General features: G+C 32.3%; 3 protein-coding genes across 3 annotated transcripts; 1 reads left to right on the top strand and 2 right to left on the bottom strand.

Annotated features, from left to right (window-relative positions):
• Positions 1 to 4,544: 4,544 nt before the first annotated feature.
• LOC110650117 (protein IRX15-LIKE-like) lies at positions 4,545 to 5,929 on the bottom strand. Its single transcript, XM_058150192.1, has one exon. The coding sequence runs from the start codon at positions 5,701 to 5,703 to the stop codon at positions 4,765 to 4,767; it is 939 nt and encodes a 312-aa protein (XP_058006175.1). The 5' UTR covers positions 5,704 to 5,929; the 3' UTR covers positions 4,545 to 4,764.
• Positions 5,930 to 12,544: 6,615 nt separating this feature from the next.
• On the top strand, positions 12,545 to 16,667 carry LOC110650119 (probable inactive receptor kinase At5g67200). The gene is made up of 2 exons (XM_021804938.2): positions 12,545 to 14,067; positions 15,845 to 16,667. The coding sequence occupies exons 1-2, from the start codon at positions 12,597 to 12,599 to the stop codon at positions 16,399 to 16,401; spliced, it is 2,028 nt and encodes a 675-aa protein (XP_021660630.2). The 5' UTR covers positions 12,545 to 12,596; the 3' UTR covers positions 16,402 to 16,667.
• Positions 16,668 to 23,134: 6,467 nt separating this feature from the next.
• On the bottom strand, positions 23,135 to 38,679 carry LOC110650118 (kinesin-like protein KIN-4A). The gene is made up of 26 exons (XM_021804936.2): positions 38,183 to 38,679; positions 37,583 to 37,729; positions 37,333 to 37,482; positions 36,378 to 36,628; positions 35,663 to 35,850; positions 35,419 to 35,543; positions 34,690 to 34,726; positions 34,441 to 34,532; positions 34,178 to 34,288; positions 33,945 to 34,058; positions 33,598 to 33,691; positions 33,235 to 33,347; positions 31,997 to 32,095; positions 30,337 to 30,450; positions 30,131 to 30,247; positions 29,950 to 30,030; positions 29,274 to 29,345; positions 28,013 to 28,106; positions 27,900 to 27,931; positions 26,065 to 26,162; positions 25,881 to 25,979; positions 25,469 to 25,690; positions 24,664 to 24,826; positions 24,131 to 24,286; positions 23,747 to 24,055; positions 23,135 to 23,505 (listed from the first exon to the last, which is right to left on the bottom strand). Exons 1-25 carry the CDS (start codon positions 38,297 to 38,299, stop codon positions 23,843 to 23,845), a joined length of 3,099 nt encoding a protein of 1,032 aa, XP_021660628.2. The 5' UTR covers positions 38,300 to 38,679; the 3' UTR covers positions 23,135 to 23,505; positions 23,747 to 23,842.
• Between the last annotated feature and the right edge of the window lie 15,234 nt (positions 38,680 to 53,913).

Raw genomic sequence — 53,913 nt, 5'->3', positions numbered from 1 at the left:
CAATACTAACACCCTTTTTTAACCAAGTGCTTTTAATTGGTTCAAGCAACCTCTCTACATTTGCTTTTTCTTGCTGAAGTAATGTGGTTCTCAATTTGTTATAACCAGGCGGCACATAACCACCCAAAACATGATTAGCAGCAAAAGAATAAGAACTCACATAATAAGGATTTCTAGCAAAATTAAAAGGTAGACCCCCAGTGTAGAACATTCTAGCAATCTCTGCATCTAATTGAGCTCTAGTTTGTAAGTCAAAAGCTCTACCAAGAGGAGAATCATTAACTCTTCTTTTCTTCAAAGCTGCTGAAATACTTGGTTCAGTTATATTCAATGAAGGAACAGAAGTTATACTAATAGGCAAAGAAACTCGCCTAGATTGTGAATTGGTAATTTTGTTTGTTGCCTCATCCTCCTGTTTCCTCATTTCAGAAATTAATATCATTTATCACTTTTTTACACACACCAATCCCTTTTCCAGTGATTTTCAATAAATGAGCCATCACTCTAGTATAAGTCCCTTGCTTTTCTTGTCCACAAAAATTGCATATCCATTTACAATTACCCCCTCCTTCTCCAGTTTTCTCTAGTTTAGTTACATATCTCTACAAAAGGATTAAATTCTTCCTCCCTAGTTTTTGAAGAAGTGGCACTAGTGCTATTTGCTTGGGTAGAATTTGAGTTCAAAGAATCCATTCAAATATTGTCCTATCAAAATGACAAAAAGAAAATATAATTTTATACAATTTACAAATTATTTAAACAAATTATACACTAAGGATTAAAGCACAATGCAAATTATATATTAAAAGATTAAAGAATTAAATAATATGATTGAATAAATTGACTATATTATGAAAAATTTTAATATATAATATAACGATGCATTAAAACAAATTATATTAAACACATTATATATAAATTATTACAAAAATATAAAATATATTAATATAAAATACAAATTTTGAATGTTGTAATTTTTTTTATTTATCATTAATTAGAATTTAAACTTGAAATTTTATAATTTTAAAAATAACTTTAAAAATATATTTACATTTGTCCTTAATTTCCTTCAAAATGTTGATTGTAAAAATATGGCAAATCTTGAAAATTTTTAGTGAATTTAGGAAAAAAAATTTTTATCTTTTTTTAAAAAAAAAATATTTATGATAACTCCTCAAATTTAGTTTGAGAAAAATCTAATTATGGAATATACATTTAAAGAAAAAAATTGATATTAAATATTATAAATTTATGATTAATTAATAGAATAAAATTGTAATTAATTAATAAAAATTGCTTAATAAAATTATTTCACAAAGAAATTAGAAAGGGAAAATAATAAATTAATAATAATAAATTAAATAATAATAAATTAATAAAACCCCAATATAAACCTAATCTAATTATTCTCATTCACAATCGAGAAGAAAAAGAAAATAGGAAAAGCACTTACCTGTCAAGTTCTCCCTTCTTCTTCTTCTTCTTCTTCTTCTTCTTCTTCTTCTTCTGTTGATAAGGATGGAGAGAGCATGTCAAAAAGTGAATATGGCAGATCAGAGAGAAAAGAAGAGAAAGGGCTGCGATTCTTACCTGCGCTGCGACGCTACCGACTGCCTTTGAAGGTACTCCCTTTCTTTTTCTTTTTCTTCTTCTTCCTTTTCTGTTGCTGAACGTTGTGAAGTAATCGATTTTAACCTACCCATTTTTCTTTCTTTTTTTTTTAATTTTCTTTAAAGAAACGCGTTTTCGTTGCATGAAACGCGTTTCCGATTTCCAATATTTTCGGAAACGGCCCGGAAACGTTTCCCAACCGTGTCAGTTCGTTTCCTTGTCGGAAACGTTTCTGACACTGGGAAACGTGACTCAGTGCCGTTTCCGTGCTTCATAGTGCCAAACTGAGAGTCGGCTAGCAGGTTATCATTAATCGATTTTGGTCTCTTAAATATTAGATTGGAACCGTACTGCAATTTGTGGTATTTTTGAGGATGCAGAAAACCTTCCAGCAGTCAAAGGCTGCACTGCACAGAACACCTTATCTTTCCCCACTCCATTGCAGGGCAACTCTGGACATGCATTTTTGTATCAACTTAAGATTATTCAATGAAATGCACAAGAGTGTTACATGATCAAAATTTAAATGAAGTTAGTTTGGACTTTGCTCGCTAAATGCTCTCCATAAATAGCTTCTCCAGGCTTCCTAATACCACCAATGCCTGAAGGCTCTACAGCTGCATCAAAGTCGGGCGGTTCATGACAAAAGCATGTGTGAGGGATCGCTTTTTCATGAAGTGGAGGAGATAAATGGAGCTATTGACTAAGCTCATGGAAATAAGCTACGCATTTGTGATATATTGGAGAGTTGTCGATAACCCGATGCAGAGTTGAGTCGATATAAACCGTATGCAAGCCATTTTTAGTTTGAATGCATGCCCATTGCTTTCTAGAAGAAAACTTCCATAAGGAAGTTGAACTGACAGATAATGTGAAATGAGTTGGTCATAGGTTGCACTGACTTGCATATGCGTACGCGTAAGCAATTTCCTTGGCCCAAAAAGATACAGTAGTAACATGCATTTGGGCAGAGGCTTGCAATTGTATAAGCATTTTTTTTCCTTGGCCAAGAAAAAACAAGAACAGAGCCAAGGTTTCCATGGCTAGAAGGGGTGCTTAGTGCGCTATAATTGGTGTTCAAATTGGGAGTATACTGTTCAGGCAAGGAATTCCTTTCTCTCACTTGAATAGGAATAAATTTTAATAACTTTTTCTAAATTTATATAGTTATAATATTATAATTCTTTAATTTTAAAATATAATATAAAATTTCCTCAATTTTTAAATTTTACATAGTAAAATATCTCTGATTTTCAGTTATTAATTTTTCAGTTAGATAGTGATGAACAGGTTCAGCGTGATGTTTAGTCAGTATTTTTTCTCCTCTCTTATATAAAGTGTAAAATTATTTTATTTACACATGAAAAATTATTTTCTCTACAGAGAGGAGAAATATTTAATTTACATATGACTTAAGAGAGAAAAAAAGAAATGATAACTAAGTGTTAAACTGAAACTATTCAGGTCAACATCTAACTAGAAAATAAGTGATTGGATGTTAGATTTTACTATACAAAATTTAAAAATTGAGGAAGTTTTATATTATATTTTTAAATTGAATAATTATAATATTACAACTATATAAGTTCAAAGAAGATTATTAAAAATTTACCCACTTAATTGTCTCCTTCAAACAATAAATAATTATACTGCAGCATCAAGTACACTTGGGCCTTGGTTAGATATTTAGATTCTAAGCTGAAATAAAAATGCTTTTTAAAAAAATATTACATTAAATGTTATTAAGGAAAATATATTTTAAAATTTCTATGATTAAAACATGTTAAATTTAATTTTAAATCAATTTTTAATATCTAAATAAATAAATAAAATTTATTATCTATAAAATAAGTTATATAATCAATTTTTAGTATAAACTAATATAATAATTTATTAATTTTTAATTCTAAAGTGATAATATTTTAAATATTTACTAATTATATACTATATAATAAAATAAAATTAACTATACCATATGTAAAAATTAAATTTATATATATAAATATTAAATATGTTGGGTTAAATGTACCAGCAAAACTTAATTATATATTAGTCCTAAAAAAAATCTTAATTATTATTAAATTAAACATATCATTAATAAACTAATTGATTAATTTCTGATACGCACAATTATTTTTATGTCATAATTATCAAATCGATATAATAATAAAATACAAAGACGATTAAGCCTAAGTTTTTTACATACTAAGCTTAGCTAGATGGGATAAAAAGGATCCTCGGAAGCAAAAAAATTACCGCAAAGTCATTTAATTTCCAGTTTGAAAAAAGAAAAAAGAAAATCCATACGAGAATTTATTTTATCTCATTTTTCAATAATTATTATTCTATAAATGATCTGAAGGGCACTTCCATAATAGTGAATTAGAGTTTATGGATCAAGTCAATGTTATCAAATAACATTTATTCGAATTCTAAGGGTAGTTCGTTTCTGAATTTTATCTTGTATTTTTATTTTATTCATTAACTTTAATTTATTATTAAAAAATTTCTTAAACTTTAATTTTATTTTACATAAAAATTTTTCTAATTTGTAATAATAGATTTTCAAATTAAAAAATCTCTTTAAATTATAGTGTGATATTTACAAATATAATTTTAATACTTTCCGATGAAAAGTAAATACTCCCCATCTCTAGAAAGTATATCTTTATTGTTGTGATGACCTTGATATTGTGGTAGGTCTAAATGATGGTTGAAATGGTGAATATTTTTGTGTGAAAAAAAATAGGTAAAATGGTAATTTTATTTTTTCTAATATGAAAGCCTGTTATAGAATTTTAGAGGAATTTTTATAAAATAAATTAAAGTTAAAGGAACGAAAGTGAAACATGAAATGAAGTTAAATGACAAACTATAAAAATTATATGAATTCTGAGGTATGTGTAATTTTTTTAATTGAATTCTTGACTATGTCAAATAGATGAGAATTGAAATAACACATAAATGAGGTTACTTGAAGGTTTTTGCATCGCCAAAAAGAATTATTTTTTACAATACTACCCAGTCCCCAATCCAGAAAAGAAAACGAGAAAAGCTCTATAGGCTATAGCTTTTCAAATGATCATAAATAACCAGAATTTTTTTTCTGCATTTCATATCCACTGGGACTATTTCCTTTTCAACAAAAAGCGGTTATTGGGATGATGAAGAAGAAGCTGATTTTGATGTCTGGTTGCTGCAGAATTGGAAGATATTCTCACCCATCTTCTCCACCACAAAATGAGCAAGCATGTCATTAGCTTCCACCAAGTTCTCTCTGCATAAGAATTCATCCCCATATACTTTCTCCACATCTCTGTAATAATCATGCACAAATATATGGGTCTTGCCATTTCCTCCTTTCTTGCTTCTTGCTAGTACTCCAGCTGTGAAGATTGGTGTCATCCTCCCTGGCCCTTCTGGTCCGTCCCCTCGAGGTCCATCGATCAATATCACATCCCAATCCACCTCATAAACGTGATTAGGCAAGTCATTAATCCCAAGCTTACACTCTGAGAAGAGTAGATTCTGAACTGGCCTGCATTCGTTGCGTATTTGATCCCTAGTGGAGGCTATGAGTTCTCTGAATTCTCCCATTTTTGTTGTGTATTGAACATCAAACACATCAACTTCAGGGTGTAACTCTTCGAAATAGGCAGCGTAGTATCGGTTTTCCTCGATGAAAACTGTGCGGCCATTGTGGTTTAGGGCTTTCCAGAGAAGGGTTTCGTGTGTTAGGCCAAAAACGAGAAAGTTACATGGAGATGAACACCTTCTAAGGACATCAGATATAGGTTTGATTTCGGAGTAAGACATGTGGAAACTGTCATTGGATCTTGAGGCATAGTAGAGGAGAGTATTGATGACAGTGGTAGGCAATGGTGTGGTGGGGGATATAGAGGATGTGGAAGCAGAAGCCAAGGCAGTGGTGGATTTGGTAGGCAAAGACTCTCTAGTGTAGATAAGAGTAACAAGAAAGGCAATAGTGAAGAAAGAGACAAAGGCAAGGAGCCATAAGCGATTGGAGCTTCCTTGCTTTTGGATATAGGGGTGAAGAAGAATAAGCCTTGTGTTATTGTTATTGCTCTTCATCTTTTCTTGTGCAAGAGAGGTACTGCAAAACCCTTCTCTTGTTCTTAGAGTTGGTGGCCAAGATTTAGAATCTTGATGGAAATGAGAGCAGAAGGGAATGATTTAAAGATGAGTTAGCTCGAGAGGCATAACTCATAAGGATATGCTTTAAAGTAACAGTACAGGATCAGCAAATACTAATATGACATTAGTCATCATACATTAATCAACCAAATAGCATTCTAGAGACCTAATTACAACAAATTTTGAAGCTAATAATATATAATTTTGTTTTTGACTTAGTTGTGTTGTTAATTTCCATGCAACTGTGATTGGTCATCAAATGGGAAAATATATTTTAAAAGAATTTCCAGGATTGGAGAAGCTGAACTGATCCAAAATTTGATGTGCAATGGGAGCAAAACACAAAGTGGTTGGACTGGAGCTGGTGGAATCAAGTAAGGTAGCTGGTATAACTAATAACTAGCCAGAAGTCGCTTTTCCTTCTTCATTTTTTGTTTTAGTTCACAAGTAACATATTATAATAATAATAGTTTAATTATATTAAATAAATATTATGGCCTTTTCTTGAAAAATTAGTTACCTTTGATGGAGACTAGTTACCTGCAATTGAAAAGCATTCATTATAGATTATGCACTAGCTCTAGTGATTACATCCATTCTACTACTAGTTCTGCTCATGGTAATTTTCAATTTCTACTATACAAATAGTTATAACTAATTCTGTTGATTCAACACAAGTACATGTAGTGTCCATTATATGAGTAAAAGGTGGATGGGGGATGGATTTAGATTTAGATAGTTGAAAGGTTAATTCTTACTCTTAAGGGTTGATTAGAAAAGGTAAATTCTTACTTGTATTGTCCTTAAAAAAAATCCAACCTTTTACATTAGACTTCCTACCAGAGTTAACCCAATTTTCAAACTTTAGAAGCCTCAATCATTACCTAACACATATTCCTTTTCATGGAAATTATTATACATATGCTATTAGTTTAATTTTTAATATTATCATCATCATCATTGAAGGGAAATTATATTTAAGTGCTACAGAAGCATCTCAATAGTTTGAATATAAAAATTTCAATTAAGTTTAGGTGTATTTTTAAATGAATTTAAAAATAAACTATACCCATTTTAGATACATACATTCAAAAATATAATAGTTATAAAAATCAAACTCAAAATAATAAATGGTGAAGAAACTTAATTACCACTCTAATTAGACCCTGTTTGATATTGAGGTTCTGCCTCAAAAAATATTTTTTAAAGAAAATATTATTTTAGGTGTTATAAAAAAATAATTAAAAAAAAAAGTTTTTGTGTTATTTTAGAATTCTTGTTATTAGAATTCTAAATTAATTTTAATATTTTTTAATTAATATTTTAAAAAAGTATATTTTTCTCAAGAATTTCAAACATCAATTACATTCTCATTTGATTTAGAGAGTGGATTTCTTACAATGGGTTTGAAATGACAGAAGGGAGGCATTGAAATCTTGTCCTGTGAGACAATGGTAGTGAGGAAGGAGGGTCCATGAGAGGGCAATGACCCAGTTAATGTATATGACAAGTGAAGCCCAACTCCTTTGGAGATCATAAAACTGCCAAGTTATCCCAAGACTAGAGCAACTTTGGGCTTTGTATCATCATTTCATTTTGCTTGACAAGACAGTGGAGTTGTGATGTTTAAAAGCCCTCTTTATGGTCAAGAAAGCATTGGCTTACAAAGATGGGGCAGCTGAGGTCTGCCTTTCTTAAAAGGTGACTTGATTCTATCTTGAATCAACCTGCACCCAAGAAATTGCCATTGCTACTACTCAGTTCTAAGAACTCACCCACCATATTCCACAGTGGAGACAAACTATGAGGGTCTAATCAACAAAAATAAATTATCTTGCAAAGTTCACCCCGATTCTATTAGAGTTTTACTAAATCATATGTTTAAATAACATTAAATAAAAAATTGATTTCAAAAAATAAATTTTAATAAGCAAGATATTTTATAATTATTTAGCATAATAAAATATTAAAATGATAATCGTAAATTAAGAGTATTTTTCTTCTTAACTATATTGCCTAAAGATAGATTTCAACCTTTTATATATCATTTAAAATATTAAAAACAAAATTTTATAAGTAAATTATATAATTTTTTTTAGAAAAAATAAATTATATAGTATAAAATATAAAACTGACCCTTATAAAATTAATAAAAATATTTTACATATTATTTATATTTAAAAGAAATTATTTTATAAAATTGAGTGAATCAATCAATCACATTTAAGAGAATTGCTTCGTCACCCCATTGACCTTCTCAAGAAATTTTTTTTTTGACATAGTCACTGTTACCAAGCCAAGCTACACAAATAGCAATCAACACTTCAATTGAAAAGAGAAAAGAAAACAGAAGAAAGAGGTAACTTTTTACTCTTGTGGAAATAATTGGTCTCAAATTTCAAATAAAAGGGAAATGATGAGGAAAAAAATGGCAAATGTGAGGACATGATTAGGAAATTAAAAGCAAAGAAAGTGATTGCAGTTTAGCAGTTGAAATCAATTAAATGTAGGCTTCACGTACACTTAAAGATGCCACCCAAAGCTAAATTAATTATTTGTTATGATGCCATAAGCTTTTTTTTTTCTAATTAACTTTTAATATTGTCATTAACTGTATTAACAAATTAACTTGATACAATGGAGCCTTGCCCTGAGTTGGTATTATTTAATTTAATCAAGCCCTGATAAATTGGGGCAGTGAGCAGCAAACACTGTGATTGGTGGCTAGAGCTATCGGCATTTGGAACCATTCGAAAGAAGAATCAAAGAGCCTACATCTCAGCTTATTGGATGTACAAATGCTGTCCCTCTCCAACGATTACATTATTAGATACCCTCGTCGCTCGCCTCCAAAAACCCAATCAAATTGCATCATATAGCGAGGATAAAGGGACTCGGGTCCCAACTACCAAGCTTTGTCATCGCCTATCGAGCATGAATATCGGGAAATTACGGCGGACACTCAAAATAGTCTCGGAAACGATTTTAATATTATTCATTTAAAATTTATTATTGAAAAATTACACTAAAATTAATTAAAAATTAATTTTATTTATACTATTTTATAGAAAAAATATGACTTTGTATTATGAAAAAATAAGTATATTTAATATAAATTTAATTTTATAAAAAATAAATTTAATTACCATTAAATTAAATATTTATATTAAAAAATATATAAAATTAATTAAAAATATATATATAAAGTGTACAAATCTATATATAAAAATTTAATCAAATGATGAATACATTCATTTTTATATAAATTTGAGTTCTTCATAGACACATTATAAAAAAAAATTAAATATTTTATTAAATTAAAATTCATAAATTATCATGTAGTATAGAAATAAATTTTTTTAGGAGAAGGAAGGTTCCCTCTCAACTCTTATTCTCTCTAGTTTTAGAAAGATAGAATTAAGTTATTTTCCTGTAGAGGCTTTAGTCCTTTTGCTCCTGCTGTTTAGTGGTCACTCCTATCATTTTTGGGCATGACCAACATGTGCTTCTCCCGGTAAGCGATGGGCTCTGTATTTGTGGTTTATATCTAGGCTTTCTATTGATCTTCGAGTTGCTTGTGTGGTTAGGTATCTCCTGGATGAGGGTGGAACCACAAAATTTTAATTGGGGTCAATCATAATACATTGGCAAAAATATTTTTACACATATATAAAATATAGTGCATAAAACAGATAGCAAATAAAAATAATATAAAATATTAAATTCTTCTATAACAAATATAACTATCATATAATTGTAATTTTGATTATTATATAATTTAATAATATAAATTCTACTATTTAAAGAAATAAAAATCAGTCTCCATCACAGTATTATACTAAATATTTACATAAAATTCACATACCTAAAAGTCAAAAAATAAATAAAAACCCTTAATAACTAGACTATATAATATAATATTAGATTAAAAATAATATACATTAAAATTAAAAAGATATGAAAAAATAAAAATTAATAAAATAGCAAAATAAAAATATTAGGCAAAAAATATTATAAATATTTTTATTTTATTTATAATTATTTTAAAAATAATATATAAAAAATATATTATTTAAAATTATAATATAATCAATAAATTTATAGTTATTTCTATTTTATTTTTTCAAAAAGTTATTTATATAAAATAAAATTAAAATATTAAATATATACTTTCAATATAATAAAATAATATATTATTAAATATTATACTATTATCTACAATTATAATATAATCAAAATGAGGAGTGCATTTATAAAATATAACTATTTGTAATTTAAATATATTTTTTTATTAAAAATAAAGTTAATTTTTATAGATGAAATAAATTTACTAAAAATACATAAAAATTATATTAAATTATTTTATTTATATTAAAATACTAAAAAAATAAAAACTTAACTATGTAATTTAGGTGAATATAATGAAAATAAAAAGTGCATTTATAAAATATAACTATTTGTAATTTAAATATACTTTTTATTAAAAATAAAGTTAATTTTTATATGTGAAATAAATTTAGAATATTATCTAATAAATGCATAAAAATTATTTTAAATTATTTTATTTATACCAAAGTACTAAAAAAATTAAAACTTAACTATGTAATTTATGTGGTAACCGTACAACTTAAAACATGAATTCATCTCTTTCTCTCTCTCTTTCTCTTTATATTTTAAACTTTTAAAGATTAAATTTAAAATTTAATACTAATTTATCTAATCATTATTATTACTCTCTCTCTTTTTATAGTCTCCCGCCTATTTTTTTTTATTAACACTAATTAATTTATTAATATATTATTATCACTCTCTATACTATCCCTCTCATAGTTTCAAGTTTAACACCAGGCTATCTTATTTTGTATATACTTTTAAACTTAAATATGTACTTCTAGGATTACATTTTTACTTAATATTGCTTATTCTATATAAATTAATTATTTATTTATATCTTAAATAGAGTATTAGTAAAATACATAAAATATCAAATATAATTTGATAAATTAAATAATATAATATATTTAATTTTTTTAAATTTATTTAAATAAATTAAATATAAAAATAGTAAAAAACTTAAATTATAATATATTTACATAAAAAATAATAAATTAATTTATTAACAATATTAATTAATTAATAATATAAAAAATAATATATTTTATTAGAATAACATTAAAAAAATAAAATAATAATTTAATTATAATTAAGTAAAATTTATAGTGTAACTTTAAAACTACATAATTTTGATTTAAAACTATGTAATTTTGAATTAAAAGAATAAATATAAATTAATTTTATTTGAATTATGATTGTGTTATAATTTGTGTTATTTTAAAATTAGTTGCAATGTATTTTAAATTTTTTTTTGTTATTTTTTATTATTAATGACTATAGACTCATGTAGTAATGTAATATGAAAATAATTGTGAGTTAAAATAGCTATAATAACAATTAAGTGTGAATTTATTGAATTTGAAATTGAGTTTATCGAACTTGCATTTGAGTTCATTTTAATGAGTTTATCGAGTTTGATATGAGCTGAACTCGAGCTTAGCTTATTAATATAATAAGCAAAATTTAAATGAGTCGAGTTTGAGCCCTAATATTAAAGCTCAAACCAAATTCAAACTCTAACCTAAATCAATACTAACAAGCCCAGTCCGAATAAATTAAAGTTTAACTCATTTACACCCTATTTAAAATTTTGAAGAAAGTAAAAATTTTGTTGCTCAAAATAAATATCCGATTAACCGAAATATTGATTCTCAAAGGAGAACTGATAGTAGGATATAAAGGGAATAAATTTCGATCATTGTTATTATGTATTGAGTAGAGTGTATAACCGGTCAATTCACTTTCAAACCGAATTGAATTGTAAAAACCAAACAACTAAAAGTAGATTTTTATAAATTGAACTGAATTGATAGTAAAATCAAACCAAATGAAAAAAATCAGTTCAGCTCTAAATTAGTTATAATCTTACAAAGCCACCCTCCAATCTAACTGAGAATTAAATTTCTCCAAAATTTGAAATCAAATCAGACCAACTCAAAAAATAAACTAAATCGGTTCAGTTGATTTTCGGTTAAAACCATGGAAGGGAAATGCCGAGCACCTAAAGAAGTTGCGTTACATTCACCAGAAACAGTCATTTTTGTTTTAGCTATTTTTATATGGAGTGGCGGCTTTGTATCCTAAAAAAATTAGGATTTATAAATTGCCACATATATAAAAATCTATTTGAAGTAATTTTTAGTTGAATTGAGAATTTTAATAAGAATTTTGACGTATCAATAAATATATAAATTCATATGATTTCAGTAATTGTTTTATATAAAGTATTTAATTTTTCCATCAAGAATGTACTGCATAGAAATCATCTTTAAATTTTATTTATTAAAAAAGTTTAATTTAATTTATTTTTAATATTTTTTTATTTAAATTAATTTAAAATTTTTAATTTAATTTAAAAATTAAGAAAATCAAAAAATTAGGTTTAAATTATGAAATTTAATTTAAAATTAAAAAAATATTAAACTTTTTCTTTTTTTATTTAAATTAAAAATTTTAGTTAATAAATTTTATTTTTTAATTAAATTGAGTGTAAATTGAAATTTAAGGATTAATTTAGACAATAAATTAAATTTAGCAGAATTGAACATCTTGCCAAACTTTTTTTTTCTTAATTTGCAGGCTGATAATGCATTGGTGTGCGAAAGCAAAAAACATCTCTGCCACTTCCCACTCCCACTGCACGTGACTTCCTCATTTCGCACTACAAACTACAAAAGCCAGCTGCTCCGCACAGGCACACCCCGCCTTCTCTCTCAATGGTAGAACCCGCTACTTTCTCTTCTCCCTCAAATGCGATGCTGCTCCTTCCTCTCTTCCTCATCTTCACCGCCGCCGCCCCTACTCCCTCTCTCTCCCAGACCACAGGCTACCTCCTCCCACCTGACGCCGTTTCTCTTCTTTCTTTCAAGTCCAAGGCCGACTTGGACAACAAGCTTCTCTTTGCTATCAATGAGCGCTTCGACTACTGCCAGTGGCAAGGCGTCAAGTGCGCCCAGGGTCGCGTCGTTCGCTTCTTCCTCCAAGGTTTCTCTCTCCGTGGCACCTTCGCTCCCTACACTCTCACCCGCCTCGACCAGCTACGAGTCCTCAGTCTTGAGAACAACTCTCTCTCCGGTCCCATTCCCGACCTCTCCCCTCTCGTTAACTTGAAATCCCTCTTTTTGAGTCACAATTCATTCTCTGGATCTTTCCCGCCTTCTATTTTGTTGCTTCATAGGCTCCATGTTCTTGATCTTTCTTATAATAATCTCACCGGTCACATTCCGGTTCAGTTGTCTGCTCTCGACCGGCTCAGCTCGCTTCGTCTAGAGTGGAACCGATTCTACGGTTCGCTACCGCCATTGAACCAGTCTTTTCTTATTTTTTTCAATGTTTCCGTGAATAATCTCACGGGGCCAATTCCTGTTACGCCTACTCTTTCCAAGTTTGATACGTCGTCGTTTTCCCTCAACCCGGATCTCTGCGGTGAGATCATCAACAAGGAGTGTACTAGGGTGCGCTCTCCCTTTTTTGATTGGCCATCATCGTCCAATGCCACCTCGCCAATGGCACCGCTAGACCAAAGTGCGCAGGCGGAAGGCGGAGCTGGTGTAGTAGTTTTGTCTCCGTCGTCACCGCAGAAGCACAAGAGAACTACTGCTTTTCTGAGTTTCGCTGTTGGTGTATCGGTATTAATCGTATCTCTTTTATGCATCTTTTTTGCTTTGGTCAATAAACAGAGCAAACAAACAAATTCGAAGGAGAAACAGCCGGCGGCAGCAGCATCTGCAACCGAGGCTGCGAATTCGATTCATACAAACTCGACAGCTGATGATCAAGCTATTAAAGAATATGGGGAAGTTGTAGTATATTCGAAAACGAAGGAAATTGAAGTACAGCAAGTGAGAAGAGCGGAGAAGAGTGGTGGTTTGGTGTTTTGTGGAGGGCAGACACAGATGTACACATTGGAGCAGCTAATGAGAGCATCAGCGGAGTTGCTGGGGAGAGGAACGATAGGGACTACGTATAAGGCTGTGCTCGATAATCAGCTGATAGTGACGGTGAAGAGGCTTGATGCGAGTAAGAGTGCCATTACGAGTAGCGATGCCTTCGAAGGGCTTATGGAAGCTGTGGGTGGGCTTCGCCACCCGAACTTGGTACTGATCATGGCATACTTCCAGGCCAAGGGAGAGAGGCTTGTTATATATGATTATCAACCCAATGGCAGCCTCTTCAATCTCATTCACGGTATATATTATCGATACACAATATTTGATCTTTTCAATTTCTAGCATTCCTTTCGCCTTTTAGTTTTTGGGAGTATTACTGCATTGCTGTCTCACATGGTACCATGTCTCCATTAATTTATATTAGTTGTATTTACGCTGCTCTGCTCAAAGTTAATTGCAACTTTGTCCACTCTATGGTGAACATTAAAAATATGCAGGTAGGATTACAATTTTTATGGGAGATTTATTTATATATATATATATGGATGGTTCAACCTTTACAATGGGTACAACAAATTGAAAGAGATATCTTTACTAGTTCAATCAAGGTTGATTGATTGGAAGGTTTTTTTTTTATTTTATTTTTTATTTTTTACGTATTGATTGGAGTTTGAAACTGTATACTTTATTTCACTATACATGAATCACATATATAGCGGATTCATATCATGTGTCACGTGGACCTACAAAATTACCCGTTAGGACCCACTTCGCATATAACGTCTCCCATGTGTTGTTTTTTTGGCTGGTGTGTTGTGTGTGGATCTTGGTTCCCTTTTTCATAATCAGAGCAAGTTACGGCATCCTGTAAAACTGTTGCAGCTTTTTAGACTATGGAGTTTGGACTTTAACGCTTTCAGTTAACAATGCCGACAATCACGGTGTCATTTTCAAGATGAACGGATATTAGGAAAAAAAAAAAGAGACGACAATCAAGGTGCTGACCGTGAATGTGGGGAAATTGTAACATATTTGTCCTGCTATTATAGGTCTTGTTTAAGAGAATCCTAAACTAAAGCATGCCTATGGATAAATTATTTATGATCTTGGACTAGCCAGTTTGCTGTCCTATTAGCTACTCTCTACTCACATGATCTACAATACAACCCTCCTATTGAAGAATTAACTTCAAGATATGCTCAATGATATCCTGAAAACTTGATATCTATGTCTCAATGGGTTCAAGTTTTCAAAGTATTAACAACTTTCTGCATGATTGTTGGAAAACCTGATATTAAATTACGAGGTCCATTACTGCAGGATCAACTAGTTAATTGTCATTCTAGTCTCCAGTGCTTCTCTTTTCGCACGACTATTTCTCCAGTATCTTCCTTTTTTTTTTTTCATTATTATTTATCTATTGAAGTTGATTCTGAGTAACTGCACCTTGACAAACAGTAAAGACTAATTTGTGCTTAATTTGAGAATAGTATATTGTTTAACCCTAGTTGAGTTGCATGGTTTGATTTCCTCTGCATAATGTTACATGTAGCTGGATATTGAACTTTGGCTGCATGAAAGGTTGCTCAAAACAATGTAACTATTGGGCCATGGTTGGCCGTAATATTGCTGTGCTAGCAATGATTTCTGAAAATTCATTCAATTATTTGCAATGTATTGGATTGTCCTGATTACAGAATTCGATAAATTATGTGATCACCTTTTGATGTTTACTTTAGGTTGCCTATCCGATCTTCATCATTTTTGAAGTTACGCGAGAATGTTTACCCAGTTGTGAATACTGCTGCCATTTGTTTCTATGTTAAAAGTTTGAAAAGTAGCAGAGATTATATGCTGGCTCCATTGTACTACTTGTTTTCTAGATTCCTCTTTGAATTTTGAACCTGATCCATATGCATAGTTCGGTCACTGCTTATTACCCAATCCCATGAACGGGATTTCATCCAATGCCATAAACAATTTCAGTGTGATAGAACAAATGATTCTTCATCCTCTCCATTCCTTGCAACTGCCATAGACATGCTTACCATTAAAACTGACAAAATGGTGGACAGGTTCAAGATCAACAAGAGCGAAGCCTCTTCACTGGACATCATGCTTAAAGATAGCAGAAGATGTGGCCCAGGGTCTTGCCTATATCCACCAAGCATCAAAGCTCGTTCATGGCAACCTGAAATCTTCCAACATTCTGCTCGGAGCTGATTTTGAGGCCTGCATCACAGACTATTGCCTTTCTGCCCTTGCAGACACTTCTACTGAAGATCCTGATTCCATAGCATGTAAAGCACCTGAGACCCGCAAATCTAACAGTCGAGCCACTGCCAAATCTGATGTGTATGCATTTGGTGTCCTATTACTCGAGCTTTTGACTGGTAAACATCCATCACACCATCCATTCCTTGCACCCACTGATATGTTGAACTGGGTCAGAGCAGTGAGGGAAGATAATTGTGTGGAAGATAACCAGCTAGGAATGCTTACAGAAGTCGCCAGTGTTTGTAGCTTGATATCTCCAGAACAAAGACCAGCAATGTGGCAAGTGTTGAAGATGATACATGAAATAAAGGAAAGTGTCATGGTAGAGGAGAATGCACCTCCTGGATATTCGTAGTTGTTTTCTTTCTACATGTACAGGAATGGATGAATAGAAGAAACCACAAACTCATGCAATCCAAACCATAGCTTTGGCAGATGGGCATTTGTCTAGAGAAGAATTATAACAGACAACCACTCCGGCTGTGATAAAAAAATTTATATGATTTAATGGAGCTTGAGGAAGCTATAGGAACGCCATTAGATGTGATGCTTATGTGGCAGATAAACCATGATTTTGTAAAGATTCTATAGTTCTTTTCTGTGGAGTGTTATCATTTTGAAGCTTGCTTCTTCCTTGGTTACACCACGTTTGATACTGCCTGCCAAGTGGACTTTTGATGGTTAAGGAATTAAAGCAGAATTGGCAAGCACTTTCCATTAGAAACAATAAGTTCGTCCTTTGCTCCTATAGACCCTTATTTTGTGATGAATATGTGCATTGAGGCCGTGGAAAACCCGATGATGAAAAATTGTATGACTGTAAGATATAATTGAAGGCATGGAGCTGAATTATTAATTCCGTGGTATGATCTTGAAAGAAATAAAAATAATAATAAAGTTTTGGGAAAATTAATTTAATTAAATTTAAATAAAATTTTATTTTGTTTAAATTTAATATGGATAGTTCCTAAATGGATCTAATTAAGTTTAATTGGGCTCCATGGGCTTAAGAAAGCCTAGTTAGAAATTTTAAATGGGACCTATTTAATTATTTTCTAAAAATTAAAATAACAAAATATTTCTCTTTCTTTGGCCCCACTCTCTTCCATACTCTCTATTGGTATCACTCCCTTTCCTTCTCTTTCTATTGGTTGGAACACCTTACCCATATTCCAGTCTCATCCAAATTCATCACTCCTAGTCTGAACCTTATCACACTAAGACTTCAAACACTACCACACCTCTTCCTCACTCCCTATTGGTGCCTTCCCTTTTCCTTGTCTTCCCATTGATTGAAATACCTCATCCATATTTCAGTCTCACCCAAATTCTGCAATCTTAGTTGTTTAAGTTATCTGAACTTTATCACGCTAGGACTCCAAACCCTATCACATCTCTCACTCAAAACCCTATAAATACCCCACTGATAAAAAAAAAAGAAAAAAAAGGAGAAAAAAAGTAAAAAAAGAAAAAAAGAAAAAAGAGGATGGGAAAAAAGAGGAAGAGAAAATTCAGAGCTATAGGAAATTTGGAGATATTCAAGACTCTTTGAGTTCTTCCTTATTTTTTTTCTTTTCTTCAAGAAGATTTTCATACAAGATTTCTAGAAGGTCAGTTTTTATTGTTTTCTTTTTAAGATCTATGCCACACAATATTTTAATTCTATGCTCCTTGTCTTCAATTTATTTTATATGTTCATATTGATCATGTAATCATGTTTAATTTGAGGGGATACACAACTCTGCACATGTTTAGTTTCTGTCTCTCGTATTTTTATTATTTTTCTTTATTTTCTGAATCTGTAAAAAATTTGTAAAAATTATATTCATATTCTACACGAAATTTCATTAATTTTAGGCTCAATAATCACTAAAAAAGCTTTAATATTTTATAAGTTATGGCTGTTTGAAGTTAGGGTTCCTGTCAAATCTGATTTGCAGGATATCCGACTTGTGGAGCCCATATCTCCCTTGTTCCTTAATATTTTTGTGCAAATCTAGTGTCTAAAATTAACTTCAGAATCTTATGAATCTTTTCCAATTGGCTTTGCATTCATATCTGTTGTGGTTAATGAGTTATGAATTTTACAAAAAAATAGTACGATTCTGTCACTTAGAAAAGCTACGATTTATGTAGACCATTCGGCTAGGGTTTTGTTTGATTTATAAATTTTATGATCTTTTATGATATGTAGGCTGTCTTCTGTAATTTTTTTATGATTTTTAGGCATGTATAACTATTTTTAAAAAATCGGATTTCTTGCTACCGTTAATCTGCCAAAATTTAGAAATTGTATATTTATGCATGTTTTTGTATTTTCTTGGGTTTTAATTGATATTTGATCTATTTTTTTTTGTGTTCTTTTAATTCAAGAAGTGTTATGAAGTGTTTGGATCATGTTAGAAGATTTAGACTATTAGGTAGTTGTAACTAATTAGGAATCTTAACCATTTAGGAGACTAGAGTTAGAATCCAATGTAAATTGTTATTAATATTTTCTTTACTTCTTTTATTTTCTTTAGTTTCTTTATTTTTTTATTACAAACAAAATTGGTAAGTAGCCCTAAGGTAAGTACCAAAGAGGGCATTTGCGTGGAGCTTATATGGAGCTAAACGGGAGTAAGCCAGGGATATCATTGCCATACTAGAAGAGAAGACCCTTTTTTAAGGGTAGCTTGCCCCAATGGCAACTGCATTTACCAACAGGTAAGTAGCTCTAAACCCCTGGAACCATTGGCATGAAATTGTAGTAATAATAGAACTTTTATTTGATAAATTAAAATTAACTTTGTTATTAATTTAACTGACTTTTGCATGTAATTAATTTAAATAAATACTTTGTAAATTAAAATTAATCTTGTTTGTAAATTAAACTAACATTGGCATGTAAATAAATTTAATTTAATACTTAGTAATTGTAAAATAAATTTGCATGTTAGAAATTTTTATTAGGTTGTGATTGTTTGGGCCTTATGTGATATTAGAATAAATTACACGTGTACATAATTAAGTTAGTTTAATTATCCTTAGGGTAACTTGGTGAAAATTAATTAATTAGATTAAATAGAAACGTATGATTATTTGAAATTGAATTTGTTTGTAAATTAAATTCTCAATAATAAATTAATTTTAGTCATCTGGTAAATATCATTTAAATAATTAGCAACCCCATAGATAGGAATTACTTATGCATGAAAATTGTGTGTAAACAATAATCCTTTTGTGAATTACTTGCGTGTGTAGGATTATAATTGCATTTTTAGGATAAAGTTTAATAAAGGAATAATAAACAAGAATTCTAGAAATATTAGTAGAGGACTGGCACTCGAATTAACGAGGTTAGACCAGGCGTAAGGGGTGCCTAACACCTTCCCCTTACGTACCCACTATCCCGAACCTAGACATTGGGCTATGGTAATGACGGTTGTGGAAACTCTGCAAGGAGTAAGTTGCCATCCATGACCCTCGGAAGAAACACTGAATATGTCCCGGTTGTTACCCGGGTGGCGACTCCTGTCTATCTATGCCTTCGTGGCATAAATCCTTAGTACCGTGATAGTGTTATGGGAAGACGATACTTACCAGTGGTTTGATTCTATTAGGATTGTATGAAGTGCATGTCTAGGAAATGTTGTCTAAGGAGGTGGTACTTAAGTGAGACCATTGTGACTCCACCATCTTTCCTGGGCATTACCTGGTGCATTTTATATAATTCCAATGGATGATATTTCGCTTCACGCCCCCCTGCCCTACAACTCCAGAATAGAAACAAACATGGAGCTAGACTTTTTTACTGTTAGCATCATGGTTTTAAATCACGGTCGCAAACGCGGGTAATGAAAATAGGCTTGTAACGGCCGTAATGTAACGATAACAATTTGGTTCTGCGCAAATTTTTTTAAAAATTTTGTAAAGTTCATAAAGTGAGTAGATATTAATAGAAACAAGTAAAATTAAGATATACAACAATATAATAAGCATAAATACATTAATTAAAGACATTAAAATAATCATTCTTATATATCATTAGCATTAATAAATTGATAGCTAAAATAATTATGTAAAATGTTAATAACTAACTTTATTATCACCAAAAGGAATGTCTAGGAGGATCTTGACCTAACGGTTGGTGAGGTCTTCGAGGAGCATCATGGCTACTATATACTGTGCACCAGCTCTCCTTCTAAAAGCATCTTCATCAAATTGTCTCATACTTTCTCTCCTCGCCAATTCTAACTCAAAATCTTCAGCATCATAATCACCATCGTCATTTGATTCAACTTGGTTTAGTCTAATAAGTTCTTCTAATTCTCTTGTTCTTTTTACTTTTTCTTTTTTGGCAACTTCATACTCCTTCAAGATGGTAGCCATATCTTTCTTCACTTGAGTAGAAACTTTTCTTAGCCAAATGCTGTTTCAAAAATGTTATTTCTCCAGTATTTTTTTTTTTCACAAAAATTACAAGTCATTTCCCCTTTTTTTTCTGTTAGGGGTGGCAAACTTCCATCCAATGTCCTCGCTTGGCTCACCAGAAGAACCTCCTCTCAGCATTTCAAACTCTACGGAACCGATGACTAACTGACTATTGGAAAAAAAAAAAAAAAGAAAACTGACTAATTGTAAAGCTCTACATAGTTACACACAAAAGTTGAACTTAAAAAATTATTAAGTTGTGAACCTAAATAATAAATTAAAATTTGTACACTTAATAAAAGTAATTAATTTTGATTTAAGCAACTAAGCATATTTTCTCAAATTAAGTTCTAAACTTACTATTTATTAGTTACTATTTAATGGATGCAAACTATCTTCATCTTATTAATTATTCAAACCAAGCATTATTTATTTAGCTAAAAATTTATGTAACCTAAGTTGACCACCTAATTAACAAATCAAAAATAGATTTGTTACAATTTTTTAAATAATTACAGCTTTTTTTTTTTAATTTTAATGCATGGGTATGGCTGCCATTAGTTAAAAGCCTAAAAATAATTATACGTAGTAACAAGTGTAACAACACATAAATATATCTATGCTCTTAATTATCCGCTTAAAAATTACTTATTATTATTTATGTATACTTAATAAAGATTAAGAAGATAGCTAAAATTAGAAGGAAAAAACTCACCTTTTATAAGTATGCTCTAGAGAATTAAAGGATTCAAGCCTTGGGTTGTGATATAATGCAGAAAATTTAAGGGAAAATTGATATTTTGAGAGCAAGGAGATGAGCTTGGGACGTTTAGAGACTTAGAGCAGAAACTATGAAAGACTAAAGAAGATAAGACTTGAGGGGAGAGGCTAAAATTGAAGAAAATGTTAAAAGGCTTAAAGTAAAAGTGAAATAATTTGAATTCAGTCAATAATTGTGGGCTACCATTCCATTTTTACGTGCCTTTACTGCGAGATGTGAAAGAAGGCTGAAAATTAAAAAAAAAAAAAATGCCCCCTGCCTTTAACGGCCATTATAGTTGTTACCCGTTACACCCCAAATTTTTTTTCGCCATCAAATAATGACCATATTAGTAACGATAGTTAAAAATTCCTGTAAATAATGGCCGTTACGTTAATTATTTCATTCCATAGTTAGCATTAAGGTATTAGCAATTGTATGGTTAAGATGGTCTTATGTATAGTGGTGAAACAAGTGATGGGGGGAAGATGATGAAAGATACAGCAGATGTTGCTTGTTTTGCAGGGCCTTTGTATTATTCGTTTGTGTCCAGTAGGCAGATTGCGCTCTGTTTGTGGCTTGGACTTGTGGGACTCAATCCATCTGCTTCAGTTTTGTCTGGAATAAATGAATCATCTATTTGATTCCCACGTCAGAGTCGTAAGGTTGAAATTTTCTAGATCACCAAATAGAAAAATGTTCTTGCCCCTCTTCTTTTCTATCCCTCCTTTAAATTCAAACAAGAGAGAAGAATATCATAATTCCTTCTCACATTCTTTCTTTCAACTCTAATTTTTTCCCCATTCAAGTACAAAGAGCAACAAAATTCATAATTCTATTTTTAATTAGACCAAAATACCCTCATCATTTACCCCTCTCTCCCTCTCTATCTCAAATTCTGTCGGTCCCTCTTACTCTAAAACCTAAAAACCATTCAAAATTACCATAACGAGAATATTAAACTTTGGGAAAATGCTTAAGTTTTTGTCTTATATTATACTTAAGTTTTTAGATTTTGAAAAATTAATTTTCTAGTCTTTGTATTTTGCATTATATTATACTTTAATCTATAAATTTTTTAAAATTAATTATTTAGTTCTTAAATTTTACACTTTATCACACTTTAGTTTATATAATTTTTATATTTAGAATAATTTAGTCCTATCAATGGATAAAATTGTTAAATCATTAAAATTATATAGAAATTAAATTATTCTATATATTAAAATTAAATGACTAAATAATTTATTTCTCAAAATTTAGGGATTAAAGTGTAATATAATATAAAATATAAGAACTAAATAATTAATTTCTCAAAATCTAAGGACGAAAGTGTAATATAAAGCAAAATTAAAAAAATCAAATTGTAAATTCCCCTTAAACTTTTTACTTGTTGGATAAATGTGAAAGATTGACCAAACCAAATTCAGTAGGCATAGTTGTGTTCTTCGCATAAATGCACACGAGAGCAAAGTAGATGGATAGATGGTGCATCTTGCTTTTTGCGAGATGGTTGCTTGTCTCTTGTTTCACATGCAATGCACGCGAGAACAAACCTGGGACTAAAAACGTGGCCATTGTCATACCAATTTCTAGCGTCCAAAAGCTAACGATTAATTCCTTTCTCTCCACCGCTTTACTAATGCTATAGTATGAGAGAATCAGCTTTTTATGTGTAAGAAATGGTTCCCAGCGTAACGTTATCTATTCTGTTTGTTTGTTTGTTTGTTACCAACCTATCACTATCAGGAGTTGGATCATAAGCTGTCAAGTAGTTAACAGATAAACTGCATCTCGAGTAGTTGAATTCTTGAATCCAACTCCCTTCATCATTTTCCCTAGTTTTCTTGAGTTCTAAACAGATGTTAATATATAACTCAAACAAAATAAAAAATAAATAGAAGAGCGCAAGTCATTCTAGCTTAAAAAACAAATGTTAATATATAACTCAAACAAATCAAAATATATACAGCAGACTTTTACACAAAACCTACACTCAGTGAACGATTTCCTCTCTTTCATCAATTATCACTGCAAGCACATCAAAAATTTACAGAGAAAATTTGTACCATGCAATGCAGAACAAATCAAGAACCATATCTTCTGCTATATGTGATCACACCCAGTCAACCTCTGTCATCTTCCAGAACCTTTGAGACCCATCAGCAAAACAAGAAGATCGTTGGATTTTATGATGTAGCAGTCCAGTCCAAAGATGGCATCAGCCTCATGATTTTCTCAAACCGATATGACCATGGAGAAAGCCACTTTCCCATATATATACATCTGCATTTTACAAGGACAAGGAAAATAATAATTTTCTGTTCATAAGACTGCAGTTGGAACTGGCCAAGGTATACATCATAAATTGTGCTAAGCAACCAATCATGCAGTAGTATCTAACATATTTTTAGGCATGTAAGAAATTTCATTGGAAAAAGGGAAATTCAGCAAGCCATGAAATAAAAGTTTCTGTTCTGGCATCAGATTTGTTAAACATTCAAAAGGGATGTAAAAGAAATATTACCTTCACTCATTCTGTCTCAATTGGCCATGTGTCAGATCATTTATGGCAACCAAGTTGTATATACTGGAATAAAGAAACGGGTGATAAATGTAGCAGTCATATCATGTGAATAAGAGCCTGTGGGCGAGGCCTTGATCTCATTATTGTCTCATCACTGTGTTTGATCCATTCTGAGAGCTTCCATGGCTTCTGCCACTTCCATTTGAACTGAAGCAGCCACTGATGATGGCTTCTCTTCCACCTCCAGAGTTTTCCTGTTTGGCCAGCAGCTACGAGTTTCTTCATTGACAACTGCCCAACTGGTACCATCTGCACTTAACAGTATCTCAATTTTCTATTTCACATGAAATGAGCACAATCTAAGGGATAGCTACAGGGAATTACCTTCCGTGTCTGATCCAGAAAGGACACCGACTCTCTGACAGGCCCATTAACAATCCCAGGTGTAAATTTTAGTTGCTTTGGCGCTGGAAGTGACATTGGGGACAAGGGACCACTGATATCATCCGAATAGTGCTTAGATGAACTGAGTGAATTACCCTGTTGATTTCCATTCAGAAGTGTAAAAAGTATCATTAGCCCTTCTTTTCAATAAGGAATATATATATATATATATATATATATATATCACAAAATTAATGGTGATTTCCGTCCCACATTCAAAATATTATTGAAGATGAATGCATCGGAGACCCAGATATGATATCACATGAAATAGCAAGGACAGAGTTCCAGAAGGTCATTTAGAAACATATTGCATTACCATATTTAACTAGACATTGATCTAATTCCTTATACATCTACATGTTCAATTATGTCGATAAAAAGTTAGATATCTCAATTGATAGGCAAGCTCAGAATTTAACCAAGAGTTTAAGGCGTATAATTAATAAGACATGATCAGCAGATATTCTCACCCAAGTTGATGTGGCTAAGGCAATGGCAACAGTTTGCTCCCTCATCTTCTGCTCCTTTACTAGTTCTTTCCTCTGGGCCTCACTTTGTTGCAGTAGAGTTACAAGCTCATTCAGTTGGTCTTTCAGATCCTTGATTTCCATATCTTTATCCCACAGCTGGCACCTGTTGACAGTTAAGTAACCTTGTTATCTAGCTATCCAGCAGAAAACCCAAGTTTTATCATTAATTAAAAAAAAGGAATTATTTTTATTAAAATAGAATCATATTAAACTGGCAAATATGTGCTACTCATGCACTAGAAGAATACTTTAAAAACTACATGCAAACTACTATTGTTTTATACGTAAAATAACAGCAAAACATCTATAACTGAAGTCACATGCCGTTTATCCCAAATATTTGGCAAAAGAGTGTAATACCAACTTGGGCAGTAAGAACAAGTTCAATAACGCAAATCATCCACACAACCATCAGTACTGGTCATTTTCTCTTCATATTTGTGAACTTTTTCCTTACATTCATCCTAGGACAAAAGGCAACACTTGCTAAAAATTGTTTGATTTTGAAAGAGCACATAAAGTTGCAGCCTCTTGCTATTTCTAAATGCTAGACTTACAAAATTCATTTATTAAACTAGTGCAAATTAACCTTTTTATAATTTGTAACATATCTGATAAAGTTAAAATTTAGTGATTTAAGTTTACCTAAAATTGTCAGATCACTATAAATTAACCCAACTGTAGAAAGAAAGGTGAAGACTGAATAGAATACAGGAGGAAATAATTCCAGGTTTCAGAACGTCACCTCGCTTCTGCTGCAGAAGTAAACATATACTGAAGCAGGTTCTTAGCTTCTCCCATTGAGCGTAATTGGCTCCAATGTCCGCGACCAATTATGGAACGCTCCCTTTCTCCTGCCTCTGAAAGTTGTGAAGCCATTGCCGATAGCGCATTTGAAGATGTGCTCAGCATATTCTCTAGAGAAGCTATTCTCGCCATTCTTGCATTTGGTGACATCAACAATAATCTAATTGGGTTGAAAGAAACACAAACCAGTAAATGATCCAATAATAGCATGCTAGCATAGGATACTTTATTATGCATCTTCTTATGAAACCATAAGTTGTACAATCCCAACTATTTAGATTTCAATCCAACCAATCAACCTTAATTTGTATGTAAGAAAAATGAGACATATAAGAGGGAAATCTATATACGTAGAATATCCATTCTTCCCCTTATGTGGACTTTGCCCATTATGACCGAGCTGATCTACTTGTTTCAAAAAGGCTAACTCCTCTGCCAGTTCGGCTTGTCTGTACAAATAATTTTTGAAATAAATTAACCAAGCACATTGAAAAAAATTTATAATCTAATAAAAGTAAACTGCAGTAGACCTACTCTTGTCTCTGTTTCTCGTACTGAAAACGAACTTCATGCACATTCACCATGACTTCTAGCTCATGATCAAGCCACCTTTGTAAAGATTTTTCATTTCCCTAAAGTGCAAGTCAAAATTAATATTGTTCTAACATTAGCTTTGTAAGATAAAGATACCATAATGATGTGTCACTTTAAGTAGATTCCAGTTAAATCTGTCATTCTCATGTGATGACTAGAAAACCAAAAACATAACCATCCAGTCCACAATTTGGATTAAGGTGCATGTGTTGCCAAATAATAATCATTTCAAAGCAAAATTGGAGCTGGTACCATGTTAATCATGATTCATGACTAGGAGCCTCATTTGAACACAATCTGATGTATAACACGAAGTACAAAAAGGATTGAGAGAAATAAATTCTCAGGATTCAAAGGAAGAGAAACAAATCTTCTAAAGAAACTAATTGTCAAAGCCTTATTTAATTGTCAATACTAATCATAATAAAAGTCAACTAATAAAATACCTATAAATAAGTATCTATAGACTAGCAATCCTACTACCCTAAAACAATAAAACTATTAAACCAATACTAATTAAGAATTATAAAGAAACATAAATTAGGAAAATAATAATAAACCTAACAGAATTCTATAAATAATAAATTCTAAACCTAATAAAATTCTTAAACTTCATAATTTTACAATGAATATAATTCCTAAGTTTAATCCTCTTCCAATACTACATCATATAACTCAAAACTCACAGGAAGAGAAACAAATTCTCAAAACTTTATTTAATTGTCAATAATAATCGTAATAAAAGTCTACTAATAAAATACCTAGATATAAGTATTTATAGAGTAGCAATCCTACTACTATTAGGATTAGGAAACCCTAAAAAAATAAAAATATTAAACCAATACTAATTAAGAATTATAAACAAATATAAATTAAGGAACTAATAAACAACGTAATAGAATTCTATAAATAATAAATTCTAAACCTAATAAAATTCTTAAACTTCATAATTCTACGATGAATATAATTCCTAAGTTTAATCATTTTCCAATACTACATCATATAACTCAAGACTCAAAAGAAGAGAAACAAATTCCCAAAACTTTATTTAATTGTCAACACCATAAGTCTACTAATAAAATGCTTAGATATAAGTATTTATAGACTAGCAATCCTACTCCTATTACTATTAGGAAACCTTAAAACAATAAAACACTAAACCAACACTAATTAAGAATTCTAATCAAATTTAAACCCAATTCGGCAACAACTTTTAAGTTAGTGATTATTGTTTTGACTCCTCTCTTATTTATACCTTTTAGTGGTATAAGTGTTTATACTAGTATTTAGAGGTTGAGAGAGTGGATCATGAAACGTTACTCCTGGCTTTTAAGGTAGTGTTTAGTGTTTTGACTAGGGTCATAAAGATCTTACTATTATTTTTATATTTAACAGCTAATCCAACAACTATTTTTACCGAACACTTCTATTCTAAATTACTATATAAACAGTTAACATTTGATAGCTAAAAGCCAGTAAAACAGCTAACAACTACTATAATAACTAACAGCTATTAGAATAGCTAGTATTACTGAACAAACTCTTAAACTAGAAACATAAAAATAAACCTGGTAGAATTATATAAATAATTGATTCTAAACCTAACAAAATTCTTAAACTTCATAATTCTACAATAAACATAATTCCTACGTTTAATCCTCTTCCAATACTGCATCACAATTAACCCATGAAAGGTTGCAGGATTCATATAGGCTTTAGTGACTCTAGATAAGTAAACTATACCATAAGGAATCACCTAAGTTTAGATCATTTACCTGCCCAGATGGTGTATGTCCATTTGAATTAACTGCAATATACAGAAAAAAAAAAAAAATCAAGGCATCAAAATGTTGGACAGACTACTGTAGAAGAGAAAAAGGGAAATTACCTGAGTTCTCACGTCCTGAAGACTTGCGAGCTTCCAATAGCTCCTTTAGCCTTCTGGTAGCCATTGCTGCCTCTTCTGTCTTCCTTTGAAGAACCTTAAAGAAAGATGATAATGATATCAGTCCCTTTAAATCTAAACATCCAAAAATTATGGATTAGCCAAATAAGAGAAAATCCAACTGACATCAAGCTGATCAATAATGAAAATCTTATGTCTAAGGCAACTTTAGAGAAAGAATTGATTTGAATCTCTCTTCATGGCTTCACACTACAAGAATTCTTTTAGTTTAGGTGTTGTTAAGTCGATATCTAACTGCCTTATTGTTCATGCTGCTCTTTCCACAAAGTTTTCCTTTTTCTAACTATTCTAATTACTACTTCAAATTCCAAGTCCTTCTTTGAGCACACTTATGGATTCCATCAATATACTTTATTGAATCATGATCTCAAACAACGTATCATTGATGATCTCAAATAATGTTAATTTATCTCTACTCATTCCACTGTACAATTATGCAAATATTTGAGCATGGAGAAAGAATGTCATTTTCAATTTGCTTTTCCACCTCTCACCTAGATTGGCTTAGCCCTAGTAGCAAATATCATTATACTGTAATCCCAAATCCATCCAAAGAATAGTACTTTGCATTTTATCTTTCCTTTTTTTCAACACCTACTGTAAAAGTTGAAGGGGACAATGCTTCTCATTCTCTTTTTTTTACCACTTTTTTTGTAACTAGATCAGATTAAAAATTATATTGTCTAATTTTCTCAAACTAATATATTCAATTTTTTACCAACTCCTCAGCAAATTAACATATTCAATTCTAACTAAATGTACTTCAATATCCACTGGATTATTGGATCGGGTGAAGTACTTTCCCACAAGATCAGTGTCAGGTATCCTAAGCCAGTTTAAATCCAACCAATTAGAAGACAAGTCAATATTCTATAATAGTTGCTTCCTCCCACACACATTTAACAAGAAATGGATCAATGCCACTTGCTATGGACCAATTTGTTACTTGGAAACAAATATAAAGAAAATTGCTGAGGCAATAACATTTAAAACCAATTGACAAACTGCAAGACTAAAACATTAAAGATGTTCCTTTCATCACACAGGTGTCCTAACTTGAAGAAAATTAGAGCTACATTTTATGGAGACAGAAAAGGCACATTATTTAAAATGTAACTATCATATAGTATCACCAAATTTGAATGTACTAATCTCTTGAGCTTTGAAAGATTTAGTTCTTTACCAGTTTCTGTCGTTGATGCAGTGCTTCAAGTTTATGTCGCTCGTACTCATTTCTCCTGCCTTCCTTCCTTAGCTGGTTGAGCAAAACAAAAATAGAGAAAAAAATGGATTAGTAAACAAAACAATATGATAGAAACTTGCAAGCATGACTAGGATAATGGATGTTTCAAGTATCAAAGGAATAAAGTAAAAGGGGGAAATAAATGAAGCATTAAATAGAAAATCATGGTTTAAACTAAAGCATCAATCAGAAAGCATGAACTCATCAACAAAACATCTTAAGAATGTGAAAACGTGGAAAAGAGGAAAGGTATAAGATGTTGAATGTTGTTCCTTATGGAAAAGGGATGCCTTGAAACATGAAGCAAAAAACAGAACTTTAATAAGATCTAAAACAGTATGAATGGAACCCTACTGGAGACTGATGCACCCCATGCACATGGCAGAACAATAACATGAAGCCACAGGGAAAGGTTAACTTATGTCACATCGAAACTCAATTTCTTCATAAAATGTTGAGATCTAGTCACGTGCAGTTAAAAGTTCCTTCAAACTCTAAAATTGCATTTTCATAATACCTGAATGTCCATTCACCAGTGTTATCTAAGTTGTGAAAAATTGTAAAACTCGAGGAGTCAAAGAAATCCATATTTTATCATTAGTGGAAAGTGAAGAACCTGCAGCACTTCCTTCTCTCTTGAGGCCTTCCATTGTCGAAATTGTTCTGCCTCTTGTTTTATCTTGTGCTGCAACCGAACCTACACAATTAAGAAAGCAGAGTAGGACAATTGTTAAAGTTGTAAGATGCATGTTATTGGAGTACAATCTGTACACAGAAGCACCACAATGAAAACCAACCTTTTGCGCCTTGATATGCTGTATTTCAGTTTGCAACCTCTTTGCTGCTTCATCACTTCTTTGTTTTTTCTTTAAAAGCTCAACCTGGCTTTCTTGTTTCTTTTTAAGATCTAAAATCTGAATTTGAAACACAGAAAATTAGTATAGATTAAGAAGACCAACAGTTCATGAAGACAGCATGATACAGCTAGATAACACAAACTCACCTGTGACTCGAGAGCCTTTAGTTTCTGCGAATGAAGATCCTGAGTTTTCTGTGTTTGTCCATCAGAATTAGTAGCAAGGTTCTCAATTTCAGCCAACAAACGATCCCGCTCTTGCTGCAGTTTTATACTTTGAGTCAACCATAAATATTGAAGCTATAGAGGATGTTTGGTTCAGCAATTGGGAGTAGCTGTTTACTGATCAACCCGAATAGCTTGAAAAAAAGTGTTCTTTTACATTCTTTAATCAAAAGCAGATAGATGTTAGAAGCTCAAACAACTGTTGATTAAAACAACTCTACTTTGCAGCTTTTTTCCAAATAACTAATAACTGTTAGGATTTTTAAAAATATTTGGACATAATTGTCCTTATCATGTCCTTATTAAAATTTTTGCATAATGAACTCACCCATTCTTCTATATGAATATAACATTTACTCAAATCTTATAATTTGATAGCAGTAAAAGGAAAATAATGATCAAATATCAATAACAAGAGGAGCAATTATTTAGTATTTGTATTTACAAATAAAATTGATGAGATCCAAATAGCCCAAAATGCCTAGGGAGAATCCTTCTAGATGGGTCTTGTGAAAAAACTACACTCTTGGGTTTGATACTACATCCAATCCAAAATCTTAAGACAATGTGTTTATGAGTCCTTTCTTATTATATGTCCTTCACTTATCTCATCTCTTTCCAATGTACAAATTTTATTCCAAACAATTAATTCACACTTGCATATTCCCAACAATGTCTCCCTCAAGTGTGAGTCTCTTCCACATTGGCCTTCACAAGCCTACTCTCTTTCAAACGAAAGCCTTTCACTTAACTCTAGTATTTACAATGTCACTAATAGCCCAATTACTCCACTAAGCCCATGAAAGAGCTTGCCATCAAGCTCACTTCCACATAAAGCATGCGCCTATGAGAGCCACATACCTAGAGTCACTACTCCACCTATTGGCTTTTCTTTACGAGTGCACCTTACTACTCCACTTGGCTTCTTTTATCGGGAGTCACCACTCCACTGGTTTATCGAGTGTCTCCTTGCTCTTCCATCCATGTATGGAAGGATCACAAGAGTCACATACCACCATCTCCATACTCGTCCATGCTAAACCTCTAACTTTGATACCAACTTGTGGAGATTGGGAGAGCCCAAAACCTCAAGGGAGAGCCCAAAACCTCAAGGGAGAATCATTTTCGATGGGCCTTGTGAAAGAATCACATCAAACCCAAAGGCTTAAATTAATAGGTCTATGGATCCTTTCCACTTAAATGTCCTTCACTTACCCTATCTCTTTTCAATGTTGGAATTTCATTTCCACACAACTCACACTTGCATATTCCTCACAAAATAATTATCAATTATGAACATCGAGGAAAAATTATTGTTATTGTATTAAGTTTGCTATTTCTTATTTATGTAATTCATCTAAAGAAAAAAAAAATAGATATAATTCACTACAGTGTAACGTAAATTATATCCTTGATGGTCATTTAACATATCAACACCCGCAACTGGTAATGGTTTTACCAAACAGTTAACAACTAGCCATCAGCTATCAACAATAGCCACGAGTTATTAGCTACTGCTAATAGTTAAACCAAAAGGACTTGAAGTAAACCCTAAACAATGAAAGTTCAAGCTTAATTGTACCTGAACAATTCTTTTCTCTTCCTCAAGTTCCATGATTTTCCTCCTAAAGTGTTGTTTCAAAGCTTCAGTTTCAACCCCTCCAAAAAGTTCCATCTCAGACTGCATTGAAAAAGGAGAAAAAGAATAAGGACAACTAGATTTCTCCCACAGGATAGATAAATAGATTTTGTCCCTTCTCTGATCACTCAAGTTTTACAGTATTAGAAGGAGTAATTCATCCAGCCACTGAAATTCAACATAGTTGGTTACTATTAGACAATTTACAGCAAAACATGATACTACACCAACAAATTGGTTTGATTAAGAAGCTAGGATAAATAGCTTCCTTAAATACGATAGAAGCAAATATCTCAGAAGTTGAGAAATAGGTAATTCCAAAATATCACATAATCATGATCTCATACTAGGGGATTTCGTTCAAAAGAAAACATTATTAATACTCCATTTTTGGTACTTGAGACTACAATTTTAAGAACAAGACCTTTATTCACTGCAAAAAGTTTCAAACAACAAAAATATGGTTCAAAAGAGCCACTGAAATTCAACATGGCTATTATTAGACAACTTAGAGCAGAACATGATATTACATCACCATCAAACTGGTTTGATTAAGAAGCTAGGATAAATAGATTCCTAAAGTAGGATAGAAGCAAATATCTTATAAGTTGAGAAATAGGTAATTCCAAAATATCACATTCCCATGCCCTCCTACCAAGGGATTTCTTTCAAAGAAAACATTACTAATACTCCGTATGTGGTACTCTATACTCGAGATTGCAATTTCAAGAGCATGCCCTTTATCCACAGCAAAAAGTTTGAAATATTGATATATCTGCAGATCAAACCCTAAAAATATAGTTCAGAAGACTGACCCAACGTTCATATACCATCAACAGTAGAAGTCATTCCTAAAATTGGTTAAAAATACAACCACGTCTCCTTCCTACAGGCGTTTTTTGCAGTTTGAGAGAAACTTTAGATTGTTTCTTCGAAAAATAAGATGTAAGCCTTGATCTAGTGGGGATTTTCAAGAACAATTGCATAATACAATCCCTATGATAAAATTCTAGGCAACACCACTTCCATTAACAACAGATAAACACACAATTTTAAAAGTATTCTTTTTCAATCCTTTAATTAACAAACACATGTATTTCATATAAAGAGAGATAGAGAGAGAGAAACATTTATTCACTCATCAATTTCATGTGTTTCATACAACACCCCATAAACGGTACCTCTTTTTGCTCCAAACGTCTGTTTAGTTCAGTCAATTCTTTATCCATGGTACTTTGCATAAGTGCATGCTCCCACTCTTTTGCCGCTTCATCAATTTCCCCAGAACTTTCACCTGCAAAGGGCAATTTTGACCAATATGGATGAGAATTGACCAAGGCAAATACATGAGTTGCATGATATAGCACACCTCTAATAGCAGGGCCATTACCAACAGACTCAATAATTTTGAATCACCCCTCAATAGAAAATTTTAACCAAAATGACCAAAAAAAATGTTTATCCATTTTATATCTAAGGATGCATCATGTTTGAGCATGTCTGATCCTAGCCCAGACCAGACAATACAAGTAATAAGTTATTACCTGATAAGACTTCGTCCATTTGAAAGTCAGATGAGTCCATACTCTGAAAGTCTCTCTTAAGTCTGTCACTTTTTGAAGAATAGGCATGGCCTTCCTGAGATTTAAATTGAAAATGCATAACTATGAATCTAGCAATTAAAAGTAAATATATAACAATATCAGGAAAATGAATGTAACATGCAGCCACATCGATATTGATGAAAAGCATTAGCATTTTAATCTACAGAACAGAAAAAAAATATTTTAACAATAACAAGAAACAAGAGAAATACCAGGGAAGGGAGAGAGAGAGAGAGAGAGAGAGAGAGAGAGAGAGAGTGAGAGTTAAAAAATTTCAATTCACATACTTGCGAATCAATTTCAGAATGCTCTACAACAGCACAACAGCTGCGGTATTCATGAAGTTCTCGAGAAAGGTCCTCATTGGTAGCTTCAAGCCAAGCAATTCTTTCCTTCAGCACCTGTCAAACCAAAGGTATTCACTTTTATGGGAGTCGCTATAAAATGTAAATATCTCCATAAAAAACTCATGAAAACTACTAACTTTGTTCAAAAAACAGTTTTTGCAAATGACACACACCTGGACTTCATCTGATGGAGCTGCTCCCCCCCGAGCACAAAGTTCTGCCTGCAAGTACTTTAGCTGCTGGCGCATCTGTTGCACTTCATTGGATATTAAATCTCTATTAACCTGTACCCAGAAAAAAAATATATATATTTACTTTCATACCATTGAGGTGACTTTATACTAGATAAGATTTTACAAATGCAAAGAAACATGTATAGTAGACTATAGGGGGATGATCACATAACAAGGAACAATAAAGTCATAAACAAACTTACTACAGGCTTATTCTGAATGTTTCGAGCACGATTTGCATATTTGAGAGTGTTGAGAGTTTCCTCAGCATTGATGTCAGCAGGACTGATGCAAGCTGGAAAGAAGGGCACAAAATTCATTATAAAAGAGAAAAGAATATAAATATTCAGAAGAGAGAAATTTAGCTCAAGACATCTGGAAAATGTCCTCATCCTGTTACCAACGCATGATACAACTTCCGAAAAAGAAAGTGAAATGTAATTATGGATTACCTATCATAACAGTCTTGCTGTTTCCGCCTAGTGAATCCTGGCATAGAGTATAAGCAAACTTCAATCAGAAAAGCTTTAAAAGAAGAGAATTTGATGGAAAGAAAAAACAACAATTATTTTGTAATTACTCTACCACTTCCTAATCCCAGTAACAGATAGCAGTGCTTTGTTTGTCATTTCTAATATGAAAAAATCCACCACTCTGTTGTTCATAGCTAGTAAGAGTTCTTTAACAGCACATAATAAGAAACAAGTCAATTCAAAAATATTGGCTAGTACATGGATTGGTGGCAAAACAATACACAGAAAAGAAGCAACAGGCTCTTTGATATCATGTTAGAGCATCAACATGTAGAATGTAGAGTGCATTACGTTTAAACACATATTCTTCTTAATATTTTTTTAACAACCTTTTATGCATAGCTTTGAAGTACATGACAAACCCCAATATTGATTGAGATAAGGCTATAGGAGATAGATCAGCTAAGAAAAGCAAGCACATTAAAATAGAACAAGATTCAGCATATTTGATTAAAAAAATCCATTGATTTCTTCACATGATATAATTATTTTCATTAGTAGTGCTGAAACCAGAAGTTGAACCTCTAACCATTTTGGAAAGATGGTGTTGACTGTTGATATATCAACACCATATTAAAACAAAATTTAGAAATATACACAGTTTCCTAAATCAAAATTAACACATGGATCCAATTAAGCTAGTCTAACCTGCAAGAGTCGAGTCAGTTTACTGTCTCGGTAGGGAACATGCACTCCTTCTTTTCGCTTTTTCTCATCCCCAAGTGCACTTATGACGTTACCAAGTGCAAGAAGCCCTCTATTTATGTGAATACCTGTTCATAAAGAATAAATAAATACAAAATAAAATAGCAGATAATTCTAATTGTTATGAAAACAAACAATGATGATAAAGCATTCCGATAATACATTAAAGTAATGTGCATTTACCTACCTTCTTTCAAACGAACACCATCAGAACCAGTTCTTTTTGCTCGTTCAGATCCAGCTAGATCTACTAAATGGAGCTTAGCACAGATATACTCTTCACCCATATCCTCATCTGGAGTGTCATTAACAGGAGAAACTGGATGCAGTCTGCGCATCTGTTCTAATGTGATCGTGAATATTGCATGCGACCGACTTTTATAAACATGCAGAACGGAATGGCATGCAATTAGATACAATTCATTGCTAAGTTATAACCTGGAAAATAATCCTTCCTAGCTTCTGAATTCATTATTTTAAAATGAACTTCTCAATCAAAACAGTGAGGGAATCACAATTTCACAACCAAAATGGGATGCAAATAAACAAAGGCATAATATATTTTCTAGATGAACTCAGCATATAAAGATATAAGACTTAGAGATTGCTACATAAATACCAAACTTCATAATGAAATTTCTGCTCTTTCCTTAACACAAAATTGTACAAATACCCGTAAAGAAAATTAGAAAATTGGTTAATAATTTGAAACAAAGGAATTATCATCATTGCTAGAAAGAAGTTCCTCATTAACATTATACCTACAAGCTCTTTAGTCAAAACTGTCTCCAAAATCAATATAAAGGGATGACCAATGGAAACTTGAACTGCTTCAAATTGACTTGAATGAAACAGTTTGCTAAATTAGAAAGGAAAGACAATCTTTGATATTCAAGCTTTACCTCGACTGGTTGTTCATATTTGTACTTCCTGTTGCCCTAGTTAATGATCCTTGCTCCAGGCAAGCAGCCATTTCCTGTAATGTACTAACAGCTACTTCAGTTGATCCCGCTAGGGTAATAACTCCATTTGACGATTCACGGATTTGTATTGATGGCCTCCCAGGGATAGCAACTTTCCCATGTCCATTAGCAGCAACCGATTTGCTCACAGATACAGTATCCAGCAAGTCTCTCACTTCTTCTTTTAGAATCTTCAAAATCAAAACCCAATTATCAGTTCCCTAGCAAAAAGATAGACAGTAAAGAGCAGTGTGTGCAAGATATTAGCGACCATAATATCATAATAGGTTAACAACTTGCCGATTTATGTGCATTATCAAGGTTCACTCTCCAAAAGATTCTTTCAAATTGCCACGTCATTAGCATCTAAAAAATATATACATTGGAAATAAGGCTGCCAAATTTATTTTTAAATCAGGAATTTGATTATTTTTCTCCTTTGGGTCTTTAGATTTTTATGTAGAGGGAAAAACTGATAACTTCCAATATTAACTTCTGTCTATCAGGAAAAGTGTGGTGTTTTAAAAGTTAAACTCAGAAAACCAGCAAGGCAAAATATCAAACCATAGGCTACTCATCTATAGTAGAAAACTTATCACCACTTGCTGCATTGTAGCACACACAAATAAGGATTGTGTACATCATGAGTCATGCTTCTTGGAAATCTTCTTGATCCAGAGGCCAGCCTCTTTACCACATAAAACAAAGCCAAGGACTTAGTTATCATATTGACATTGTCAACTAACAACTTTTTACTTTTTCAGTTACCCTTGATCACTGGACATTATTTGTCATGGAAACTAATAGCTAAGAAAAGAAATCAAAGTATTTGGTTTTACATATCTAATGAACATCCCAATTTAAACTTGGAAATAAATTAATATAACAAACGTACCTCTATGAAGGACACATGCAACTGGAATTCTGTTTGATGCTTTAATGTTTCAATCTTATTGAATAATGCATTCATAACTTGAGGAATCAATCCAGTCTGGCAACCATCTTTGAAGCTAGTCCCCATTGTATATGTTTTCCCTGATCCTGTCTGCAATGCAAGCATATGTAAAATAATAATTGAAAAAGACACCATATGAGAAATCATGTTCAAGTTAAAGCAAATTATATTTCTACACAACAGACATTACCTGACCATATGCGAGTACAGTGGCATTGTATCCTTGGAACAACCCATCAACAAGTGGAGCAACACATTCTTCAAACATGGCGGATGATGGAGAACCACCACTTCCATAGACATTGTCAAATGTAAAAGAATGTGTACCGATTTGAACCTGAATCATAATCAAAAACAAATTTCAGATTTTGAATATGCATGATAATTATATAATTTTAATATTCTTAAACTTTCAAAATCAGAGAATGTGGAACTCAAATCCACACTTAAGCATGCACAACAAACAATTTATTCTTAGAAAATGTTTTATTCAAGATTTAATAAAACAAAATAGAAGCCCTCTCAACATGAGTATGGAACACAGCCAGAATCAGAATCCAAATTCAATAATTCATTCCACTCATTAATTACCTATAGCCTCTCGAGAATCCAACTTTCAGTGTTAAAAACAAAGAGACAAAGCACAGTGAATGGCAACATAGTAAATAACCAGAATTACAGAGACCAAAAATCTAAACAATTTCTGTTAATCCTACGAAACGTAAATGCTTAACTAAGCTCATAACACCAAAAAAAAAAAAAAAAAAGGGTGCGCGCGCCCACGGCAGACCTGGGGCTTCCCAGGCGTAACAGTGACACATTCTTTGCAACCTTGAACGCGTTCATCGCCGATAAGAGGACGAATATGAACTGCAACCTTAACACTACAATTCTCCGCCGACTCCATGATTAGAAAAGAAAAAGAAAAATAACCGAAAGAAACGGAAAATTAAGCGATGAATTGGATTAGGATTGAGAAAATGATGCTGCAACGAGAGAGAGAGAAAGCGGAGTTGATTTTTAAGAGAAAGAGAAGGTTGGTGGTCAATGAATTTTGGTGGGGGAGGAAAGCGGAGGGGTTTGAAAGTTGAGGCACCAGAAGGAAGGCGAGGAGGAGGCAACTGCAACACCAGCAACAACCATTAGTTTAGTTTAGCTTGAATCGATCAATGGCACTATCATTTTCCTTGTAGTTCACTGCTCCTCCTGCGACTAGTAAGTATAAGCATACGACACTGACCAAAGCAAAAAGGCCATTCTTGTTGATGCTCATGCTGGGTTTATATTTACATTCTTTATTGATGACTATAATACAGTCCACACTCCAGATTTTGGTATCCATCTTTCCGAAACTGCCCCTCCCTTTGGTCCCACTCTCACATCTGTTTTACTGGCAACATTACTTTTTCATTCCAATATTACGATTCCACGTGGTTAAAGAATAACTTTTTTGTTAATAAATTTTAAGCATTTAAATTGTAAATTAAATTTAATTTATCATAAATTTAAATATATTTAATTGATAAATTTAATTATATATTTTATATTTTAAATTTATAATAAATTAAATTTAAATAAAAAATTTTAGATTTATTATTTAAGATTAAGATTAGCTAATAAGTAAAGTTTGGTTTAATTAATTATTACTTTCCTACTGTCACTCCGCGGAGTTTACTTTTTTTATATTTTTAATCCATATTTGGGGATGTGAGCATTCGTTGGATGCTGCGAATGGACAAGGGATTTTAATTGAGACAGTTGAGAACAAATAGTTGAAGTTATGGTGCTTAATTCAATTAATGGAACCATTGATAAGGGAAGCCTAAAAATTATTTGAGTGTTTTTATAGGGTGCTCAACTTATATGGAGATGAATTTATTAATTATTAAATTAAATATTTATATTTAAATATTTGTCCATATCAACTTAAATAGCTTTTGAGCTAATCAATTTGATTTAATTAAATAAGATTTTTTAATTTAATTACAACAACCAAATCGATTTAGTTTTGATTCCTAATAGGTTTTCATTCATTTTCCATTTGACTCAATTCTGGTTTTGGTTTTGATTTTATTCACAAATGGTTTATTTTTATGTGGCACTGTTAAAAATGTCACCTTTTAAGAAAAATATTTAAATCAAATGAAATCTACAGTTTGAACTATTTGATATTGTCCGTTCAAAATTAAGTCAAATAGTCAGTTCTTGATCAAAAAATTTAATGTGATAGTCCAAGTGTCAACGCTCGATTAAATAGTCAAGCCAAGGAAAAAAAATTCACACCAATTGTCAAAGTGTCAACGCTCGGTCAAAGAGTCAAGCCAAGAAAAAAGAATCGACATTGGTTATATGAGACTCAGGCTAACAATGCCGAGCAGAAGAAGGCATCTAGTTCAGATTGAGCAAAATATTGCTCGGTTGGGTGTAGCCAAACAGATAAAAATAAAAGAACAAAGTAACAATATTTATCCGGTAAGTCAAGTATTAATTGTACCGAGAATCAACAATGCCAATTAATGATAAGGCTAAATTTTTGTTAGGGAACATCGGGATATAAATTCAATATTCAAGATTATTACAAATAGTTACAATTGCTACTTGACTTATGGTCTATAAATATGAGAAACAGTCATTTATCATATACACTTACTTTGTCAAATTCATTATTAAAATTCTGATTATTCAATTCATCACTTTCTTGATAAATATTTAACTTAAATGTCGGAGTGACCGACTAAAAGGTCACCGACCTTACTATTCTCTTATTTTACAAGCTTATGTGGCATTTAGATTGATTTTCAAAAACTCACAACATCATTATTACCGATTTCAATTCAAGACCTAAAATGGGCTCTTAACTAATTATATAATTCAATGCAGGTCTGATCCAATTCACCAAACTTTTGACCTAAATCGATTTTGGGTTTAACCCAAATTAGTCTCAATCCGATTCAAAAACCAAACATGTCTCTCATCAAGCCTACCTAACATGCAAACATTTCACACATCTTATAATTTCATGCCATTAAAATTTGATAACTATAGTGATTTAATTAAACTCTATATAATAACTATAGAAAACTCTCTCCATGTTCTTCAATTTTGGTTGGCAAATAAAGGTTTGAAAATAAAAGTTCTGCACTTGGTCGGTTACTTATTATTCCTTTCTTCTGAATGACTATACACAGTGAATTTGTAGCTATAATCTTTATCTATAGAGTGTAGGTGGATACATTGCTTGATATTGAAAATGGTAGAATGCAAGTCAAGCAAAGCAAGCTGCCTGCAACAGAATCGCTTTTAACTTCCTTACTTGGATATGTATGCTTTGTGCATAAGAAACATTTCTCCTCCTCATACTCTTCTTTCTTTTTATTATTTTATTTTTTTTACCTTAGGCTCACAAAAAATATTTTTTATATTTTCTAATGTTTGAAAAAGTTAAAAAAAAAAAGAGTAAACATAAAAATTTTTCTGATCAAAAGAAAAATTAAGTTATTTTTAATAAAAATAACTTTCTCTTTTCAAAAGAAAATTTTATTTTCTTAACTTTGATAATTTTATTGAAATATGAAATACTTATATACACATAATATAATTATATACTATTAATTTAATATTACAATTAAAATTCTATTTATTTCATGAAAAATAATTTATATATGAAAAATATTTTTTAAAAAATTATTTTATTTAGTTGTAATGTTAAATTAATTATATATATTTATATATATATATAAAAATATTTTTATATTTTTATAAGATTATTAAAATTTAAACTGTATTTGTCATTGGATTTTATTTGTATAAAATTTACAGTTTCCTCTTAATTTCATTGGATTGGACTGTTAGAGGAAGGTAGGAGCTAAGTAACCATAAAGAGGCCCCCACTTAACATGACTTCAAATAGCCCTTTTTTGATTTAGTTGGGTTGGTTTTGGTGATGACTTGACGTTAGACTTAGCCTAATCCATTTGTTATAATGTTTTTTGTATGCACCGACAAAAAATAAATAAATAAATAAAACAGTACCAACCTCCTCTTTTGTCTTTAAATATGATGAGACTAATTACTAAATAGAATAAAAATAAGAATCAAGTGCTTTCAAAAGAGTTGAGATGTCACATTGTTCATGTTCCTGTTCATGGTATTTTTATGTTCTCATTTATTATTGATAAAATGATATTACATTTTTTAAAAAATAATTTCACTAGAGGGGGAGCCAAGGGGGCTAGAATGACCTTAATCCCAAACATTTTTAAAAATATTATAATAAGTGTAAATTTTAATATTTTATTAATTATTTATTAAATTTTTATTATTTTTTCTAAATATTTATGAAATAATTAAATAAATGTAGTAATTTTTTTATTGTCCCCTTCAAATTTTTTATTAGTCTTTAATGATTTATAATTAGATATTATTATTTAAATTTAATTATTCAAATTATTTGATTATCATTAAATAACTATAAAAATTCAATTAAAATTAATTATTCAATTTTTTATATTTATAAATTAAAATTATTTTTCTATTTTTATTTTTGTTTTAGCTCTCTTCCTATGGGTAATATAATTTTTTTCTCATTTTGCTTTCTCTTATTTTATTTAAATTAAAAAATTATTTTATTTACATATTTACAAGAAGATAATTAGTAATCTCAAATCTCATGTAAATTTTGAATTGATCAACTTTAATATATATATATATATATATATATATATATTTATTTATTTATTTATTTATTTTTATGTGATATATTTACTTTATTGTTTTAATCTCTATTTTTTATGTCTATTTAGTTTTAATGACTATTTTTTAAAAAATTTTATACTATTATGCCATATAATCTAAGCTATTTAGGCTTAACCTTGAATCAGTGAATTTTATATCAGAATTTAATACAGTACTTTGATATTAAATATTTTAATTTTAAAATAATATAATTTATATTATAAAATTAATACTTATGTTTATTATAAAGATTTTATTATAATTTTTTATTGAAATTTTTATAATTTGATACTGTGTTATATATATATATATATATATATATATATATATATATATATATATATAATTAGCTCGACCTTCAATGAAAATTTTTCGCTGACTTATTAAATAAATAATAAATAACCTAATATGCAAATTCATTCATATATTTTACATGAAAAACTCTACAATTTTCCAATATTATTGCTTGAGCAAATTATGATAACCTTAAAAAAAAAACTTTTTTTTCCCTTAACTCAAGTCATCTCAACCTATATATATATATATATATATATATATATATATATGTTGGACCTAGGGTTCCTAATCCATATTTTGATGATAATAAACAATTAGTGTGCTGCTAATCTACCTTGAAAGTATTTGTGTTGAGATTATAGGTCCTAAGTTCAAAATTGTGAAATTGCTTCAAATCAAGAATGAAAGAGAGCAAAAAATTAAAGTAAAGATTAAAAAGACACTACAATATAAATTTTTTTAATATTGTGAAATGGGGTTTCTGCAACTGAACTTGGGTTTCTGAACTTGGGTTTCTGCAACTCGATAAAATGGGGTTTTAGGTAGAGTAGCTATATTTGCATTTAATATACCCCCAACAATCATTTTCTTGCCAAAACTATAAATAGAGACTATTTATAACTAGAGGGAAGTTACAATAACTGATTTTTGAGAATTTATTGTGTTTCCAAAGCTTTTCCCTCTTTCTCTCTCTAGAACTTGAGCTTCCATAATTAATTCTTGATAGCTTGTTTATTTAAGCTGTAATCTTTGAGTTCAGAGAGTTATTTCAAAGTTATTGAGAGTTTTTATTATAACTTGAGTGTGAAAGAGCGTTAAATTGCTCTTGTGATAAGAGGAAATTATAAAAGAGCAAGGATTTGCTCTTATGATTTTGTAAGAGGTTTATTCTTTACCTAAAGAAGAATTATAACTTTGAAGGAGTACCTTGAGGAGAGGACGTAGGTTTGGAATAGCCAAACCTCTATAAATATCTTGTGTTCATTATTCTTTTCTATTCTAAACGTCTATAAATATCTTGTGTTCATTATTCTTTTCCTTTTTCCTTGTGCTTATTCTAAAAAATACCTCTTAGCCTTTAAATTTTTTTAATTAGTATCCAATTCACCCTCCTCCCCCTCTTGGGTTGCTACAAGGGACAACAAGTGGTATCAAAGCTAGTCTTCATTCAATAAAGATTTAATCATCTTGGAGCAAAGATTAATGGCAACCATCAATGCACAAGAAGGGCAATTGGTGGTAAGACCTCATTTCTTTGATGGTAATGAATTCCTTTATTGGAAAAATAGGATGCATTACTTCCTTAAATCTGAAGGAGTAGATTTATGGGATGTTGTTGAGAATAGGCCATTCACCCCAACCAAAATAGTAAAAGGTGTACATATAGGTAAATCAAAAGGTGAATGGAGTGAGCAAGAAAAGAGGAGTTGCTCTAAGTGACAAAGCTATTCATGTTTTATTTTACGCTCTAAGTAGAAGTGAGTGTAACAAAGTGTGTATGAAGTCTACCGCAAAGAAGATTTGGGATGCCTTAGTGGTTGCTCATGAGGGTACCAGTCAAGTAAAGGAGAATAAGATGTATTCCATAATCTATCAATATGAGTTGTTCAAGATGAAATCCGGTGAAACCAAAAGTCAAATGTATGATAGATTTATGGAGATCATAGGAGGAATCAAATCTCTTAGGAAAACATTCATAAATGTGGAGCTAGTAAAGAAGATTCTAAGAAGTCTTCCTAAGGAGTGGCTACCTAAAGTAACCTCACTCAAGGATTCCACAGACTCGAGCAAGGTACAACTTGATAAACTTTTAGGAAAACTCACTGACTATGAGATGACTCTCAAAAGAGAGCAAGTGGAGGAACCTAACAAGGCCAAGAATGATATTACTTTTAAGGTATCTTCTGAAAACTCAAGTGATGATGATGAAAAGTTTGATGAGGAAGAGTTGGCTCTAGTAACAAGGAGAATAATGAAGATGCTTTTGTAAAACAAGAAGTTCATTCCAAAGAGGAACTTCAAGAAGGAGAAGAGTGAAAGTAGTAAGAGGGATCCTCCCATATGCTATGAATGCAATAAGCCAGATCACATTAGAATGGATTGTTCTAAATTGAAGAAGCCTTTCAAGAAGTTCAAGAAGAAGATGCTCAAAGCAACATGGGATGAATCAAGTGACTCTGAAGATAAGGAGATTGGTGATGAAGTTGGCCAAATGTGCTTCATGAAAATAGAGGAAAGCTTCAATAAGGTAAGTTTAAGTGATGATATTGTTGAATTCTTTTATGATGAACTTGTTAATGCTCTTAAAATAATGAATTATGAACTTGAGTTGAGTTACAAGAAAAACAAATTTTTGAAAAAGAACTAGTTAGTTTGAAGAAGGAGAATGAGACCTCAACTAAAGATGATAGACTTTTAGGTAATAATATGCAAAAATCCTTAGATGAGCTCTCAATAAAAATAAAAAGTTAAAAAATAAAATTGTTGAATTAAAAACTTCTCTTTCCAAATTTGCTAAGGGAAAGAACAAACTTGATGTAATTTTAGACTCTTAAAGGTCTCCTAACATCAAGTATGGATTTGGCTAGTGTGTGTGTGATTTACCCAGTATGGATTTGGCTAGTGTGTGTGTGATTTGCCCAAGCACCTCATTCTAAGACCATATTTGTTAAAGCAACTAGTTCTAGTGAGCCTAGTCCCCAAGAGTCTAGTCCAAAGGTGTCTAATCCTAAGGGATAAGAGCCAAAGATACCTAATGGCAATGAATCTAGAAAGACTTTATATCATTAACATGTCCCTAGACAAAATATTAATAGGACATATACATCTAGGAGAGTTGCATCTAGGCCAAACTCCTATGGGAGACATGCCAATAGGCCTCACAATCATCTTTGCGCTCGCCATGCCTCATGCTCACATGCACATAATGGACACAAAAAGAATGGTCACATGAGACTATATGCACACTCTTATGTTTATAGACTAAGAACAATAAGGTTAAAAGGTCATTGTCACTGTTGTAGCAAGTTTGGTCACACCAACTACAATTGTGCCATTAGGAAAGTCCATTTTGGTTATGATAGAATCTTTGATTTTAATGATGGAACTACTAACTCCTAAGGACCCAAGTACATTTGGGTACCTAAAGTAAATTGATTATCTTGTGTAGGTGTGCTTGAAATCCTCAAAGCTTTAAAGCAAGTGGTATTTGGATAATGGATGTTCAAGACATATGATTGAAAATGTGAACCTTTTCCTTTCACTTGAAAAGGAAGATGGAGATGGGCAAGTAACTTTTAGTGATAATGGTTAAGGTAAAATTGTAGGGATAGGAAAGATTGATAAGGAAAACTCTCCTATCCTTAACAAAGTTCTTTTAGTTGATGGATTGAAGTATAATTTGCTTAGTATTAGTAAATTATATGATAAGGGTTGTAGAGTTATATTTAATTCAAAATCTTGCTTTGTGTCTAGGATGTGTGATAATAAAATGTTGTTTATTGGTGAAAGAGTTAAAAATATTTATGTTATTATTTGCATGCTTTGTCTAACAAATATGTCAAGTGCTTTGTATCTATTAGTAATGACTCTTGGACTTGGCTAGAAGGCTTGCACATGCTAGCATGGATCTTCTTGCAAACTTAAACAAGGATGAGCTAGTTAATGGGCTTTCAAAGATCAAGTTTCAAAAGGACAAGGTGTGTGATGCATGTCAAATGGGTAAGCAAGTCAAGAGTTCTTTCAAATCCATTCATAAGGTATCTACTTCTAGACTCCTTCAATCATTGCATATAGATTTATTTGGTCTTACTAGAGTAGCTAGCTTAGGTGGTGCATATTATGCTTTTATGATTGTTGATGATTACTCTAGGTATACTTGAGTTGTTTTCCTTGCTCATAAGGATGAATGTTTTGATATTTTCGAAAAATTCTCAAAAAAGGTTCAAAATAAAAGAGATTTTCAAATTTCTTTTATTAGGAGTGATCATGGTAGAGAATTTGAAAATGAGAGATTTAAAAAATTTTGTAATTTACTAGGGATCACTCACAATTTTTCTTCTTCTAAAACTTCCTAATAAAATAGTGTTGTTGAAAGAAAAAATAGAACTTTTAGACATGGGAAGGACTATGAAAAAATAAAACTCTTTTAGACATGGGAAGGATTATGTTAAATGAATTTAATTTACCTACTTATTTTTGGGCAAAAGCCATTAATATGGCTTGCTATGTTTTAAATAGAGTTTTAATTAGACATATTTTGAAGAAAACTTCTTATGAGCTATGGAATGGCAAGAAACCTAAAGTAGGCTATTTTAGAGTTTTTAGTTATAAGTGTAACACCCCTATTTGTATAGCCTGGTATATTTCACTATTCTGGTGACCAGTGTCAGTCCGAAAAATTAAGGGGATTAGAACCACACTTAAGACAACTAGATAAGCTATAAACACAAATAATTAGTAATTGCCAATTAGTTAAGTATAAATAAGAAAAACAGAACATAAGAAGTTAAACAAGCTGAGAGTCACAGCGATGGGTGACCTTCTCGGGAACGACTGCGAAGTCGATTTAAACTCAAATTTCGAACCGTAAAACGTGACGCCGCGGTCCTTAGGACCATTACGAACACAGTGGAAAAGAGAAAATCACGAAAAAAAATTATTAAGCCAGTCAAATAATTAGGTCAGGGAGCAGAAAGAAATATTGAATTATTTATAAACTGGGTTGAACCAGCGAGGGGCAATTTGGTCAATTGACCCCAAGAGCTTACTCCTGACCTAACTGTCAAATAAAATCGGAGAAAAGGAAATTTCAGAATCGAGAATTAAATTAAAGAACTAATAGAAAAATAAATAGAAAAAAAAAAGAAAATGGAAAAGTAAAAAAGGTATTACATCATGGATGACATCAATTATGATGTCATAATTGAAATTCAATTTCCTACCAATTTTGACTAAGTTAAAGGCATAACTAAAGACTAAAATAACAAAAAAAAAGAAAAGAAAACAATCTTCTTCTTCCCTAATCCCTTGTGCCGCCCCACCTCTCCCATCCTCTCCATTTAAGAACTCCATGAAAGCTTGGGCAAAGCTTGAGTTCATTCACCTAAACCCTAAATTCCCCAAAAATTCTCCACAACAACTTGTTATTTTCACTTGAGGAGGCATTAGAAGAAGGAAATAAATAAGAAAAGGAAAAGAAGTGAAGAATTGAAAGTCAAGTGGAGGTATGTAAATTAACTTGAAAATTTTAGCTTAATTGTTGTGTTTATAGCTTAATGAACCAAGAAAACTACTTAAAATGAAAAGAAAACAATTGATGAGGGATTATATATGAATTCTGCCAGCAGTAGATTAGGGATTAAATGGGTGATTTTGATGTAAATTATGAATTAGTTAAGTGTGAATGAGTGTATAAATAGCACATATACATTTAGAATTCAACAAATGCAATAATTTAGTGAGATAGGGTTTGGACCTAGGGTTTTGGGAGGCAAAATTGTGAGAAATTGGTAAATGATGTCTTTGACCTAATGTGAAGTGAAAAATGGTCATTTGTGACCAAATGAGTTGTGTTGGAATGGTTGGAGTTAGGGCCAAATTCGGATGAAGTATGGTCATGCTGCTGGCAGCATGACCAAATTACATTTGAGGGACCAAAAATAAAATTTTACAAGTCCAATTGGTATGGGACTAATTGGGAATGAAAATAGACACTAAATGACACAATTTTCATTTAGGAAGCATGCCCAAAAAGTGACCAAAACCTAATGAACAAATTGACCAAACTTGAAAAATCTCAGTCTGTCCCTGTACAAACTGACCAAATGAACAGTATTTGTTCATTTGGTTATAACTTGAGCTAGGAAGGTCTAAATGACCTGAAATTTTATCAGTGGTTAGATGAGATATAGACCGAAAACTTTTATGAAGAACACAAACCCAAATTATGCCATTAACCAAGTCATTGGGCCACCCCAATTTGGTGACCCAAAACTGCCAGCACCAAAAATTGCCCAGAATTCTGGGTTAAGTCCAATCTGGCAGCCATAGTTGAAATGGCCATAACTTGAGCTAAAAAACTTCAATTGGGGTGATTCAAATAGGAGAATAAACTTAAGACATTAGGGAACATTTCCTATGAAGAGAATTTTGCCAAATTCTAACAGCAAATTGACCAATGGAACAGTGCAACATAAGACATCAAAACTGAAAAATTGGCAATTTTGCCTAAAAGACCTAAGTTTTGAGAAAACAACCAAAACCAACAAGTTTGGTGACCAAAATGTGGTATGTGGGTGAAGTTGGATTTTTCATACCTATTAAGCCTTAGAAAGTCAACAATTTGACTTGAATAGTATAGTGAATAGTAACCTGAAACACAAAAATTTCAAGAACGTCGAGTTTAGCACATTAGAGCTAGGTAAAAGTGAAGTTAAATTTATTTTTGGATTTATGCTAAGTTATGGTACTGAAACACACAGAACTGTGTGTTTCAGCTGAAAAAGACTTGGAAGCTCTGAGAGACTGAGTCAAGGCCTAGAGGTGACTCACGTTAGGTCTATGCACAATAATTCTTGTTTAAATATTTTATTCTTGGAAATTTAACTTTTGTGTTAATTATTTATTGTGTTACCATTTTATGATCGCAAACATGACTTTGGAAATTGATCAGATTTCTCACAAATTATTTGATTAAATTGTTTTGAATTAATTTTTGTGTTTACACATAGCATGACAGTGCCTTATTACTCCTCCTCCATTCATGGGGTGAGATTGATTATTTTTCCTCCCTCTCTGGTTTACCAGTTGAGGTTGTAGATCGGATGAGTACTCATTAGCTAGCTAGCCACCTCCCTCATTGATTTCGATTAGTGGGGTTGTAGATTGCTTTGTCGTGGTGTACAACACGGCATTGATCGGAAATTTTGTGTCATGGCTTAAGTTGTGTATGACTTGGTAACACTGTGTTTATTAAATTATTTGACTAAATTGTGTTATTATGAGTTTTGATAAATTATGAAATGTGATTGAGAAATATTTAAATTGTGTATTGTATTTAAAATTTTTATTATGCACCACTGAGTATTTTTATACTTAGCGATAGCCTATTTTGCTATCGCAGATAAGAGCAAGGAGAAAGCAGCAAAGTGAGCTGCTATTGAATTGAGGACCACACTGATCTTTTTGTACGGGTATTATTTTATACCCTTGTAGTTAATTTTGATGTAAATATTGTAATGTTTTATGTATCAATGTAAAGTTAAGTAGTTGTATAATAAATTGTAATAATATTATTTTTGGAACTTCTTTTTATAAATTAAGATTTGTAATTGTGAATTTCATACTTTATGCACTGTGAAATGAAGTTATGAAATATTTTGAGATGATAAACTTTGATTGGATTGTGGAATTATTTTGAAGTGGATTGAATTGCGTTAATTTGAGATTTTTGGAGGTTGGGAGTTGTGGAAAATTTATTGGAATTCTTTTTCTTAGGTATTTGAAGAACTGTTTTTTCAAAATACAGACGGCACTCTGCCGAAATTTTTATAAAATTTGCGAAAAAATAAAAAATGGACAAAATTTTTTACTAGTTTATAAGCTTTGAATAAATGATTTTAATTCCTACCAAAATGCTCACTACTTCCAAAATGCAAGAAAATAGTTTTAAAATCCCTTGTAGTGTACTTAATGAATTATCGGTAGGTGAAGTTCGGTAGTTCATTACGTATTCTACGGGATCATGTTATGCCTTACAGAGGGGTAAGGTGTGACATGTTTTAGTGGTATCAGACCATGGTTTTCCAATAAATTTTGACTATGTATGTGAATATTTCTTTGATAAGTACAACTGCTCAAGTGTCTTTAATTAATACATATGACATATTTACGTCATGAATATGCACTAACGGAGGTCAACCTCCTTGTGTTTGATCTCAAGAAGTAGAAATTTTGAGAAAACGGAATGGAAGAAGGAGATCATTCTGTGGAACAATCTGTTAAGGCTGAGGTTCAAAGGGAAGCCCTAGCACTCCAGAACGTGAGTGGGTCAGCCACTCTAGCTCCTACTCCAACACCGCAGTTTCCTGCTCAGTTTGCACAGCAGATGGCTGCATTTTTCTAGCAAATGGTGGGAAATGTGCCACCTCAAGCTCAGATGCAAGCACCTGTAGCACAACCACAGCCCTCAGCTCGGCAATATGAGAAATTGATTAAATTTGGGGCCACCGAGTTTAAAGGCACTGTGGATCCACTGGAGGCGGAACAATGGTTAGAAAGAATAGAACGGGTTTTTAGAAAGCTGCAGTGTGCAGAAGAGCTAAAGTTCGAGTATTCTGTTTCCTTGTTGCAAGGGGATGCATATGAATGGTGGAAGACCATCCCCCACAGCCTGGTAGAACCTCCAGTCCTTATTTGGTCAGACTTTTTGAGGGAGTTTCGACAGAAGTGGATCCCCGATGCATATGTGGAAATGAAGTTACAAGAATTCCTGAGTTTGAAACAAGGGGACAGAACCATAGCAGAATATGAGAGAGACTTCTCTCGACTGAGTCACTACGCTGGAAGTTTAGTCTCCACCCCCAGAGACAGATGTAAGAGGTTTGAGTCTAGGTTAAGGCCGAATATGAGGATGCAAGTTGTGGGATTCAGACACCAGAATTTTTCTGAGCTAATTTCACAAGCCCTGGAATTGGAAAGAATATAATCAGAAGGGGCAGTGAAGAAGGGTACACAAGAGAAAGAGAAAACTGAAAAGACTACTGGACAAGCACCTGAGAGTGGTTCAGGGAAGAGGAAACAATCTGGAGGATCTAGCTCTCACAGATCTGGCAGAGGCAGATTCTCTGGCCAAAGACCACCCCGGTCTGGTCAGCAGACCCAGCAAGCACCCCGAGGAGCTCTATCGGTACGGCAGTGTGAAACTTGTGGTAGAACACATGGTGGAGTTTGTTTCAAGGCCACCGGTGCATGTTTTAATTGTGGAGGGAGTGGACATTTCGCTAAGGATTGTACTAGTCCACGCCGGTCTGGACCTTCTGCTACATCTGAAGGATCAACTCAAGTCTCAGCACCTAGAGGGTCACAGTCAGCTGCTAGAGATAGAGGCAGAGGTAGGGGTCCTGGTAACACTCCTGGGAGTCAAAGCACTGTTAACCAGCCAGTATCCAGTGGCACACCAGTCAGAGTGTATACCATGCATCAGAGGGAGGAGGCTGAAACATCAGACGTAGTAGCTGGTATTTTCTCCATCCTTGACCAAGATGTACATGTGTTATTTGATACTGGCTCCACACATTCGTATGTTAGTGCTAGTGTGATGTGTTCTACTGCTATTCAGTGTGTACCAATGGATTATGATGTGCTAGTAACTAGTCCATTAGGCTAGGAGGTCAGGGTAAATAAATTATATAAGGATTGTCCTTTGGTGATCCAAGGACATACTTTTCTGTCTGATTTAATTGAAATGCCCTTCAGAGATTATGACATTATCTTGGGCATGGATTGGTTAGCCAGGCATCATGCGATGATTGACTATAGACTGAAGACAATCACTTTTGGTCTCCCTCTGTACGGTGATGCGGTAATACATGGGGAGAGGCAGTTCTTGCCTTCAAACATCATTTCAGCTACACTGGCCAGAAAAATGATTAGGAAGGGGTGTGAGGCATACTTGGCACATGTGATAGACACCCAAGTGGGTAGTCCAGCATTAAGGGACATCCCCACAGTATGTGACTTTCCGGATGTGTTTCCTGATGAATTACTAGGATTACCCCCAGAAAGAGAGGTGCAGTTTGAAATTGATGTTATGCCTGGTGTGGACCCAATCTCTGTAACACCATATAGAATGGCACCTGCAAAATTGAGAGAGTTGAAAGTGTAGTTGCAAGAATTGCTTGACAATGGCTTTATCCGTCCTAGTGTGTCACCTTGGGGAGCGCCAGTGTTGTTTGTTAAGAAGAAGGATGGCACTCTCTGCTTATGTATTGACTACCGGCAGTTGAATAGGGTGACAATAAAGAATAGATATCCGTTGCCTCATATTGATGACTTGTTTGATCAGTTGAGGGGTGCAGCTGTGTTCTCTAAAATTGACCTGAGATCAGGTTATTATCAGCTGAAAGTACAAGAGCAGAGTATTTCTAAAACTACCTTTAGAACCTACTATGGCCATTATGAATGCTTGGTTAGGCCATTATGAACTGATGAACACTATCTTCAAACCATACCTCGATCAGTTTGTTGTGGTATTCATTGATGATATATTGGTCTATTCGAGGAGTGCAGAAGAGCATGATAGACATCTGCGCATTATACTACAAACTTTGAGGGAGAAATAGCTATACGCCAAATTGTCAAAGTGTGAATTTTGGTTGAAGGAGATATCCTTTTTGGGGAACATAGTATCAGAAGAGGGTATCAAGGTAGATCCAAGTAAGATAGAAGCTGTCCTTAATTGGAGACCACCCAAAAATGTCACAGAGATTCACAGTTTTTTGGGTTTAGCTGGATACTACCGTAGATTTGTGAAGGGATTCTCCATGTTGGCATCTCCATTGACCAAGCTGCTTAGAAAGGATGTGAAATTTCAGTGGACGGACAAATGCTAACAGAGTTTTGATGAATTGAAGAGATGTTTGACTGAGGCTCCAGTCCTGACTTTACCTACACCGGGTAAAGAATATACAGTTTACAGCGATGCTTCTCACAATGGGTTTGGTTGTGTGTTGATGCAAGATCGGAATGTCATTGCCTATGCATCACGCCAGCTAAAACCGCATGAGAGGAATTATTCGACACATGACTTGAAGCTTGTAGCCATTGTGTTTGCTCTTAAGATCTGGAGACATTATTTGTATGGGGAGAAGTGCTACATCTACACAGATCATAAGAGTTTGAAATATTTGGGCACTCAGAAAGAGTTGAATTCGAGACAGAGGAGATGGTTAGAGTTAATAAAAGACTATGATTGTCTGATAGACTATCAGCCAGGAAAAGCGAATGTTGTGGCTGACGCCTTAAGTCACAAGACTATGGCAAGTCTACGAGTTACTCCTTTGTCTTTGGTACATGAGTTAAGATCATTGCGTGCCAGCTTAGAGATTAATGATGATGGGCAGACAGCAGTTGCATGGCATGTACAGCCAGTATTGATTGATCAAATTAGAATGGCTGCTCAGAATGATCAGAAGTATCAGAGACTGTTAGAAGGAGTCCAGCAGGGCAAGAAACCAGAATTCTCAATAAGAGATGATGGTCTATTTCTACACCAGGACAGAATGTGTGTTCCTAATGATGTTGATTTGAGGCAGATCAATTTGAAGGAAGCACATGAGTCTCCTTTTGCCATGCACCCTGGTGGTACAAAAATGTATAGAGGGCTAAAGGAGCATTACTGGTGGATGGGTATGAAAAAAGATGTGGCAGAGTTTGTTTTCAAATGCCTAACTTGTCAGCAAGTAAAGGCAGAGCATAAAGTACCCACTG

This window comes from Hevea brasiliensis, chromosome 7, assembly GCF_030052815.1.
Source record: "Hevea brasiliensis isolate MT/VB/25A 57/8 chromosome 7, ASM3005281v1, whole genome shotgun sequence".
Lineage (NCBI taxonomy): Eukaryota > Viridiplantae > Streptophyta > Magnoliopsida > Malpighiales > Euphorbiaceae > Hevea > Hevea brasiliensis.
The sequence above is the reverse complement of the archived record's forward strand: the minus strand, read 5'-3'. Positions and strand labels throughout refer to the sequence as shown.

Bases quoted from the DNA above. Each gene is read 5' to 3' on its own strand.
- LOC110650118 (XM_021804936.2), bottom strand. From the start codon at position 38,299: ATGGAGTCGGCGGAGAATTGTAGTGTTAAGGTTGCAGTTCATATTCGT. The intron at 34,533-34,689 runs GTAATCCATAAT...CCTTCTTTCCAG, and splicing joins CAGCAAGACTGTTATGATAG to CTTGCATCAGTCCTGCTGAC. The intron at 29,346-29,949 runs GTTCTTCACTTT...TTGCTCAACCAG, and splicing joins GAGAGAAGGAAGTGCTGCAG to CTAAGGAAGGAAGGCAGGAG.
- LOC110650119 (XM_021804938.2), top strand. From the start codon at position 12,597: ATGGTAGAACCCGCTACTTTCTCTTCTCCCTCAAATGCGATGCTGCTC. The intron at 14,068-15,844 runs GTATATATTATC...AATGGTGGACAG, and splicing joins CCTCTTCAATCTCATTCACG to GTTCAAGATCAACAAGAGCG.
- LOC110650117 (XM_058150192.1), bottom strand. From the start codon at position 5,703: ATGAAGAGCAATAACAATAACACAAGGCTTATTCTTCTTCACCCCTAT.